We start from the raw sequence: 72,089 nt of genomic DNA, 5'->3' as shown, positions 1-72,089 counted from the left end.
TGACTCTGTTAAAACCCTGACGGTTCCAGTACATATTTGTAAGAAAACTCTCTGGTTGTGGTAAAACTCTTAAAATACGCAATTAGAGTTTCCAGAAATGATTAAAAAGTTGGAAGAACCCCTTGAAATTAAAGTAAATTGATTCTTCCTACATTTCCTGCCGTTTGTAATCACAGACATTACTAGTGGAAAGCCGTGAAATGACCAGCAAACTGATAATATTTACAACTCCGGGCACTTTAGGGTGCGTTTTCACATGAATTTGCTTTCAAATATTAGGAATTCTTGTTTATACAGCTCAAAATTTGTGTAGAAAGCCTGTAAGTGAGGACTGTACTGCTTATGTTTACAATTGAGGCCCCATTACTCTGGCGACTTTTGTATGACTCTCTTAAAACCCTGACGGTTCCAGTACATATTTGCAAGAAAACTCTCTACTTGTGGTAAAACTCTTAAAATACGCAATTAGAGTTCCCAGAAATGATTAAAAACTTGGATGAACCCCTTGAAATTAAAGTAAATAGATTCTTCCTACATTTCCTGCCGTTTGTAATCACAGACATTACCAGTGGAAAGCCGTGAAATGACCAGCAAACTGATAATATTTACAACTCCGGGCACTTTAGCGAGCGTTTTCACTTGAATTTGCTTTCAAATATTAGGAATTCTTGTTTATACAGCTCAAAATTTGTGTAGAAAGCCTGTAAGTGAGGACTGTACAGCTTATGTTTACAATTGAGGCCGCATTACTCTGGCGACTTTTGTATGACTCTGTTAAAACCCTGACGGTTCCAGTACATATTTGCAAGAAAACTCTCTAGTTGTGGTAAAACTCTTAAAATACGCAATTAGAGTTCCCAGAAATGATTAAAAACTTGGATGAACCCCTTGAAATTAAAGTAAATAGAGTCTTCCTACATTTCCTGCCGTTTGTAATCACAGACATTACCAGTGGAAAGCCGTGAAATGACCAGCAAACTGATAACAATTACAACTCCGGGCACTTTAGCGAGCGTTTTCACTTGAATTTGCTTTCAAATATTAGGAATTCTTGTTTATACAGCTCAAAATTTGTGTAGAAAGCCTGTAAGTGAGGACTGTACAGCTTATGTTTACAATTGAGGCCGCATTACTCTGGCGACTTTTGTATGACTCTCTTAAAACCCTGACGGTTCCAGTACATATTTGTAAGAAAACTATCTAGTTGTGGTAAAACTCTTAAAATACGCAATTAGAGTTCCCAGAAATGATTAAAAAGTTGGAAGAACCCCTTGAAATTAAAGTAAATTGATTCTTCCTACATTTCCTGCCGTTTGTAATCACAGACATTACCAGTGGAAAGCCGTGAAATGACCAGCCAACTGATAATATTTACAACTCCGGGCACTTTAGCGAGCGTTTTCACTTGAATTTGCTTTCAAATATTAGGAATTCTTGTTTATACAGCTCAAAATTTGTGTAGAAAGCCTGTAAGTGAGGACTGTACTGCTTATGTTTACAATTGAGGCGGCATTACTCTGGCGACTTTTGTATGACTCTGTTAAAATCCTGACGGTTCCAGTACATATTAGTAAGAAAACTCTCTAGTTGTGGTAAAACTCTTAAAATACGCAATTAGAGTTTCCAGAAATGATTAAAAAGTTGGAAGAACCCCTTGAAATTAAAGTAAATTGATTCTTCCTACATTTCCTGCCGTTTGTAATCACAGACATTACCAGTGGAAAGCCGTGAAATGACCAGCAAACTGATAATACTTACAACTCCGGGCACTTTAGGGAGCGTTTTCACATGAATTTGCTTTCAAATATTAGGAATTCTTGTTTATACAGCTCAAAATTTGTGTAGAAAGCCTGTAAGTGAGGACTGTACTGCTTATGTTTACAATTGAGGCCGCATTACTCTGGCGACTTTTGTATGACTCTGTTAAAACCCTGACGGTTCCAGTACATATTTGTAAGAAAACTATCTAGTTGTGGTAAAACTCTTAAAATACGCAATTAGAGTTCCCAGAAATGATTAAAAACTTGGATGAACCCCTTGAAATTAAAGTAAATAGATTCTTCCTACATTTCCTGCCGTTTGTAATCACAGACATTACCAGTGGAAAGCCGTGAAATGACCAGCAAACTGATAATATTTACAACTCCGGGCACTTTAGCGAGCGTTTTCACTTGAATTTGCTTTCAAATATTAGGAATTCTTGTTTATACAGCTCAAAATTTGTGTAGAAAGCCTGTAAGTGAGGACTGTACAGCTTATGTTTACAATTGAGGCCGCATTACTCTGGCGACTTTTGTATGACTCTGTTAAAACCCTGACGGTTCCAGTACATATTTGCAAGAAAACTCTCTAGTTGTGGTAAAACTCTTAAAATACGCAATTAGAGTTCCCAGAAATGATTAAAAACTTGGATGAACCCCTTGAAATTAAAGTAAATAGAGTCTTCCTACATTTCCTGCCGTTTGTAATCACAGACATTACCAGTGGAAAGCCGTGAAATGACCAGCAAACTGATAACAATTACAACTCCGGGCACTTTAGCGAGCGTTTTCACTTGAATTTGCTTTCAAATATTAGGAATTCTTGTTTATACAGCTCAAAATTTGTGTAGAAAGCCTGTAAGTGAGGACTGTACAGCTTATGTTTACAATTGAGGCCGCATTACTCTGGCGACTTTTGTATGACTCTGTTAAAACCCTGACGGTTCCAGTACATATTTGCAAGAAAACTCTCTAGTTGTGGTAAAACTCTTAAAATACGCAATTAGAGTTTCCAGAAATGATTAAAAAGTTGGAAGAACCCCTTGAAATTAAAGTAAATTGATTCTTCCTACATTTCCTGCCGTTTGTAATCACAGACATTACTAGTGGAAAGCCGTGAAATGACCAGCAAACTGATAATATTTACAACTCCGGGCACTTTAGCGAGCGTTTTCACTTGAATTTGCTTTCAAATATTAGGAATTCTTGTTTATACAGCTCAAAATTTGTGTAGAAAGCCTGTAAGTGAGGACTGTACTGCTTATGTTTACAATTGAGGCCCCATTACTCTGGCGACTTTTGTATGACTCTGTTAAAATCCTGCCGGTTCCAGTACATATTTGTAAGAAAACTCTCTGGTTGTGGTAAAACTCTTAAAATACGCAATTAGAGTTTCCAGAAATGATTAAAAAGTTGGAAGAACCCCTTGAAATTAAAGTAAATTGATTCTTCCTACATTTCCTGCCGTTTGTAATCACAGACATTACCAGTGGAAAGCCGTGAAATGACCAGCAAACTGATAACATTTACAACTCCGGGCACTTTAGCGAGCGTTTTCACTTGAATTTGCTTTCAAGTATTAGGAATTCTTGTTTATACAGCTCAAAATTTGTGTAGAAAGCCTGTAAGTGAGGACTGTACTGCTTATGTTTACAATTGAGGCGGCATTACTCTGGCGACTTTTGTATGACTCTGTTAAAATCCTGACGGTTCCAGTACATATTAGTAAGAAAACTCTCTAGTTGTGGTAAAACTCTTAAAATACGCAATTAGAGTTTCCAGAAATGATTAAAAAGTTGGAAGAACCCCTTGAAATTAAAGTAAATTGATTCTTCCTACATTTCCTGCCGTTTGTAATCACAGACATTACCAGTGGAAAGCCGTGAAATGACCAGGAAACTCATAATATTTACAACTCCGGGCACTTTAGGGTGCGTTTTCACATGAATTTGCTTTCAAATATTAGGAATTCTTGTTTATACAGCTCAAAATTTGTGTAGAAAGCCTGTAAGTGAGGACTGTACTGCTTATGTTTACAATTGAGGCCGCATTACTCTGGCGACTTTTGTATGACTCTGTTAAAACCCTGACGGTTCCAGTACATATTTGTAAGAAAACTCTCTGGTTGTGGTAAAACTCTTAAAATACGCAATTAGAGTTTCCAGAAATGATTAAAAAGTTGGAAGAACCCCTTGAAATTAAAGTAAATTGATTCTTCCTACATTTCCTGCCGTTTGTAATCACAGACATTACTAGTGGAAAGCCGTGAAATGACCAGCAAACTGATAATATTTACAACTCCGGGCACTTTAGGGTGCGTTTTCACATGAATTTGCTTTCAAATATTAGGAATTCTTGTTTATACAGCTCAAAATTTGTGTAGAAAGCCTGTAAGTGAGGACTGTACTGCTTATGTTTACAATTGAGGCCCCATTACTCTGGCGACTTTTGTATGACTCTCTTAAAACCCTGACGGTTCCAGTACATATTTGCAAGAAAACTCTCTACTTGTGGTAAAACTCTTAAAATACGCAATTAGAGTTCCCAGAAATGATTAAAAACTTGGATGAACCCCTTGAAATTAAAGTAAATAGATTCTTCCTACATTTCCTGCCGTTTGTAATCACAGACATTACCAGTGGAAAGCCGTGAAATGACCAGCAAACTGATAACATTAACAACTCCGGGCACTTTAGCGAGCGTTTTCACTTGAATTTGCTTTCAAATATTAGGAATTCTTGTTTATACAGCTCAAAATTTGTGTAGAAAGCCTGTAAGTGAGGACTGTACTGCTTATGTTTACAATTGAGGCCGCATTACTCTGGCGACTTTTGTATGACTCTGTTAAAATCCTGACGGTTCCAGTACATATTTGTAAGAAAACTCTCTAGTTGTGGTAAAACTCTTAAAATACGCAATTAGAGTTCCCAGAAATGATTAAAAACTTGGAAGAACCCCTTGAAATTAAAGTAAATAGATTCTTCCTATATTTCCTGCCGTTTGTAATCACAGACATTACCAGTGGAAAGCCGTGAAATGACCAGCAAACTGATAATATTTACAACTCCGTGCACTTTAGGGAGCGTTTTCACTCGAATTTGCTTTCAAATATTAAGAATTCTTGTTTATACAGCTCAAAATTTGTGTAGAAAGCCTGTAAGTGAGTACTGTACTGCTTATGTTTTCAATTGAGGCCGCATTACTCTGGCGAATTTTATATGACTCTGTTAAAATCCTGCCGGTTCCAGTACATATTTGTAAGAAAACTCTCTGGTTGTGGTAAAACTCTTAAAATACGCAATTAGAGTTTCCAGAAATGATTAAAAAGTTGGAAGAACCCCTTGAAATTAAAGTAAATTGATTCTTCCTACATTTCCTGCCGTTTGTAATCACAGACATTACCAGTGGAAACCCGTGAAATGACCAGCAAACTGATAATATTTACAACTCCGGGCACTTTAGCGAGCGTTTTCACATGAATTTGCTTTCAAATATTAGGAATTCTTGTTTATACAGCTCAAAATTTATGTAGAAAGCCTGTAAGTGAGGACTGTACTGCTTATGTTTACAATTGAGGCGGCATTACTCTGGCGACTTTTGTATGACTCTGTTAAAATCCTGACGGTTCCAGTACATATTAGTAAGAAAACTCTCTAGTTGTGGTAAAACTCTTAAAATACGCAATTAGAGTTTCCAGAAATGATTAAAAAGTTGGAAGAACCCCTTGAAATTAAAGTAAATTGATTCTTCCTACATTTCCTGCCGTTTGTAATCACAGACATTACTAGTGGAAAGCCGTGAAATGACCAGCAAACTGATAATATTTACAACTCCGGGCACTTTAGGGTGCGTTTTCACATGAATTTGCTTTCAAATATTAGGAATTCTTGTTTATACAGCTCAAAATTTGTGTAGAAAGCCTGTAAGTGAGGACTGTACTGCTTATGTTTACAATTGAGGCCGCATTACTCTGGCGACTTTTGTATGACTCTGTTAAAACCCTGACGGTTCCAGTACATATTTGTAAGAAAACTATCTAGTTGTGGTAAAACTCTTAAAATACGCAATTAGAGTTCCCAGAAATGATTAAAAACTTGGATGAACCCCTTGAAATTAAAGTAAATAGATTCTTCCTACATTTCCTGCCGTTTGTAATCACAGACATTACCAGTGGAAAGCCGTTAAATGACCAGCAAACTGATAATATTTACAACTCCGGGCACTTTAGCGAGCGTTTTCACTTGAATTTGCTTTCAAATATTAGGAATTCTTGTTTATACAGCTCAAAATTTGTGTAGAAAGCCTGTAAGTGAGGACTGTACAGCTTATGTTTACAATTGAGGCCGCATTACTCTGGCGACTTTTGTATGACTCTGTTAAAACCCTCACGGTTCCAGTACATATTTGCAAGAAAACTCTCTAGTTGTGGTAAAACTCTTAAAATACGCAATTAGAGTTCCCAGAAATGATTAAAAAGTTGGAAGAACCCCTTGAAATTAAAGTAAATTGATTCTTCCTACATTTCCTGCCGTTTGTAATCACAGACATTACTAGTGGAAAGCCGTGAAATGACCAGCAAACTGATAATATTTACAACTCCGGGCACTTTAGGGTGCGTTTTCACATGAATTTGCTTTCAAATATTAGGAATTCTTGTTTATACAGCTCAAAATTTGTGTAGAAAGCCTGTAAGTGAGGACTGTACAGCTTATGTTTACAATTGAGGCCGCATTACTCTGGCGACTTTTGTATGACTCTGTTAAAACCCTGACGGTTCCAGTACATATTTGCAAGAAAACTCTCTAGTTGTGGTAAAACTCTTAAAATACGCAATTAGAGTTCCCAGAAATGATTAAAAACTTGGAAGAACCCCTTGAAATTAAAGTAAATTGATTCTTCCTACATTTCCTGCCGTTTGTAATCACAGACATTACCAGTGGAAAGCCGTGAAATGACCAGCAAACTGATAATATTTACAACTCCGGGCACTTTAGCGAGCGTTTTCACTTGAATTTGCTTTCAAATATTAGGAATTCTTGTTTATACAGGTCAAAATTTGTGTAGAAAGCCTGTAAGTGAGGACTGTACAGCTTATGTTTACAATTGAGGCCGCATTACTCTGGCGACTTTTGTATGACTCTGTTAAAACCCTGACGGTTCCAGTACATATTTGCAAGAAAACTCTCTAGTTGTGGTAAAACTCTTAAAATACGCAATTAGAGTTCCCAGAAATGATTAAAAACTTGGATGAACCCCTTGAAATTAAAGTAAATAGAGTCTTCCTACATTTCCTGCCGTTTGTAATCACAGACATTACCAGTGGAAAGCCGTGAAATGACCAGCAAACTGATAACATTTACAACTCCGGGCACTTTAGCGAGCGTTTTCACTTGAATTTGCTTTCAAATATTAGGAATTCTTGTTTATACAGCTCAAAATTTGTGTAGAAAGCCTGTAAGTGAGGACTGTACAGCTTATGTTTACAATTGAGGCCGCATTACTCTGGCGACTTTTGTATGACTCTGTTAAAACCCTGACGGTTCCAGTACATATTTGCAAGAAAACTCTCTAGTTGTGGTAAAACTCTTAAAATACGCAATTAGAGTTTCCAGAAATGATTAAAAAGTTGGAAGAACCCCTTGAAATTAAAGTAAATTGATTCTTCCTACATTTCCTGCCGTTTGTAATCACAGACATTACTAGTGGAAAGCCGTGAAATGACCAGCAAACTGATAATATTTACAACTCCGGACACTTTAGCGAGCGTTTTCACTTGAATTTGCTTTCAAATATTAGGAATTCTTGTTTATACAGCTCAAAATTTGTGTAGAAAGCCTGTAAGTGAGGACTGTACTGCTTATGTTTACAATTGAGGCCGCATTACTCTGGCGACTTTTGTATGACTCTGTTAAAACCCTGACGGTTCCAGTACATATTTGTAAGAAAACTATCTAGTTGTGGTAAAACTCTTAAAATACGCAATTAGAGTTTCCAGAAATGATTAAAAACTTCGATGAACCCCTTGAAATTAAAGTAAATAGATTCTTCTGACATTTCCTGCCGTTTGTAATCACAGAGATTACCAGTGTAAAGCCGTGAAATGACCAGCAAACTAATAATATTTACAACTCCGGGCACATTAGCGAGCGTTTTCACTTGAATTTGCTTTCAAATATTAGGAATTCTTGTTTATACAGCTCAAAATTTGTGTAGAAAGCCTGTAAGTGAGGACTGTACTGCTTATGTTTACAATTGAGGCGGCATTACTCTGGCGACTTTTGTATGACTCTGTTAAAATCCTGACGGTTCCAGTACATATTAGTAAGAAGACTCTCTAGTTGTGGTAAAACTCTTAAAATACGCAATTAGAGTTCCCAGAAATGATTAAAAAGTTGGAAGAACCCCTTGAAATTAAAGTAAATTGATTCTTCCTACATTTCCTGCCGTTTGTAATCACAGACATTACTAGTGGAAAGCCGTGAAATGACCAGCAAACTGATAATATTTACAACTCCGGGCACTTTAAGGTGCGTTTTCACATGAATTTGCTTTCAAATATTAGGAATTCTTGTTTATACAGCTCAAAATTTGTGTAGAAAGCCTGTAAGTGAGGACTGTACTGCTTATGTTTACAATTGAGGCCGCATTACTCTGGCGACTTTTGTATGACTCTGTTAAAACCCTGACGGTTCCAGTACATATTTGTAAGAAAACTATCTAGTTGTGGAAAAACTCTTAAAATACGCAATTAGAGTTCCCAGAAATGATTAAAAACTTGGATGAACCCCTTGAAATTAAAGTAAATAGATTCTTCCTACATTTCCTGCCGTTTGTAATCACAGACATTACCAGTGGAAAGCCGTGAAATGACCAGCAAACTGATAATATTTACAACTCCGGGCACTTTAGCGAGCGTTTTCACTTGAATTTGCTTTCAAATATTAGGAATTCTTGTTTATACAGCTCAAAATTTGTGTAGAAAGCCTGTAAGTGAGGACTGTACAGCTTATGTTTACAATTGAGGCCGCATTACTCTGGCGACTTTTGTATGACTCTGTTAAAACCCTGACGGTTCCAGTACATATTTGCAAGAAAACTCTCTAGTTGTGGTAAAACTCTTAAAATACGCAATTAGAGTTCCCAGAAATGATTAAAAACTTGGATGAACCCCTTGAAATTAAAGTAAATAGATTCTTCCTACATTTCCTGCCGTTTGTAATCACAGACATTACCAGTGGAAAGCCGTGAAATGACCAGCAAACTGATAACATTTACAACTCCGGGCACTTTAGCGAGCGTTTTCACTTGAATTTGCTTTCAAATATTAGGAATTCTTGTTTATACAGCTCAAAATTTGTGTAGAAAGCCTGTAAGTGAGGACTGTACTGCTTATGTTTACAATTGAGGCCGCATTACTCTGGCGACTTTTGTATGACTCTGTTAAAATCCTGACGGTTCCAGTACATATTTGTAAGAAAACTCTCTAGTTGTGGTAAAACTCTTAAAATACGCAATTAGAGTTTCCAGAAATGATTAAAAACTTGGAAGAACCCCTTGAAATTAAAGTAATTAGATTCTTCCTACATTTCCTGCCGTTTGTAATCACAGACATTACCAGTGGAAAGCCGTGAAATGACCAGCAAACTGATAATATTTACAACTCCGTGCACTTTAGGGAGCGTTTTCACTTGAATTTGCTTTCAAATATTAAGAATTCTTGTTTATACAGCTCAAAATTTGTGTAGAAAGCCTGTAAGTGAGGACTGTACTGCTTATGTTTACAATTGAGGCCGCATTACTCTGGCGACTTTTGTATGACTCTGTTAAAACCCTGACGGTTCCAGTACATATTTGTAAGAAAACTCTCTAGTTGTGGTAAAACTCTTAAAATACGCAATTAGAGTTCCCAGAAATGATTAAAAAGTTGGAAGAACCCCTTGAAATTAAAGTAAATTGATTCTTCCTACATTTCCTGCCGTTTGTAATCACAGACATTACCAGTGGAAAGCCGTGAAATGACCAGCAAACTGATAACATTTACAACTCCGGGCACTTTAGCGAGCGTTTTCACTTGAATTTGCTTTCAAATATTAGGAATTCTTGTTTATACAGCTCAAAATTTGTGTAGAAAGCCTGTAAGTGAGGACTGTACTGCTTATGTTTACAATTGAGGCCGCATTACTCTGGCGACTTTTGTATGACTCTGTTAAAATCCTGCCGGTTCCAGTACATATTTGTAAGAAAACTCTCTGGTTGTGGTAAAACTCTTAAAATACGCAATTAGAGTTTCCAGAAATGATTAAAAAGTTGGAAGAACCCCTTGAAATTAAAGTAAATTGATTCTTCCTACATTTCCTGCCGTTTGTAATCACAGACATTACCAGTGGAAAGCCGTGAAATGACCAGCCAACTGATAATATTTACAACTCCGGGCACTTTAGCGAGCGTTTTCACTTGAATTTGCTTTCAAATATTAGGAATTCTTGTTTATACAGCTCAAAATTTGTGTAGAAAGCCTGTAAGTGAGGACTGTACTGCTTATGTTTACAATTGAGGCGGCATTACTCTGGCGACTTTTGTATGACTCTGTTAAAATCCTGACGGTTCCAGTACATATTAGTAAGAAAACTCTCTAGTTGTGGTAAAACTCTTAAAATACGCAATTAGAGTTTCCAGAAATGATTAAAAAGTTGGAAGAACCCCTTGAAATTAAAGTAAATTGATTCTTCCTACATTTCCTGCCGTTTGTAATCACAGACATTACCAGTGGAAAGCCGTGAGAGGACCAGCAAACTGATAATATTTACAACTCCGGGCACTTTAGCGAGCGTTTTCACTTGAATTTGCTTTCAAATATTAGGAATTCTTGTTTATACAGCTCAAAATTTGTGTAGAAAGCCTGTAAGTGAGGACTGTACAGCTTATGTTTACAATTGAGGCCGCATTACTCTGGCGACTTTTGTATGACTCTGTTAAAACCCTGACGGTTCCAGTACATATTTGCAAGAAAACTCTCTAGTTGTGGTAAAACTCTTAAAATACGCAATTAGAGTTCCCAGAAATGATTAAAAACTTGGATGAACCCCTTGAAATTAAAGTAAATAGAGTCTTCCTACATTTCCTGCCGTTTGTAATCACAGACATTACCAGTGGAAAGCCGTGAAATGACCAGCAAACTGATAACATTTACAACTCCGGGCACTTTAGCGAGCGTTTTCACTTGAATTTGCTTTCAAATATTAGGAATTCTTGTTTATACAGCTCAAAATTTGTGTAGAAAGCCTGTAAGTGAGGACTGTACAGCTTATGTTTACAATTGAGGCCGCATTACTCTGGCGACTTTTGTATGACTCTGTTAAAACCCTGACGGTTCCAGTACATATTTGCAAGAAAACTCTCTAGTTGTGGTAAAACTCTTAAAATACGCAATTAGAGTTTCCAGAAATGATTAAAAAGTTGGAAGAACCCCTTGAAATTAAAGTAAATTGATTCTTCCTACATTTCCTGCCGTTTGTAATCACAGACATTACTAGTGGAAAGCCGTGAAATGACCAGCAAACTGATAATATTTACAACTCCGGGCACTTTAGCGAGCGTTTTCACTTGAATTTGCTTTCAAATATTAGGAATTCTTGTTTATACAGCTCAAAATTTGTGTAGAAAACCTGTAAGTGAGGACTGTACTGCTTATGTTTACAATTGAGGCCGCATTACTCTGGCGACTTTTGTATGACTCTGTTAAAATCCTGCCGGTTCCAGTACATATTTGTAAGAAAACTCTCTGGTTGTGGTAAAACTCTTAAAATACGCAATTAGAGTTTCCAGAAATGATTAAAAAGTTGGAAGAACCCCTTGAAATTAAAGTAAATTGATTCTTCCTACATTTCCTGCCGTTTGTAATCACAGACATTACCAGTGGAAAGCCGTGAAATGACCAGCAAACTGATAACATTTACAACTCCGGGCACTTTAGCGAGCGTTTTCACTTGAATTTGCTTTCAATTATTAGGAATTCTTGTTTATACAGCTCAAAATTTGTGTAGAAAGCCTGTAAGTGAGGACTGTACTGCTTATGTTTACAATTGAGGCGGCATTACTCTGGCGACTTTTGTATGACTCTGTTAAAATCCTGACGGTTCCAGTACATATTAGTAAGAAAACTCTCTAGTTGTGGTAAAACTCTTAAAATACGCAATTAGAGTTTCCAGAAATGATTAAAAAGTTGGAAGAACCCCTTGAAATTAAAGTAAATTGATTCTTCCTACATTTCCTGCCGTTTGTAATCACAGACATTACCAGTGGAAAGCCGTGAAATGACCAGCAAACTGATAATACTTACAACTCCGGGCACTTTAGGGAGCGTTTTCACATGAATTTGCTTTCAAATATTAGGAATTCTTGTTTATACAGCTCAAAATTTGTGTAGAAAGCCTGTAAGTGAGGACTGTACTGCTTATGTTTACAATTGAGGCCGCATTACTCTGGCGACTTTTGTATGACTCTGTTAAAACCCTGACGGTTCCAGTACATATTTGTAAGAAAACTATCTAGTTGTGGTAAAACTCTTAAAATACGCAATTAGAGTTTCCAGAAATGATTAAAAACTTCGATGAACCCCTTGAAATTAAAGTAAATAGATTCTTCCGACATTTCCTGCCGTTTGTAATCACAGAGATTACCAGTGTAAAGCCGTGAAATGACCAGCAAACTAATAATATTTACAACTCCGGGCACTTTAGGGAGCGTTTTCACTTGAATTTGCTTTCAAATATTAGGAATTCTTGTTTATACAGCTCAAAATTTGTGTAGAAAGCCTGTAAGTGAGGACTGTACTGCTTATGTTTACAATTGAGGCCGCATTACTCTGGCGACTTTTGTATGACTCTCTTAAAACCCTGACGGTTCCAGTACATATTTGCAAGAAAACTCTCTACTTGTGGTAAAACTCTTAAAATACGCAATTAGAGTTCCCAGAAATGATTAAAAACTTGGATGAACCCCTTGAAATTAAAGTAAATAGATTCTTCCTACATTTCCTGCCGTTTGTAATCACAGACATTACCAGTGGAAAGCCGTGAAATGACCAGCAAACTGATAACATTAACAACTCCGGGCACTTTAGCGAGCGTTTTCACTTGAATTTGCTTTCAAATATTAGGAATTCTTGTTTATACAGCTCAAAATTTGTGTAGAAAGCCTGTAAGTGAGGACTGTACTGCTTATGTTTACAATTGAGGCCGCATTACTCTGGCGACTTTTGTATGACTCTGTTAAAATCCTGACGGTTCCAGTACATATTAGTAAGAAAACTCTCTAGTTGTGGTAAAACTCTTAAAATACGCAATTAGAGTTTCCAGAAATGATTAAAAAGTTGGAAGAACCCCTTGAAATTAAAGTAAATTGATTCTTCCTAAATTTCCTGCCGTTTGTAATCACAGAAATTACTAGTGGAAAGCCGTGAAATGACCAGCAAACTGATAATATTTACAACTCCGGGCACTTTAGGGTGCGTTTTCACATGAATTTGCTTTCAAATATTAGGAATTCTTGTTTATACAGCTCAAAATTTGTGTAGAAAGCCTGTAAGTGAGGACTGTACTGCTTATGTTTACAATTGAGGCGGCATTACTCTGGCGACTTTTGTATGACTCTGTTAAAATCCTGACGGTTCCAGTACATATTAGTAAGAAAACTCTCTAGTTGTGGTAAAACTCTTAAAATACGCAATTAGAGTTTCCAGAAATGATTAAAAAGTTGGAAGAACCCCTTGAAATTAAAGTAAATTGATTCTTCCTACATTTCCTGCCGTTTGTAATCACAGACATTACCAGTGGAAAGCCGTGAAATGACCAGCAAACTGATAATACTTACAACTCCGGGCACTTTAGGGAGCGTTTTCACATGAATTTGCTTTCAAATATTAGGAATTCTTGTTTATACAGCTCAAAATTTGTGTAGAAAGCCTGTAAGTGAGGACTGTACTGCTTATGTTTACAATTGAGGCCGCATTACTCTGGCGACTTTTGTATGACTCTGTTAAAACCCTGACGGTTCCAGTACATATTTGTAAGAAAACTATCTAGTTGTGGTAAAACTCTTAAAATACGCAATTAGAGTTTCCAGAAATGATTAAAAACTTCGATGAACCCCTTGAAATTAAAGTAAATAGATTCTTCCGACATTTCCTGCCGTTTGTAATCACAGAGATTACCAGTGTAAAGCCGTGAAATGACCAGCAAACTAATAATATTTACAACTCCGGGCACTTTAGGGAGCGTTTTCACTTGAATTTGCTTTCAAATATTAGGAATTCTTGTTTATACAGCTCAAAATTTGTGTAGAAAGCCTGTAAGTGAGGACTGTACTGCTTATGTTTACAATTGAGGCCCCATTACTCTGGCGACTTTTGTATGACTCTCTTAAAACCCTGACGGTTCCAGTACATATTTGCAAGAAAACTCTCTACTTGTGGTAAAACTCTTAAAATACGCAATTAGAGTTCCCAGAAATGATTAAAAACTTGGATGAACCCCTTGAAATTAAAGTAAATAGATTCTTCCTACATTTCCTGCCGTTTGTAATCACAGACATTACCAGTGGAAAGCCGTGAAATGACCAGCAAACTGATAACATTAACAACTCCGGGCACTTTAGCGAGCGTTTTCACTTGAATTTGCTTTCAAATATTAGGAATTCTTGTTTATACAGCTCAAAATTTGTGTAGAAAGCCTGTAAGTGAGGACTGTACTGCTTATGTTTACAATTGAGGCCGCATTACTCTGGCGACTTTTGTATGACTCTGTTAAAATCCTGACGGTTCCAGTACATATTTGTAAGAAAACTCTCTAGTTGTGGTAAAACTCTTAAAATACGCAATTAGAGTTCCCAGAAATGATTAAAAACTTGGAAGAACCCCTTGAAATTAAAGTAAATAGATTCTTCCTATATTTCCTGCCGTTTGTAATCACAGACATTACCAGTGGAAAGCCGTGAAATGACCAGCAAACTGATAATATTTACAACTCCGTGCACTTTAGGGAGCGTTTTCACTTGAATTTGCTTTCAAATATTAAGAATTCTTGTTTATACAGCTCAAAATTTGTGTAGAAAGCCTGTAAGTGAGGACTGTACTGCTTATGTTTACAATTGAGGCCGCATTACTCTGGCGAATTTTATATGACTCTGTTAAAATCCTGCCGGTTCCAGTACATATTTGTAAGAAAACTCTCTGGTTGTGGTAAAACTCTTAAAATACACAATTAGAGTTTCCAGAAATGATTAAAAAGTTGGAAGAACCCCTTGAAATTAAAGTAAATTGATTCTTCCTACATTTCCTGCCGTTTGTAATCACAGACATTACCAGTGGAAAGCCGTGAAATGACCAGCAAACTGATAATATTTACAACTCCGGGCACTTTAGCGAGCGTTTTCACTTGAATTTGCTTTCAAATATTAGGAATTCTTGTTTATACAGCTCAAAATTTGTGTAGAAAGCCTGTAAGTGAGGACTGTACAGCTTATGTTTACAATTGAGGCCGCATTACTCTGGCGACTTTTGTATGACTCTGTTAAAACCCTGACGGTTCCAGTACATATTTGCAAGAAAACTCTCTAGTTGTGGTAAAACTCTTAAAATACGCAATTAGAGTTCCCAGAAATGATTAAAAACTTGGATGAACCCCTTGAAATTAAAGTAAATAGATTCTTCCTACATTTCCTGCCGTTTGTAATCACAGACATTACCAGTGGAAAGCCGTGAAATGACCCGCAAACTGATAACATTTACAACTCCGGGCACTTTAGCGAGCGTTTTCACTTGAATTTGCTTTCAAATATTAGGAATTCTTGTTTATACAGCTCAAAATTTGTGTAGAAAGCCTGTAAGTGAGGACTGTACTGCTTATGTTTACAATTGAGGCCGCATTACTCTGGCGACTTTTGTATGACTCTGTTAAAATCCTGACGGTTCCAGTACATATTTGTAAGAAAACTCTCTAGTTGTGGTAAAACTCTTAAAATACGCAATTAGAGTTTCCAGAAATGATTAAAAACTTGGAAGAACCCCTTGAAATTAAAGTAATTAGATTCTTCCTACATTTCCTGCCGTTTGTAATCACAGACATTACCAGTGGAAAGCCGTGAAATGACCAGCAAACTGATAATATTTACAACTCCGTGCACTTTAGGTAGCGTTTTCACTTGAATTTGCTTTCAAATATTAAGAATTCTTGTTTATACAGCTCAAAATTTGTGTAGAAAGCCTGTAAGTGAGGACTGTACTGCTTATGTTTACAATTGAGGCCGCATTACTCTGGCGACTTTTGTATGACTCTGTTAAAACCCTGACGGTTCCAGTACATATTTGTAAGAAAACTATCTAGTTGTGGTAAAACTCTTAAAATACGCAATTAGAGTTCCCAGAAATGATTAAAAAGTTGGAAGAACCCCTTGAAATTAAAGTAAATTGATTCTTCCTACATTTCCTGCCGTTTGTAATCACAGACATTACCAGTGGAAAGCCGTGAAATGTCCAGCACACTGATAATATTTACAACTCAGGGCACTTTAGGGAGCGTTTTCACTTGAATTTGCTTTCAAATATTAGGAATTCTTGTTTATACAGCTCAAAATTTGTGTAGAAAGCCTGTAAGTGAGGTCTAAACTGCGTATGTTTACAATTGAGGCCCCATTACTCTGGCGACTTTTGTATGACTCTGAAAATCCTGACGGTTCCAGTACATATTTGTAAGAAAACTCTCTAGTTGTAGTAAAACTCTTCAAATACGCAATTAGAGTTTCCAGAAATGATTAAAAACTTGGAAGAACCCCTTGAAATTAAAGTAAATAGATTCTTCCTACATTTCCTGCCGTTTGTAATCACAGACATTACCAGTGGAAAGCCGTGAAATGACCAGCAAACTGATAATATTTACAACTCCGGGCACATTAGGGAGCGTTTTCACTTGAATTTGCTTTCAAATATTAGGAATTTTTGTTTATACAGCTCAAAATTTGTGTAAAAGCCTGTAAGTGAGGACTGTACTGCTTATGTTTACAATTGAGGCCGCATTACTCTGGCGACTTTTGTATGACTCTGTTAAAATCCTGCCGGTTCCAGTACATATTTGTAAGAAAACTCTCTGGTTGTGGTAAAACTCTTAAAATACGCAATTAGAGTTTCCAGAAATGATTAAAAAGTTGGAAGAACCCCTTGAAATTAAAGTAAATTGATTCTTCCTACATTTCCTGCCGTTTGTAATCACAGACATTACCAGTGGAAAGCCGTGAAATGACCAGCCAACTGATAATATTTACAACTCCGGGCACTTTAGCGAGCGTTTTCACTTGAATTTGCTTTCAAATATTAGGAATTCTTTTTTATACAGCTCAAAATTTGTGTAGAAAGCCTGTAAGTGAGGACTGTACTGCTTATGTTTACAATTGAGGCGGCATTACTCTGGCGACTTTTGTATGACTCTGTTAAAATCCTGACGGTTCCAGTACATATTAGTAAGAAAACTCTCTAGTTGTGGTAAAACTCTTAAAATACGCAATTAGAGTTTCCAGAAATGATTAAAAAGTTGGAAGAACCCCTTGAAATTAAAGTAAATTGATTCTTCCTACATTTCCTGCCCTTTGTAATCACAGACATTACTAGTGGAAAGCCGTGAAATGACCAGCAAAATGATAATATTTACAACTCCGGGCACTTTAGGGTGCGTTTTCACATGAATTTGCTTTCAAATATTAGGAATTCTTGTTTATACAGCTCAAAATTTGTGTAGAAAGCCTGTAAGTGAGGACTGTACTGCTTATGTTTACAATTGAGGCCGCATTACTCTGGCGACTTTTGTATGACTCTGTTAAAACCCTGACGGTTCCAGTACATATTTGTAAGAAAACTATCTAGTTGTGGTAAAACTCTTAAAATACGCAATTAGAGTTCCCAGAAATGATTAAAAACTTGGATGAACCCCTTGAAATTAAAGTAAATAGATTCTTCCTACATTTCCTGCCGTTTGTAATCACAGACATTACCAGTGGAAAGCCGTGAAATGACCAGCAAACTGATAATATTTACAACTCCGGGCACATTAGGGAGCGTTTTCACTTGAATTTGCTTTCAAATATTAGGAATTTTTGTTTATACAGCTCAAAATTTGTGTAAAAGCCTGTAAGTGAGGTCTATACTGCGTATGTTTACAATTGAGGCCCCATTACTCTGCCAACTTTTGTATGACTCTGTAAAAATCCTGACGGTTCCAGTACATATTTGTAAGAAAACTCTCTAGTTGTGGTAAAACTCTTAAAATACGCAATTAGAGTTTCCAGAAATGATTAAAAACTTGGAAGAACCACCTGAATTAAAAGTATATCGATTCTGCCTACATTTCCTGCCGTTTGTAATCACAGACATTACCAGTGGAAAGCCGTGAATTGACCAGCAAACTGATAATATTTACAACTCCGGGCACTTTAGGGAGCGTTTTCACTTGAATTTGCTTTCAAATATTAGGAATTCTTGTTTATACAGCTCAAAATTTGTGTAGAAAGCTTGTAAGTGAGGTCTAAACTGCGTATGTTTACAATTGAGGCCCCATTACTCTGGCGACTTTTGTATGACTCTTTTAAAATCCTGACGGTTCCAGTACATACTTGTAAGAAAACTCTCTAGTTGTGGTAAAACTCTCAAAATACGTAATTAGAGTTTCCAGAAATGATTAAAAACTTGGAAGAACCCCTTGAAATTAAAGTAAATAGATTCTTCCTACATTTCCTGCCGTTTGTAATCACAGACATTACCAGTGGAAAGCCGTGAAATGACCAGCAAACTGATAATATTTACAACTCCGGGCACTTTAGGGAGCGTTTTCACTTGAATTTGCTTTCAAATATTAGGAATTCTTGTTTATACAGCTCAAAATTTGTGTAGAAAGCCTATAAGTGAGTTCTAAACTGCGTATGTTTACAATTGAGGCCCCATTACTCTGGCGACTTTTGTATGACTCTGTTAAAATCCTTACGGTTCCAGTTCATATTTGTAAGAAAACTCTCTAGTTGTGGTAAAACTCTTAAAATACGTAATTAGAGTTTCCAGAAATGATTAAAAACTTGGAAGAACCCTTTTGAAATTAAAGTAAATAGATTCATCCTACATTTCCTGCCGTTTGTAATCACAGACATTACCAGTGGAAAGCCGTGAAATGTCCAGCAAACTGATAATATTTACAACTCAGGGCACTTTAGGGAGCGTTTTCACTTGAATTTGCTTTCAAATATTAGGAATTCTTGTTTATACAGCTCAAAATTTGTGTAGAAAGCCTGTAAGTGAGGTCTAAACTGCGTATGTTTACAATTGAGGCCCCATTACTCTGGCGACTTTTGTATGACTCTGTGAAAATCCTGACGGTTCCAGTACATATTTGTAAGAAAACTCTCTAGTTGTAGTAAAACTCTTCAAATACGCAATTAGAGTTTCCAGAAATGATTAAAAACTTGGAAGAACCCCTTGAAATTAAAGTAAATAGATTCTTCCTACATTTCCTGCCGTTTGTAATCACAGACATTACCAGTGGAAAGCCGTGAAATGACCAGCAAACTGATAATATTTACAACTCCGGGCACTTTAGGGAGCGTTTTCACTTGAATTTGCTTTCAAATATTAGGAATTCTTGTTTATACAGCTCAAAATTTGTGTAGAAAGCCTGTAAGTGAGGTCTATACTGCGTATGTTTACAATTGAGGCCCCATTACTCTGCCGACTTTTGTATGACTCTGTTAAAATCCTGACGGTTCCAGTACATATTTGTAAGAAAACTCTCTAGTTGTGGTAAAACTCTTAAAATACGCAATTAGAGTTTCCAGAAATGATTAAAAACTTGGAAGAACCACCTGAAATAAAAGTAAATCGATTCTGCCTACATTTCCTGCCGTTTGTAATCACAGACATTACCAGTGGAAAGCCGTGAATTGACCAGCAAACTGATAATATTTACAACTCCGGGCACTTTAGGGAGCGTTTTCACTTGAATTTGCTTTCAAATATTAGGAATTCTTGTTTATACAGCTCAAAATTTGTGTAGAAAGCCTGTAAGTGAGGTCTATACTGCGTATGTTTACAATTGAGGCCCCATTACTCTGGCGACTTTTGTATGACTCTGTTAAAATCCTGACGGTTCCAGTACATATTTGTAAGAAAACTCTCTAGTTGTGGTAAAACTCTTCAAATACGCAATTAGAGTTTCCAGAAATGATTAAAAACTTGGAAGAACCACCTGAAATAAAAGTAAATCGATTCTGCATACATTTCCTGCTGTTTGTAATTACAGACATTACCAGTGGAAAGCCGTGAAATGACCAGCAAACTGATAATATTTACAACTCCGGGCACTTTATGGAGCGTTTTCACTTGAATTTGCTTTCAAATATTAGGAATTCTTGTTTATACAGCTCAAAATTTGTGTAGAAAGCCTGTAAGTGAGGACTGTACTGCTTATGTTTACAATTGAGGCGGCATTACTCTGGCGACTTTTGTATGACTCTGTTAAAATCCTGACGGTTCCAGTACATATTTGTAAGAAAACTCTCTAGTTGTGGTAAAACTCTCAAAATACGTAATTAGAGTTTCCAGAAATGATTAAAAACTTGGAAGAACCCCGTGAAATTAAAGTAAATAGATTCTTTCTACATTTCCTGCCGTTTGTAATCACAGACATTACCAGTGGAAAGCCGTGAAATGACCAGCAAACTGATAATATTTACAACTCTGGGCACTTTAGGGAGCGTTTTCACTTGAATTTGCTTTCAAATATTAGGAATTCTTGTTTATACAGCTCAAAATTTGTGTAGAAAGCCTGTAAGTGAGTTCTAAACTGCGTACGTTTACAATTGAGGCCCCATTACTCTGGCGACTTTTGTATGACTCTGTTAAAATCCTTACGGTTCCAGTTCATATTTGTAAGAAAACTCTCAAGTTGTGGTAAAACTCTTAAAATACGTAATTAGAGTTTCCAGAAATGATTAAAAACTTGGAAGAACCCTTTTGAAATTAAAGTAAATAGATTCATCCTACATTTCCTGCCGTTTGTAATCACAGACATTACCAGTGGAAAGCCGTGAAATGTCCAGCAAACTGATAATATTTACAACTCAGGGCACTTTAGGGAGCGTTTTCACTTGAATTTGCTTTCAAATATTAGGAATTCTTGTTTATACAGCTCAAAATTTGTGTAGAAAGCCTGTAAGTGAGGTCTAAACTGCGTATGTTTACAATTGAGGCCCCATTACTCTGGCGACTTTTGTATGACTCTGTGAAAATCCTGACGGTTCCAGTACATATTTGTAAGAAAACTCTCTAGTTGTAGTAAAACTCTTCAAATACGCAATTAGAGTTTCCATAAATGATTAAAAACTTGGAAGAACCCCTTGAAATTAAAGTAAATAGATTCTTCCTACATTTCCTGCCGTTTGTAATCACAGACATTACCAGTGGAAAGCAGTGAAATGACCAGCAAACTGATAATATTTACAACTCCGGGCACATTAGGGAGCGTTTTCACTTGAATTTGCTTTCAAATATTAGGAATTTTTGTTTATACAGCTCAAAATTTGTGTAAAAGCCTGTAAGTGAGGTCTATACTGCGTATGTTTACAATTGAGGCCCCATTACTCTGCCAACTTTTGTATGACTCTGTAAAAATCCTGACGGTTCCAGTACATATTTGTAAGAAAACTCTCTAGTTGTGGTAAAACTCTTAAAATACGCAATTAGAGTTTCCAGAAATGATTAAAAACTTGGAAGAACCACCTGAAATAAAAGTAAATCGATTCTGCCTACATTTCCTGCCGTTTGTAATCACAGACATTACCAGTGGAAAGCCGTGAATTGACCAGCAAACTGATAATATTTACAACTACGGGCACTTTAGGGAGCGTTTTCACTTGAATTTGCTTTCAAATATTAGGAATTCTTGTTTATACAGCTCAAAATTTGTGTAGAAAGCTTGTAAGTGAGGTCTAAACTGCGTATGTTTACAATTGAGGCCGCATTACTCTGGCGACTTTTGTATGACTCTTTTAAAATCCTGACGGTTCCAGTACATACTTGTAAGAAAACTCTCTAGTTGTGGTAAAACTCTCAAAATACGTAATTAGAGTTTCCAGAAATGATTAAAAACTTGGAAGAACCCCTTGAAATTAAAGTAAATAGATTCTTCCTACATTTCCTGCCGTTTGTAATCACAGACATTACCAGTGGAAAGCCGTGAAATGACCAGCAAACTGATAATATTTACAACTCCGGGCACTTTAGGGAGCGTTTTCACTTGAATTTGCTTTCAAATATTAGGAATTCTTGTTTATACAGCTCAAAATTTGTGTAGAAAGCCTATAAGTGAGTTCTAAACTGCGTATGTTTACAATTGAGGCCCCATTACTCTGGCGACTTTTGTATGACTCTGTTAAAATCCTTACGGTTCCAGTTCATATTTGTAAGAAAACTCTCTAGTTGTGGTAAAACTCTTAAAATACGTAATTAGAGTTTCCAGAAATGATTAAAAACTTGGAAAAACCCTTTTGAAATTAAAGTAAATAGATTCATCCTACATTTCCTGCCGTTTGTAATCACAGACATTACCAGTGGAAAGCCGTGAAATGTCCAGCAAACTGATAATATTTACAACTCAGGGCACTTTAGGGAGCGTTTTCACTTGAATTTGCTTTCAAATATTAGGAATTCTTGTTTATACAGCTCAAAATTTGTGTAGAAAGCCTGTAAGTGAGGTCTAAACTGCGTATGTTTACAATTGAGGCCCCATTACTCTGGCGACTTTTGTATGACTCTGTGAAAATCCTGACGGTTCCAGTACATATTTGTAAGAAAACTCTCTAGTTGTAGTAAAACTCTTCAAATACGCAATTAGAGTTTCCAGAAATGATTAAAAACTTGGAAGAACCACCTGAAATAAAAGTAAATCGATTCTGCATACATTTCCTGCTGTTTGTAATTACAGACATTACCAGTGGAAAGCCGTGAAATGACCAGCAAACTGATAATATTTACAACTCCGGGCACTTTATGGAGCGTTTTCACTTGAATTTGCTTTCAAATATTAGGAATTCTTGTTTATACAGCTCAAAATTTGTGTAGAAAGCCTGTAAGTGCGGACTGTACTGCTTATGTTTACAATTGAGGCGGCATTACTCTGGCGACTTTTGTATGACTCTGTTAAAATCCTGACGGTTCCAGTACATATTTGTAAGAAAACTCTCTAGTTGTGGTAAAACTCTCAAAATACGTAATTAGAGTTTCCAGAAATGATTAAAAACTTGGAAGAACCCCGTGAAATTAAAGTAAATAGATTCTTTCTACATTTCCTGCCGTTTGTAATCACAGACATTACCAGTGGAAAGCCGTGAAATGACCAGCAAACTGATAATATTTACAACTCTGGGCACTTTAGGGAGCGTTTTCACTTGAATTTGCTTTCAAATATTAGGAATTCTTGTTTATACAGCTCAAAATTTGTGTAGAAAGCCTGTAAGTGAGTTCTAAACTGCGTACGTTTACAATTGAGGCCCCATTACTCTGGCGACTTTTGTATGACTCTGTTAAAATCCTTACGGTTCCAGTTCATATTTGTAAGAAAACTCTCTAGTTGTGGTAAAACTCTTAAAATACGTAATTAGAGTTTCCAGAAATGATTAAAAACTTGGAAGAACCCTTTTGAAATTAAAGTAAATAGATTCATCCTACATTTCCTGCCGTTTGTAATCACAGACATTACCAGTGGAAAGCCGTGAAATGTCCAGCAAACTGATAATATTTACAACTCAGGGCACTTTAGGGAGCGTTTTCACTTGAATTTGCTTTCAAATATTAGGAATTCTTGTTTATACAGCTCAAAATTTGTGTAGAAAGCCTGTAAGTGAGGTCTAAACTGCGTATGTTTACAATTGAGGCCCCATTACTCTGGCGACTTTTGTATGACTCTGTGAAAATCCTGACGGTTCCAGTACATATTTGTAAGAAAACTCTCTAGTTGTAGTAAAACTCTTCAAATACGCAATTAGAGTTTCCAGAAATGATTAAAAACTTGGAAGAACCCCTTGAAATTAAAGTAAATAGATTCTTCCTACATTTCCTGCCGTTTGTAATCACAGACATTACCAGTGGAAAGCAGTGAAATGACCAGCAAACTGATAATATTTACAACTCCGGGCACATTAGGGAGCGTTTTCACTTGAATTTGCTTTCAAATATTAGGAATTTTTGTTTATACAGCTCAAAATTTGTGTAAAAGCCTGTAAGTGAGGTCTATACTGCGTATGTTTACAATTGAGGCCCCATTACTCTGCCAACTTTTGTATGACTCTGTAAAAATCCTGACGGTTCCAGTACATATTTGTAAGAAAACTCTCTAGTTGTGGTAAAACTCTTAAAATACGCAATTAGAGTTTCCAGAAATGATTAAAAACTTGGAAGAACCACCTGAAATAAAAGTAAATCGATTCTGCCTACATTTCCTGCCGTTTGTAATCACAGACATTACCAGTGGAAAGCCGTGAATTGACCAGCAAACTGATAATATTTACAACTACGGGCACTTTAGGGAGCGTTTTCACTTGAATTTGCTTTCAAATATTAGGAATTCTTGTTTATACAGCTCAAAATTTGTGTAGAAAGCTTGTAAGTGAGGTCTAAACTGCGTATGTTTACAATTGAGGCCGCATTACTCTGGCGACTTTTGTATGACTCTTTTAAAATCCTGACGGTTCCAGTACATACTTGTAAGAAAACTCTCTAGTTGTGGTAAAACTCTCAAAATATGTAATTAGAGTTTCCAGAAATGATTAAAAACTTGGAAGAACCCCTTGAAATTAAAGTAAATAGATTCTTCCTACATTTCCTGCCGTTTGTAATCACAGACATTACCAGTGGAAAGCCGTGAAATGACCAGCAAACTGATAATATTTACAACTCCGGGCACTTTAGGGAGCGTTTTCACTTGAATTTGCTTTCAAATATTAGGAATTCTTGTTTATACAGCTCAAAATTTGTGTAGAAAGCCTATAAGTGAGTTCTAAACTGCGTATGTTTACAATTGAGGCCCCATTACTCTGGCGACTTTTGTATGACTCTGTTAAAATCCTTACGGTTCCAGTTCATATTTGTAAGAAAACTCTCTAGTTGTGGTAAAACTCTTAAAATACGTAATTAGAGTTTCCAGAAATGATTAAAAACTTGGAAAAACCCTTTTGAAATTAAAGTAAATAGATTCATCCTACATTTCCTGCCGTTTGTAATCACAGACATTACCAGTGGAAAGCCGTGAAATGTCCAGCAAACTGATAATATTTACAACTCAGGGCACTTTAGGGAGCGTTTTCACTTGAATTTGCTTTCAAATATTAGGAATTCTTGTTTATACAGCTCAAAATTTGTGTAGAAAGCCTGTAAGTGAGGTCTAAACTGCGTATGTTTACAATTGAGGCCCCATTACTCTGGCGACTTTTGTATGACTCTGTGAAAATCCTGACGGTTCCAGTACATATTTGTAAGAAAACTCTCTAGTTGTAGTAAAACTCTTCAAATACGCAATTAGAGTTTCCAGAAATGATTAAAAACTTGGAAGAACCCCTTGAAATTAAAGTAAATAGATTCTTCCTACATTTCCTGCCGTTTGTAATCACAGACATTACCAGTGGAAAGCCGTGAATTGACCAGCAAACTGATAATATTTACAACTCCGGGCACTTTAGGGAGCGTTTTCACTTGAATTTGCTTTCAAATATTAGGAATTCTTGTTTATACAGCTCAAAATTTGTGTAGAAAGCCTTTAAGTGAGGTCTATACTGCGTATGTTTACAATTGAGGCCCCATTACTCTGGCGACTTTTGTATGACTCTGTTAAAATCCTGACGGTTCCAGTACATATTTGTAAGAAAACTCTCTAGTTGTGGTAAAACTCTTCAAATACGCAATTAGAGTTTCCAGAAATGATTAAAAACTTGGAAGAACCACCTGAAATAAAAGTAAATCGATTCTGCATACATTTCCTGCTGTTTGTAATTACAGACATTACCAGTGGAAAGCCGTGATATGACCAGCAAACTGATAATATTTACAACTCCGGGCACTTTAGGGAGCGTTTTCACTTGAATTTGCTTTCAAATATTAGGAATTCTTGTTTATACAGCTCAAAATTTGTGTAGAAAGCCTGTAAGTGAGGTCTATACTGCGTATGTTTACAATTGAGGCCCCATTACTCTGCCGACTTTTGTATGACTCTGTTAAAACCCTGACGGTTCCAGTACATATTTGCAAGAAAACTCTCTAGTTGTGGTAAAACTCTTAAAATACGCAATTAGAGTTCCCAGAAATGATTAAACACTTGGAAGAACCCCTTGAAATTAAAGTAAATAGATTCTTCCTATATTTCCTGCCGTTTGTAATCACAGACATTACCAGTGGAAAGCCGTGAAATGACCAGCAAACTGATAATATTTACAACTCCGTGCACTTTAGGGAGCGTTTTCACTCGAATTTGCTTTCAAATATTAAGAATTCTTGTTTATACAGCTCAAAATTTGTGTAGAAAGCCTGTAAGTGAGGACTGTACTGCTTATGTTTACAATTGAGGCCGCATTACTCTGGCGAATTTTATATGACTCTGTTAAAATCCTGCCGGTTCCAGTACATATTTGTAAGAAAACTCTCTGGTTGTGGTAAAACTCTTAAAATACGCAATTAGAGTTTCCAGAAATGATTAAAAAGTTGGAAGAACCCCTTGAAATTAAAGTAAATTGATTCTTCCTACATTTCCTGCCGTTTGTAATCACAGACATTACCAGTGGAAAGCCGTGAAATGACCAGCAAACTGATAATATTTACAACTCCGGGCACTTTAGCGAGCGTTTTCACTTGAATTTGCTTTCAAATATTAGGAATTCTTGTTTATACAGCTCAAAATTTGTGTAGAAAGCCTGTAAGTGAGGACTGTACTGCTTATGTTTACAATTGAGGCGGCATTACTCTGGCGACTTTTGTATGACTCTGTTAAAATCCTGACGGTTCCAGTACATATTAGTAAGAAAACTCTCTAGTTGTGGTAAAACTCTTAAAATACGCAATTAGAGTTCCCAGAAATGATTAAAAACTTGGATGAACCCCTTGAAATTAAAGTAAATAGATTCTTCCTACATTTCCTGCCGTTTGTAATCACAGACATTACCAGTGGAAAGCCGTGAAATGACCAGCAAACTGATAATATTTACAACTCCGGGCACTTTAGCGAGCGTTTTCACTTGAATTTGCTTTCAAATATTAGGAATTCTTGTTTATACAGCTCAAAATTTGTGTAGAAAGCCTGTAAGTGAGTTCTAAACTGCGTACGTTTACAATTGAGGCCCCATTACTCTGGCGACTTTTGTATGACTCTGTTAAAATCCTTACGGTTCCAGTTCATATTTGTAAGAAAACTCTCTAGTTGTGGTAAAACTCTTAAAATACGTAATTAGAGTTTCCAGAAATGATTAAAAACTTGGAAGTACCCTTTTGAAATTAAAGTAAATAGATTCATCCTACATTTCCTGCCGTTTGTAATCACAGACATTACCAGTGGAAAGCCGTGAAATGTCCAGCAAACTGATAATATTTACAACTCCGGGCACATTAGGGAGCGATTTCACTTGAATTTGCTTTCAAATATTAGGAATTTTTGTTTATACAGCTCAAAATTTGTGTAAAAGCCTGTAAGTGAGGTCTATACTGCGTATGTTTACAATTGAGGCCCCATTACTCTGCCAACTTTTGTATGACTCTGTAAAAATCCTGACGGTTCCAGTACATATTTGTAAGAAAACTCTCTAGTTGTGGTAAAACTCTTCAAATACGCAATTAGAGTTTCCAGAAATGATTAAAAACTTGGAAGAACCACCTGAAATAAAAGTATATCGATTCTGCCTACATTTCCTGCCGTTTGTAATCACAGACATTACCAGTGGAAAGCCGTGAATTGACCAGCAAACAGATAATATTTACAACTCCGGGCACTTTAGGGAGCGTTTTCACTTGAATTTGCTTTCAAATATTAGGAATTCTTGTTTATACAGCTCAAAATTTGTGTAGAAAGCTTGTAAGTGAGGTCTAAACTGCGTATGTTTACAATTGAGGCCCCATTACTCTGGCGACTTTTGTATGACTCTTTTAAAATCCTGACGGTTCCAGTACATACTTGTAAGAAAACTCTCTAGTTGTGGTAAAACTCTCAAAATACGTAATTAGAGTTTCCAGAAATGATTAAAAACTTGGAAGAACCCCTTGAAATTAAAGTAAATAGATTCTTCCTACATTTCCTGCCGTTTGTAATCACAGACATTACCAGTGGAAAGCCGTGAAATGACCAGCAAACTGATAATATTTACAACTCCGGGCACTTTAGGGAGCGTTTTCACTTGAATTTGCTTTCAAATATTAGGAATTCTTGTTTATACAGCTCAAAATTTGTGTAGAAAGCCTATAAGTGAGTTCTAAACTGCGTATGTTTACAATTGAGGCCCCATTACTCTGGCGACTTTTGTATGACTCTGTTAAAATCCTTACGGTTCCAGTTCATATTTGTAAGAAAACTCTCTAGTTGTGGTAAAACTCTTAAAATACGTAATTAGAGTTTCCAGAAATGATTAAAAACTTGGAAGAACCCTTTTGAAATTAAAGTAAATAGATTCATCCTACATTTCCTGCCATTTGTAATCACAGACATTACCAGTGGAAAGCCGTGAAATGTCCAGCAAACTGATAATATTTACAACTCAGGGCACTTTAGGGAGCGTTTTCACTTGAATTTGCTTTCAAATATTAGGAATTCTTGTTTATACAGCTCAAAATTTGTGTAGAAAGCCTGTAAGTGAGGTCTAAACTGCGTATGTTTACAATTGAGGCCCCATTACTCTGGCGACTTTTGTATGACTCTGTGAAAATCCTGACGGTTCCAGTACATATTTGTAAGAAAACTCTCTGTTGTAGTAAAACTCTTCAAATACGCAATTAGAGTTTCCAGAAATGATTAAAAACTTGGAAGAACCCCTTGAAATTAAAGTAAATAGATTCTTCCTACATTTCCTGCCGTTTGTAATCACAGACATTACCAGTGGAAAGCCGTGAAATGACCAGCAAACTGATAATATTTACAACTCCGGGCACTTTAGCGAGCGTTTTCACTTGAATTTGCTTTCAAATATTAGGAATTCTTGTTTATACAGCTCAAAATTTGTGTAGAAAGCCTGTAAGTGAGGTCTATACTGCGTATGTTTACAATTGAGGCCCCATTACTCTGCCGACTTTTGTATGACTCTGTTAAAATCCTGACGGTTCCAGTACATATTTGTAAGAAAACTCTCTAGTTGTGGTAAAACTCTTAAAATACGCAATTAGAGTTTCCAGAAATGATTAAAAACTTGGAAGAACCACCTGAAATAAAAGTAAATCGATTCTGCCTACATTTCCTGCCGTTTGTAATCACAGACATTACCAGTGGAAAGCCGTGAATTGACCAGCAAACTGATAATATTTACAACTCCGGGCACTTTAGGGAGCGTTTTCACTTGAATTTGCTTTCAAATATTAGGAATTCTTGTTTATACAGCTCAAAATTTGTGTAGAAAGCCTGTAAGTGAGGTCTATACTGCGTATGTTTACAATTGAGGCCCCATTACTCTGGCGACTTTTGTATGACTCTGTTAAAATCCTGACGGTTCCAGTACATATTTGTAAGAAAACTCTCTAGTTGTGGTAAAACTCTTCAAATACGCAATTAGAGTTTCCAGAAATGATTAAAAACTTGGAAGAACCACCTGAAATAAAAGTAAATCGATTCTGCATACATTTCCTGCTGTTTGTAATTACAGACATTACCAGTGGAAAGCCGTGAAATGACCAGCAAACTGATAATATTTACAACTCCGGGCAATTTATGGAGCGTTTTCACTTGAATTTGCTTTCAAATATTAGGAATTCTTGTTTATACAGCTCAAAATTTGTGTAGAAAGCCTGTAAGTGAGGACTGTACTGCTTATGTTTACAATTGAGGCGGCATTACTCTGGCGACTTTTGTATGACTCTGTTAAAATCCTGACGGTTCCAGTACATATTTGTAAGAAAACTCTCTAGTTGTGGTAAAACTCTCAAAATACGTAATTAGAGTTTCCAAAAATGATTAAAAACTTGGAAGAACCCCGTGAAATTAAAGTAAATAGATTCTTCCTACATTTCCTGCCGTTTGTAATCACAGACATTACCAGTGGAAAGCCGTGAAATGACCAGCAAACTGATAATATTTACAACTCTGGGCACTTTAGGGAGCGTTTTCACTTGAATTTGCTTTCAAATATTAGGAATTCTTGTTTATACAGCTCAAAATTTGTGTAGAAAGCCTGTAAGTGAGTTCTAAACTGCGTACGTTTACAATTGAGGCCCCATTACTCTGGCGACTTTTGTATGACTCTGTTAAAATCCTTACGGTTCCAGTTCATATTTGTAAGAAAACTCTCTAGTTGTGGTAAAACTCTTAAAATACGTAATTAGAGTTTCCAGAAATGATTAAAAACTTGGAAGAACCCTTTTGAAATTAAAGTAAATAGATTCATCCTACATTTCCTGCCGTTTGTAATCACAGACATTACCAGTGGAAAGCCGTGAAATGTCCAGCAAACTGATAATATTTACAACTCCGGGCACTTTAGGGAGCGTTTTCACTTGAATTTGCTTTCAAATATTAGGAATTCTTGTTTATACAGCTCAAAATTTGTGTAGAAAGCCTGTAAGTGAGGTCTAAACTGCGTATGTTTACAATTGAGGCCCCATTACTTTGGCGACTTTTGTATGACTCTGTGAAAATCCTGACGGTTCCAGTACATATTTGTAAGAAAACTCTCTAGTTGTAGTAAAACTCTTCAAATACGCAATTAGAGTTTCCAGAAATGATTAAAAACTTGGAAGAACCCCTTGAAATTAAAGTAAATAGATTCTTCCTACATTTCCTGCCGTTTGTAATCACAGACATTACCAGTGGAAAGCCGTGAAATGACCAGCAAACTGATAATATTTACAACTCCGGGCACATTAGGGAGCGTTTTCACATGAATTTGCTTTCATATATTAGGAATTTTTGTTTATACAGCTCAAAATTTGTGTAAAAGCCTGTAAGTGAGGTCTATACTGCGTATGTTTACAATTGAGGCCCCATTACTCTGCCAACTTTTGTATGACTCTGTAAAAATCCTGACGGTTCCAGTACATATTTGTAAGAAAACTCTCTAGTTGTGGTAAAACTCTTAAAATACGCAATTAGAGTTTCCAGAAATGATTAAAAACTTGGAAGAACCATCTGAAATAAAAGTAAATCGATTCTGCCTACATTTCCTGCCGTTTGTAATCACAGACATTACCAGTGGAAAGCCGTGAATTGACCAGCAAACTGATAATATTTACAACTCCGGGCACTTTAGGGAGCGTTTTCACTTGAATTTGCTTTCAAATATTAGGAATTCTTGTTTATACAGCTCAAAATTTGTGTAGAAAGCTTGTAAGTGAGGTCTAAACTGCGTATGTTTACAATTGAGGCCGCATTACTCTGGCGACTTTTGTATGACTCTTTTAAAATCCTGACGGTTCCAGTACATACTTGTAAGAAAACTCTCTAGTTGTGGTAAAACTCTCAAAATACGTAATTAGAGTTTCCAGAAATGATTAAAAACTTGGAAGAACCCCTTGAAATTAAAGTAAATAGATTCTTCCTACATTTCCTGCCGTTTGTAATCACAGACATTACCAGTGGAAAGCCGTGAAATGACCAGCAAACTGATAATATTTACAACTCCGGGCACTTTAGGGAGCGTTTTCACTTGAATTTGCTTTCAAATATTAGGAATTCTTGTTTATACAGCTCAAAATTTGTGTAGAAAGCCTGTAAGTGAGGACTGTACTGCTTATGTTTACAATTGAGGCGGCATTACTCTGGCGACTTTTGTATGACTCTGTTAAAATCCTGACGGTTCCAGTACATATTTGTAAGAAAACTCTCTAGTTGTGGTAAAACTCTCAAAATACGTAATTAGAGTTTCCAAAAATGATTAAAAACTTGGAAGAACCCCGTGAAATTAAAGTAAATAGATTCTTCCTACATTTCCTGCCGTTTGTAATCACAGACATTACCAGTGGAAAGCCGTGAAATGACCAGCAAACTGATAATATTTACAACTCTGGGCACTTTAGGGAGCGTTTTCACTTGAATTTGCTTTCAAATATTAGGAATTCTTGTTTATACAGCTCAAAATTTGTGTAGAAAGCCTGTAAGTGAGTTCTAAACTGCGTACGTTTACAATTGAGGCCCCATTACTCTGGCGACTTTTGTATGACTCTGTTAAAATCCTTACGGTTCCAGTTCATATTTGTAAGAAAACTCTCTAGTTGTGGTAAAACTCTTAAAATACGTAATTAGAGTTTCCAGAAATGATTAAAAACTTGGAAGAACCCTTTTGAAATTAAAGTAAATAGATTCATCCTACATTTCCTGCCGTTTGTAATCATAGACATTACCAGTGGAAAGCCGTGAAATGTCCAGCAAACTGATAATATTTACAACTCCGGGCACTTTAGGGAGCGTTTTCACTTGAATTTGCTTTCAAATATTAGGAATTCTTGTTTATACAGCTCAAAATTTGTGTAGAAAGCCTGTAAGTGAGGTCTAAACTGCGTATGTTTACAATTGAGGCCCCATTACTTTGGCGACTTTTGTATGACTCTGTGAAAATCCTGACGGTTCCAGTACATATTTGTAAGAAAACTCTCTAGTTGTAGTAAAACTCTTCAAATACGCAATTTGAGTTTCCAGAAATGATTAAAAACTTGGAAGAACCCCTTGAAATTAAAGTAAATAGATTCTTCCTACATTTCCTGCCGTTTGTAATCACAGACATTACCAGTGGAAAGCCGTGAAATGACCAGCAAACTGATAATATTTACAACTCCGGGCACATTAGGGAGCGTTTTCACTTGAATTTGCTTTCAAATATTAGGAATTTTTGTTTATACAGCTCAAAATTTGTGTAAAAGCCTGTAAGTGAGGTCTATACTGCGTATGTTTACAATTGAGGCCCCATTACTCTGCCAACTTTTGTATGACTCTGTAAAAATCCTGACGGTTCCAGTACATATTTGTAAGAAAACTCTCTAGTTGTGGTAAAACTCTTAAAATACGCAATTAGAGTTTCCAGAAATGATTAAAAACTTGGAAGAACCATCTGAAATAAAAGTAAATCGATTCTGCCTACATTTCCTGCCGTTTGTAATCACAGACATTACCAGTGGAAAGCCGTGAATTGACCAGCAAACTGATAATATTTACAACTCCGGGCACTTTAGGGAGCGTTTTCACTTGAATTTGCTTTCAAATATTAGGAATTCTTGTTTATACAGCTCAAAATTTGTGTAGAAAGCTTGTAAGTGAGGTCTAAACTGCGTATGTTTACAATTGAGGCCGCATTACTCTGGCGACTTTTGTATGACTCTTTTAAAATCCTGACGGTTCCAGTACATACTTGTAAGAAAACTCTCTAGTTGTGGTAAAACTCTCAAAATACGTAATTAGAGTTTCCAGAAATGATTAAAAACTTGGAAGAACCCCTTGAAATTAAAGTAAATAGATTCTTCCTACATTTCCTGCCGTTTGTAATCACAGACATTACCAGTGGAAAGCCGTGAAATGACCAGCAAACTGATAATATTTACAACTCCGGGCACTTTAGGGAGCGTTTTCACTTGAATTTGCTTTCAAATATTAGGAATTCTTGTTTATACAGCTCAAAATTTGTGTAGAAAGCCTGTAAGTGAGGTCTAAACTGCGTATGTTTACAATTGAGGCCCCATTACTCTGGCGACTTTTGTATGACTCTGTGAAAATCCTGACGGTTCCAGTACATATTTGTAAGAAAACTCTCTAGTTGTAGTAAAACTCTTCAAATACGCAATTAGAGTTTCCAGAAATGATTAAAAACTTGGAAGAACCCCTTGAAATTAAAGTAAACTGATTCTTCCTACATTTCCTGCCGTTTGTAATCACAGACATTACCAGTGGAAAGCCGTGAAATGACCAGCAAACTGATAATATTTACAACTCCGGGCACTTTAGGGAGCGTTTTCACATGAATTTGCTTTCAAATATTAGGAATTCTTGTTTATACAGCTCAAAATTTGTGTAGAAAGCCTGTAAGTGAGGACTGTACTGCTTATGTTTACAATTGAGGCCGCATTACTCTGGCGACTTTTGTATGATTCTGTTAAAATCCTGACGGTTCCAGTACATATTTGTAAGAAAACTATCTAGTTGTGGTAAAACTCTTAAAATACGCAATTAGAGTTTCCAGAAATGATTAAAAACTTGGAAGAACCCCTTGAAATTAAAGTAAATTGATTCTTCCTACATTTCCTGCCATTTGTAATCACAGACATTACCAGTGGAAAGCCGTGAAATGACCAGCAAACTGATAACATTTACAACTCCGGGCACTTTAGCGAGCGTTTTCACTTGAATTCGCTTTCAAGTATTAGGAATTCTTGTTTATACAGCTCAAAATTTGTGTAGAAAGCCTGTAAGTGAGGACTGTACTGCTTATGTTTACAATTGAGGCCGCATTACTCTGGCGACTTTTTATGACTCTGTTAAAATCCTGATGGTTCCAGTACATATTTGTAAGAAAACTCTCTAGTTGTGGTAAAACTCTTAAAATACGCAATTAGAGTTTCCAGAAATGATTAAAAACTTGGAAGAACCCCTTGAAATTAAAGTAAATAGATTCTTCCTACATTTCCTGCCGTTTGTAATCACAGACATTACCAGTGGAAAGCCGTGAAATGACCAGCAAACTGATAATATTTACAACTCCGGGCACTTTAGCGAGCGTTTTCACTTGAATTTGCTTTCAAATATTAGTAATTCTTGTTTATACAGCTCAAAATTTGTGTAGAAAGCCTGTAAGTGAGGACTGTACTGCTTATGTTTACAATTGAGGCCGCATTACTCTGGCGACTTTTGTATGACTCTGTTAAAATCCTGACGGTTCCAGTACATATTTGTAAGAAAACTCTCTAGTTGTGGTAAAACTCTTAAAATACGCAATTAGAGTTTCCAGAAATGATTAAAAACTTGGAAGAACCCCTTGAAATTAAAGTAAATAGATTCTTCCTACATTTCCTGCCGTTTGTAATCACAGACATTACCAGTGGAAAGCCGTGAAATGACCAGCAAACTGATAATATTTACAACTCCGTGCACTTTAGGGAGCGTTTTCACTTGAATTTGCTTTCAAATATTAAGAATTCTTGTTTATACAGCTCAAAATTTGTGTAGAAAGCCTGTAAGTGAGGACTGTACTGCTTATGTTTACAATTGAGGCCGCATTACTCTGGCGACTTTTGTATGACTCTGTTAAAACACTGACGGTTCCAGTACATATTTGTAAGAAAACTATCTAGTTGTGGTAAAACTCTTAAAATACGCAATTAGAGTTCCCAGAAATGATTAAAAACTTGGAAGAACCCCTTGAAATTAAAGTAAATAGATTCTTCCTACATTTCCTGCCGTTTGTAATCACAGACATTACCAGTGGAAAGCCGTGAAAGGACCAGCAAACTGATAATATTTACAACTCCGGGCACTTTAGCGAGCGTTTTCACTTGAATTTGCTTTCAAATATTAGGAATTCTTGTTTATACAGCTCAAAATTTGTGTAGAAAGCCTGTAAGTGAGGACTGTACTGCTTATGTTTACAATTGAGGCGGCATTACTCTGGCGACTTTTGTATGACTCTGTTAAAATCCTGACGGTTCCAGTACATATTAGTAAGAAAACTCTCTAGTTGTGGTAAAACTCTTAAAATACGCAATTAGAGTTTCCAGAAATGATTAAAAAGTTGGAAGAACCCCTTGAAATTAAAGTAAATTGATTCTTCCTACATTTCCTGCCATTTGTAATCACAGACATTACCAGTGGAAAGCCGTGAAATGACCAGCAAACTGATAATATTTACAACTCCGGGCACTTTAGGGAGCGTTTTCACATGAATTTGCTTTCAAATATTAGGAATTCTTGTTTATACAGCTCAAAATTTGTGTAGAAAGCCTGTAAGTGAGGACTGTACTGCTTATGTTTACAATTGAGGCCGCATTACTCTGGCGACTTTTGTATGACTCTGTTAAAATCCTGACGGTTCCAGTACATATTAGTAAGAAAACTCTCTAGTTGTGGTAAAACTCTTAAAATACGCAATTAGAGTTTCCAGAAATGATTAAAAAGTTGGAAGAACCCCTTGAAATTAAAGTAAATTGATTCTTCTTACATTTCCTGCCGTTTGTAATCACAGACATTACCAGTGGAAAGCCGTGAAATGACCAGCAAACTGATAATACTTACAACTCCGGGCACTTTAGGGAGCGTTTTCAGATGAATTTGCTTTCAAATATTAGGAATTCTTGTTTATACAGCTCAAAATTTGTGTAGAAAGCCTGTAAGTGAGGACTGTACTGCTTATGTTTACAATTGAGGCCGCATTACTCTGGCGACTTTTGTATGACTCTGTTAAAATCCTGCCGGTTCCAGTACATATTTGTAAGAAAACTCTCCGGTTGTGGTAAAACTCTTAAAATACGCAATTAGAGTTTCCAGAAATGATTAAAAACTTGGAAGAACCCCTTGAAATTAAAGTAAATTGATTCTTCTTACATTTCCTGCCGTTTGTAATCACAGACATTACCAGTGGAAAGCCGTGAAATGACCAGCAAACTGATAATACTTACAACTCCGGGCACTTTAGGGAGCGTTTTCACATGAATTTGCTTTCAAATATTAGGAATTCTTGTTTATACAGCTCAAAATTTGTGTAGAAAGCCTGTAAGTGAGGACTGTACTGCTTATGTTTACAATTGAGGCCGCATTACTCTGGCGACTTTTGTATGACTCTGTTAAAATCCTGCCGGTTCCAGTACATATTTGTAAGAAAACTCTCCGGTTGTGGTAAAACTCTTAAAATACGCAATTAGAGTTTCCAGAAATGATTAAAAACTTGGAAGAACCCCTTGAAATTAAAGTAAATTGATTCTTCCTACATTTCCTGCCGTTTGTAATCACAGACATTACCAGTGGAAAGCCGTGAAATGACCAGCAAACTGATAATATTTACAACTCCGTGCACTTTAGGGAGCGTTTTCACTTGAATTTGCTTTCAAGTATTAGGAATTCTTGTTTATACAGCTCAAAATTTGTGTAGAAAGCCTGTAAGTGAGGACTGTACTGCTTATGTTTACAATTGAGGCCGCATTACTCTGGCGACTTTTGTATGACTCTGTTAAAACACTGACGGTTCCAGTACATATTTATAAGAAAACTATCTAGTTGTGGTAAAACTCTTAAAATACGCAATTAGAGTTCCCAGAAATGATTAAAAACTTGGAAGAACCCCTTGAAATTAAAGTAAATAGATTCTTCCTACATTTCCTGCCGTTTGTAATCACAGACATTACCAGTGGAAAGCCGTGAAAGGACCAGCAAACTGATAATATTTACAACTCCGGGCACTTTAGCGAGCGTTTTCACTTGAATTTGCTTTCAAATATTAGGAATTCTTGTTTATACAGCTCAAAATTTGTGTAGAAAGCCTGTAAGTGAGGACTGTACTGCTTATGTTTACAATTGAGGCCGCATTACTCTGGCGACTTTTGTATGACTCTGTTAAAACCCTGACGGTTCCAGTACATATTTGCAAGAAAACTCTCTAGTTGTGGTAAAACTCTTAAAATACGCAATTAGAGTTTCCAGAAATGATTAAAAACTTGGAAGAACCCCTTGAAATTAAAGTAAATAGATTCTTCCTACATTTCCTGCCGTTTGTAATCACAGACATTACCAGTGGAAAGCCGTGAAATGACCAGCAAACTGATAATATTTACAACTCCGTGCACTTTAGGGAGCGTTTTCACTTGAATTTGCTTTCAAATATTAAGAATTCTTGTTTATACAGCTCAAAATTTGTGTAGAAAGCCTGTAAGTGAGGACTGTACTGCTTATGTTTACAATTGAGGCCGCATTACTCTGGCGACTTTTGTATGACTCTGTTAAAACACTGACGGTTCCAGTACATATTTGTAAGAAAACTATCTAGTTGTGGTAAAACTCTTAAAATACGCAATTAGAGTTCCCAGAAATGATTAAAAACTTGGAAGAACCCCTTGAAATTAAAGTAAATAGATTCTTCCTACATTTCCTGCCGTTTGTAATCACAGACATTACCAGTGGAAAGCCGTGAAAGGACCAGCAAACTGATAATATTTACAACTCCGGGCACTTTAGCGAGCGTTTTCACTTGAATTTGCTTTCAAATATTAGGAATTCTTGTTTATACAGCTCAAAATTTGTGTAGAAAGCCTGTAAGTGAGGACTGTACTGCTTATGTTTACAATTGAGGCGGCATTACTCTGGCGACTTTTGTATGACTCTGTTAAAATCCTGACGGTTCCAGTACATATTAGTAAGAAAACTCTCTAGTTGTGGTAAAACTCTTAAAATACGCAATTAGAGTTTCCAGAAATGATTAAAAAGTTGGAAGAACCCCTTGAAATTAAAGTAAATTGATTCTTCCTACATTTCCTGCCATTTGTAATCACAGACATTACCAGTGGAAAGCCGTGAAATGACCAGCAAACTGATAATATTTACAACTCCGGGCACTTTAGGGAGCGTTTTCACATGAATTTGCTTTCAAATATTAGGAATTCTTGTTTATACAGCTCAAAATTTGTGTAGAAAGCCTGTAAGTGAGGACTGTACTGCTTATGTTTACAATTGAGGCCGCATTACTCTGGCGACTTTTGTATGACTCTGTTAAAATCCTGACGGTTCCAGTACATATTAGTAAGAAAACTCTCTAGTTGTGGTAAAACTCTTAAAATACGCAATTAGAGTTTCCAGAAATGATTAAAAAGTTGGAAGAACCCCTTGAAATTAAAGTAAATTGATTCTTCTTACATTTCCTGCCGTTTGTAATCACAGACATTACCAGTGGAAAGCCGTGAAATGACCAGCAAACTGATAATACTTACAACTCCGGGCACTTTAGGGAGCGTTTTCAGATGAATTTGCTTTCAAATATTAGGAATTCTTGTTTATACAGCTCAAAATTTGTGTAGAAAGCCTGTAAGTGAGGACTGTACTGCTTATGTTTACAATTGAGGCCGCATTACTCTGGCGACTTTTGTATGACTCTGTTAAAATCCTGCCGGTTCCAGTACATATTTGTAAGAAAACTCTCCGGTTGTGGTAAAACTCTTAAAATACGCAATTAGAGTTTCCAGAAATGATTAAAAACTTGGAAGAACCCCTTGAAATTAAAGTAAATTGATTCTTCCTACATTTCCTGCCGTTTGTAATCACAGACATTACCAGTGGAAAGCCGTGAAATGACCAGCAAACTGATAGTATTTACAACTCCGGGCACTTTAGCGAGCGTTTTCACTTGAATTTGCTTTCAAGTATTAGGAATTCTTGTTTATACAGCTCAAAATTTGTGTAGAAAGCCTGTAAGTGAGGACTGTACTGCTTATGTTTACAATTGAGGCCGCATTACTCTGGCGACTTTTGTATGACTCTGTTAAAACCCTGACGGTTCCAGTACATATTTGCAAGAAAACTCTCTAGTTGTGGTAAAACTCTTAAAATACGCAATTAGAGTTCCCAGAAATGATTAAAAAGTTGGAAGAACCCCTTGAAATTAAAGTAAATTGATTCTTCTTACATTTCCTGCCGTTTGTAATCACAGACATTACCAGTGGAAAGCCGTGAAATGACCAGCAAACTGATAATACTTACAACTCCGGGCACTTTAGGGAGCGTTTTCACATGAATTTGCTTTCAAATATTAGGAATTCTTGTTTATACAGCTCAAAATTTGTGTAGAAAGCCTGTAAGTGAGGACTGTACTGCTTATGTTTACAATTGAGGCCGCATTACTCTGGCGACTTTTGTATGACTCTGTTAAAATCCTGCCGGTTCCAGTACATATTTGTAAGAAAACTCTCCGGTTGTGGTAAAACTCTTAAAATACGCAATTAGAGTTTCCAGAAATGATTAAAAACTTGGAAGAACCCCTTGAAATTAAAGTAAATTGATTCTTCCTACATTTCCTGCCGTTTGTAATCACAGACATTACCAGTGGAAAGCCGTGAAATGACCAGCAAACTGATAATATTTACAACTCCGTGCACTTTAGGGAGCGTTTTCACTTGAATTTGCTTTCAAGTATTAGGAATTCTTGTTTATACAGCTCAAAATTTGTGTAGAAAGCCTGTAAGTGAGGACTGTACTGCTTATGTTTACAATTGAGGCCGCATTACTCTGGCGACTTTTGTATGACTCTGTTAAAACACTGACGGTTCCAGTACATATTTATAAGAAAACTATCTAGTTGTGGTAAAACTCTTAAAATACGCAATTAGAGTTCCCAGAAATGATTAAAAACTTGGAAGAACCCCTTGAAATTAAAGTAAATAGATTCTTCCTACATTTCCTGCCGTTTGTAATCACAGACATTACCAGTGGAAAGCCGTGAAAGGACCAGCAAACTGATAATATTTACAACTCCGGGCACTTTAGCGAGCGTTTTCACTTGAATTTGCTTTCAAATATTAGGAATTCTTGTTTATACAGCTCAAAATTTGTGTAGAAAGCCTGTAAGTGAGGACTGTACTGCTTATGTTTACAATTGAGGCCGCATTACTCTGGCGACTTTTGTATGACTCTGTTAAAACCCTGACGGTTCCAGTACATATTTGCAAGAAAACTCTCTAGTTGTGGTAAAACTCTTAAAATACGCAATTAGAGTTTCCAGAAATAATTAAAAAATTGGAAGAACCCCTTGAAATTAAAGTAAATAGATTCTTCCTACATTTCCTGCCGTTTGTAATCACAGACATTACCAGTGGAAAGCCTTGAAATGACCAGCAAACTGATAATATTTACAACTCCGGGCACTTTAGCGAGCGTTTTCACTTGAATTTGCTTTCAAATATTAGGAATTCTTGTTTATACAGCTCAAAATTTGTGTAGAAAGCCTGTAAGTGAGGACTGTACTGCTTATGTTTACAATTGAGGCCGCATTACTCTGGCGACTTTTGTATGACTCTGTTAAAATCCTGACGGTTCCAGTACATATTAGTAAGAAAACTCTCTAGTTGTGGTAAAACTCTTAAAATACGCAATTAGAGTTTCCAGAAATGATTAAAATGTTGGAAGAACCCCTTGAAATTAAAGTAAATTGATTCTTCCTACATTTCATGCCATTTGTAATCACAGACATTACCAGTGGAAAGCCGTGAAATGACCAGCAAACTGATAATATTTACAACTCCGGGCACTTTAGGGAGCGTTTTCACTTGAATTTGCTTTCAAATATTAAGAATTCTTGTTTATACAGCTCAAAATTTGTGTAGAAAGCCTGTAAGTGAGGACTGTACTGCTTTTGTTTACAATTGAGGCCGCATTACTCTGGCGACTTTTGTATGACTCTGTTAAAACACTGACGGTTCCAGTACATATTTGTAAGAAAACTATCTAGTTGTGGTAAAACTCTTAAAATACGCAATTAGAGTTCCCAGAAATGATTAAAAACTTGGAAGAACTCCTTGAAATTAAAGTAAATAGATTCTTCCTACATTTCCTGCCGTTTGTAATCACAGACATTACCAGTGGAAAGCCGTGAAATGACCAGCAAACTGATAATATTTACAACTCCGGGCACTTTAGCGAGCGTTTTCACTTGAATTTGCTTTCAAATATTAGGAATTCTTGTTTATACAGCTCAAAATTTGTGTAGAAAGCCTGTAAGTGAGGACTGTACTGCTTATGTTTACAATTGAGGCCGCATTACTCTGGCGACTTTTGTATGACTCTGTTAAATTCCTGACGGTTCCAGTACATATTAGTAAGAAAACTCTCTAGTTGTGGTAAAACTCTTAAAATACGCAATTAGAGTTTCCAGAAATGATTAAAAACTTGGAAGAACCCCTTGAAATTAAAGTAAATTGATTCTTCTTACATTTCCTGCCGTTTGTAATCACAGACATTACCAGTGGAAAGCCGTGAAATGACCAGCAAACTGATAATACTTACAACTCCGGGCACTTTAGGGAGCGTTTTCACATGAATTTGCTTTCAAATATTAGGAATTCTTGTTTATACAGCTCAAAATTTGTGTAGAAAGCCTGTAAGTGAGGACTGTACTGCTTATGTTTACAATTGAGGCCGCATTACTCTGGCGACTTTTGTATGACTCTGTTAAAATCCTGCCGGTTCCAGTACATATTTGTAAGAAAACTCTCCGATTGTGGTAAAACTCTTAAAATACGCAATTAGAGTTTCCAGAAATGATTAAAAACTTGGAAGAACCCCTTGAAATTAAAGTAAATTGATTCTTCCTACATTTCCTGCCGTTTGTAATCACAGACATTACCAGTGGAAAGCCGTGAAATGACCAGCAAACTGATAATATTTACAACTCCGGGCACTTTAGCGAGCGTTTTCACTTGAATTTGCTTTCAAGTATTAGGAATTCTTGTTTATACAGCTCAAAATTTGTGTAGAAAGCCTGTAAGTGAGGACTGTACTGCTTATGTTTACAATTGAGGCCGCATTACTCTGGCGACTTTTGTATGACTCTGTTAAAACCCTGACGGTTCCAGTACATATTTGCAAGAAAACTCTCTAGTTGTGGTAAAACTCTTAAAATACGCAATTAGAGTTCCCAGAAATGATTAAAAACTTGGATGAACCCCTTGAAATTAAAGTAAATAGATTCTTCTTACATTTCCTGCCGTTTGTAATCACAGACATTACCAGTGGAAAGCCGTGAAATGACCAGCAAACTGACAATATTTACAACTCCGGGCACTTTAGCGAGCATTTTCACTTGAATTTGCTTTCAAATATTAGGAATTCTTGTTTATACAGCTCAAAATTTGTGTAGAAAGCCTGTAAGTGAGGACTGTACTGCTTATGTTTACAATTGAGGCCGCATTACTCTGGCGACTTTTGTATGACTCTGTTAAAATCCTGACGGTTCCAGTACATATTAGTAAGAAAACTCTCTAGTTGTGGTAAAACTCTTAAAATACGCAATTAGAGTTTCCAGAAATGATTAAAAACTTGGAAGAACCCCTTGAAATTAAAGTAAATAGATTCTTCCTACATTTCCTGCCGTTTGTAATCACAGACATTACCAGTGGAAAGCCGTGAAATGACCAGCAAACTGATAATATTTACAACTCCGTGCACTTTAGGGAGCGTTTTCACTTGAATTTGCTTTCAAATATTAAGAATTCTTGTTTATACAGCTCAAAATTTGTGTAGAAAGCCTGTAAGTGAGGACTGTACTGCTTATGTTTACAATTGAGGCCGCATTACTCTGGCGACTTTTGTATGACTCTGTTAAAACACTGAAGGTTCCAGTACATATTTATAAGAAAACTCTCTAGTTGTGGTAAAACTCTTAAAATACGCAATTAGAGTTCCCAGAAATGATTAAAAACTTGGAAGAACCCCTTGAAATTAAAGTAAATAGATTCTTCCTACATTTCCTGCCGTTTGTAATCACAGACATTACCAGTGGAAAGCCGTGAAATGACCAGCAAACTGATAATATTTACAACTCCGGGCACTTTAGCGAGCGTTTTCACTTGAATTTGCTTTCAAATATTAGGAATTCTTGTTTATACAGCTCAAAATTTGTGTAGAAAGCCTGTAAGTGAGGACTGTACTGCTTATGTTTACAATTGAGGCCGCATTACTCTGGCGACTTTTGTATGACTCTGTTAAAATCCTGACGGTTCCAGTACATATTAGTAAGAAAACTCTCTAGTTGTGGTAAAACTCTTAAAATACGCAATTAGAGTTTCCAGAAATGATTAAAAAGTTGGAAGAACCCCTTGAAATTAAAGTAAATTGATTCTTCCTACATTTCCTGCCATTTGTAATCACAGACATTACCAGTGGAAAGCCGTGAAATGACCAGCAAACTGATAATATTTACAACTCCGGGCACTTTAGGGAGCGTTTTCACATGAATTTGCTTTCAAATATTAGGAATTCTTGTTTATACAGCTCAAAATTTGTGTAGAAAGCCTGTAAGTGAGGACTGTACTGCTTATGTTTACAATTGAGGCCGCATTACTCTGGCGACTTTTGTATGACTCTGTTAAAACCCTGACGGTTCCAGTACATATTTGTAAGAAAACTATCTAGTTGTGGTAAAACTCTTAAAATACGCAATTAGAGTTTCCAGAAATGATTAAAAAGTTGGAAGAACCCCTTGAAATTAAAGTAAATTGATTCTTCTTACATTTCCTGCCGTTTGTAATCACAGACATTACCAGTGGAAAGCCGTGAAATGACCAGCAAACTGATAATACTTACAACTCCGGGCACTTTAGCGAGCGTTTTCACTTGAATTTACTTTCAAATATTAGGAATTCTTGTTTATACAGCTCAAAATTTGTGTAGAAAGCCTGTAAGTGAGGACTGTACTGCTTATGTTTACAATTGAGGCCGCATTACTCTGGCGACTTTTGTATGACTCTGTTAAAATCCTGCCTGTTCCAGTACATATTTGTAAGAAAACTCTCCGGTTGTGGTAAAACTCTTAAAATACGCAATTAGAGTTTCCAGAAATGATTAAAAACTTGGAAGAACCCCTTGAAATTAAAGTAAATTGATTCTTCCTACATTTCCTGCCGTTTGTAATCACAGACATTACCAGTGGAAAGCCGTGAAATGACCAGCAAACTGATAATATTTACAACTCCGGGCACTTTAGCGAGCGTTTTCACTTGAATTTGCTTTCAAGTATTAGGAATTCTTGTTTATACAGCTCAAAATTTGTGTAGAAAGCCTGTAAGTGAGGACTGTACTGCTTATGTTTACAATTGAGGCCGCATTACTCTGGCGACTTTTGTATGACTCTGTTAAAACCCTGACGGTTCCAGTACATATTTGCAAGAAAACTCTCTAGTTGTGGTAAAACTCTTAAAATATGCAATTAGAGTTCCCAGAAATGATTAAAAACTTGGATGAACCCCTTGAAATTAAAGTAAATAGATTCTTCCTCCATTTCCTGCCGTTTGTAATCACAGACATTACCAGTGGAAAGCCGTGAAATGACCAGCAAACTGATAATATTTACAACTCCGGGCACTTTAGCGAGCGTTTTCACTTGAATTTGCTTTCAAATATTAGGAATTCTTGTTTATACAGCTCAAAATTTGTGTAGAAAGCCTGTAAGTGAGGACTGTACTGCTTATGTTTACAATTGAGGCCGCATTACTCTGGCGACTTTTGTATGACTCTGTTAAAATCCTGACGGTTCCAGTACATATTAGTAAGAAAACTCTCTAGTTGTGGTAAAACTCTTAAAATACGCAATTAGAGTTTCCAGAAATGATTAAAAACTTGGAAGAACCCCTTGAAATTAAAGTAAATAGATTCTTCCTACATTTCCTGCCGTTTGTAATCACAGACATTACCAGTGGAAAGCCGTGAAATGACCAGCAAACTGATAATATTTACAAATCCGTGCACTTTAGGGAGCGTTTTCACTTGAATTTGCTTTCAAATATTAAGAATTCTTGTTTATACAGCTCAAAATTTGTGTAGAAAGCCTGTAAGTGAGGACTGTACTGCTTATGTTTACAATTGAGGCCGCATTACTCTGGCGACTTTTGTATGACTCTGTTAAAACACTGACGGTTCCAGTACATATTTATAAGAAAACTATCTAGTTGTGGTAAAACTCTTAAAATACGCAATTAGAGTTCCCAGAAATGATTAAAAACTTGGAAGAACCCCTTGAAATTAAAGTAAATAGATTCTTTCTACATTTCCTGCCGTTTGTAATCACAGACATTACCAGTGGAAAGCCGTGAAATGACCAGCAAACTGATAATATTTACAACTCCGGGCACTTTAGCGAGCGTTTTCACTTGAATTTGCTTTCAAGTATTAGGAATTCTTGTTTATACAGCTCAAAATTTGTGTAGAAAGCCTGTAAGTGAGGACTGTACTGCTTATGTTTACAATTGAGGCCGCATTACTCTGGCGACTTTTGTATGACTCTGTTAAAACCCTGACGGTTCCAGTACATATTTGCAAGAAAACTCTCTAGTTGTGGTAAAACTCTTAAAATACGCAATTAGAGTTCCCAGAAATGATTAAAAACTTGGATGAACCCCTTGAAATTAAAGTAAATAGATTCTTCTTACATTTCCTGCCGTTTGTAATCACAGACATTACCAGTGGAAAGCCGTGAAATGACCAGCAAACTGACAATATTTACAACTCCGGGCACTTTAGCGAGCATTTTCACTTGAATTTGCTTTCAAATATTAGGAATTCTTGTTTATACAGCTCAAAATTTGTGTAGAAAGCCTGTAAGTGAGGACTGTACTGCTTATGTTTACAATTGAGGCCGCATTACTCTGGCGACTTTTGTATGACTCTGTTAAAATCCTGACGGTTCCAGTACATATTAGTAAGAAAACTCTCTAGTTGTGGTAAAACTCTTAAAATACGCAATTAGAGTTTCCAGAAATGATTAAAAACTTGGAAGAACCCCTTGAAATTAAAGTAAATAGATTCTTCCTACATTTCCTGCCGTTTGTAATCACAGACATTACCAGTGGAAAGCCGTGAAATGACCAGCAAACTGATAATATTTACAACTCCGTGCACTTTAGGGAGCGTTTTCACTTGAATTTGCTTTCAAATATTAAGAATTCTTGTTTATACAGCTCAAAATTTGTGTAGAAAGCCTGTAAGTGAGGACTGTACTGCTTATGTTTACAATTGAGGCCGCATTACTCTGGCGACTTTTGTATGACTCTGTTAAAACACTGAAGGTTCCAGTACATATTTATAAGAAAACTCTCTAGTTGTGGTAAAACTCTTAAAATACGCAATTAGAGTTCCCAGAAATGATTAAAAACTTGGAAGAACCCCTTGAAATTAAAGTAAATAGATTCTTCCTACATTTCCTGCCGTTTGTAATCACAGACATTACCAGTGGAAAGCCGTGAAATGACCAGCAAACTGATAATATTTACAACTCCGGGCACTTTAGCGAGCGTTTTCACTTGAATTTGCTTTCAAATATTAGGAATTCTTGTTTATACAGCTCAAAATTTGTGTAGAAAGCCTGTAAGTGAGGACTGTACTGCTTATGTTTACAATTGAGGCCGCATTACTCTGGCGACTTTTGTATGACTCTGTTAAAATCCTGACGGTTCCAGTACATATTAGTAAGAAAACTCTCTAGTTGTGGTAAAACTCTTAAAATACGCAATTAGAGTTTCCAGAAATGATTAAAAAGTTGGAAGAACCCCTTGAAATTAAAGTAAATTGATTCTTCCTACATTTCCTGCCATTTGTAATCACAGACATTACCAGTGGAAAGCCGTGAAATGACCAGCAAACTGATAATATTTACAACTCCGGGCACTTTAGGGAGCGTTTTCACATGAATTTGCTTTCAAATATTAGGAATTCTTGTTTATACAGCTCAAAATTTGTGTAGAAAGCCTGTAAGTGAGGACTGTACTGCTTATGTTTACAATTGAGGCCGCATTACTCTGGCGACTTTTGTATGACTCTGTTAAAACCCTGACGGTTCCAGTACATATTTGTAAGAAAACTATCTAGTTGTGGTAAAACTCTTAAAATACGCAATTAGAGTTTCCAGAAATGATTAAAAAGTTGGAAGAACCCCTTGAAATTAAAGTAAATTGATTCTTCTTACATTTCCTGCCGTTTGTAATCACAGACATTACCAGTGGAAAGCCGTGAAATGACCAGCAAACTGATAATACTTACAACTCCGGGCACTTTAGCGAGCGTTTTCACTTGAATTTACTTTCAAATATTAGGAATTCTTGTTTATACAGCTCAAAATTTGTGTAGAAAGCCTGTAAGTGAGGACTGTACTGCTTATGTTTACAATTGAGGCCGCATTACTCTGGCGACTTTTGTATGACTCTGTTAAAATCCTGCCTGTTCCAGTACATATTTGTAAGAAAACTCTCCGGTTGTGGTAAAACTCTTAAAATACGCAATTAGAGTTTCCAGAAATGATTAAAAACTTGGAAGAACCCCTTGAAATTAAAGTAAATTGATTCTTCCTACATTTCCTGCCGTTTGTAATCACAGACATTACCAGTGGAAAGCCGTGAAATGACCAGCAAACTGATAATATTTACAACTCCGGGCACTTTAGCGAGCGTTTTCACTTGAATTTGCTTTCAAGTATTAGGAATTCTTGTTTATACAGCTCAAAATTTGTGTAGAAAGCCTGTAAGTGAGGACTGTACTGCTTATGTTTACAATTGAGGCCGCATTACTCTGGCGACTTTTGTATGACTCTGTTAAAACCCTGACGGTTCCAGTACATATTTGCAAGAAAACTCTCTAGTTGTGGTAAAACTCTTAAAATATGCAATTAGAGTTCCCAGAAATGATTAAAAACTTGGATGAACCCCTTGAAATTAAAGTAAATAGATTCTTCCTCCATTTCCTGCCGTTTGTAATCACAGACATTACCAGTGGAAAGCCGTGAAATGACCAGCAAACTGATAATATTTACAACTCCGGGCACTTTAGCGAGCGTTTTCACTTGAATTTGCTTTCAAATATTAGGAATTCTTGTTTATACAGCTCAAAATTTGTGTAGAAAGCCTGTAAGTGAGGACTGTACTGCTTATGTTTACAATTGAGGCCGCATTACTCTGGCGACTTTTGTATGACTCTGTTAAAATCCTGACGGTTCCAGTACATATTAGTAAGAAAACTCTCTAGTTGTGGTAAAACTCTTAAAATACGCAATTAGAGTTTCCAGAAATGATTAAAAACTTGGAAGAACCCCTTGAAATTAAAGTAAATAGATTCTTCCTACATTTCCTGCCGTTTGTAATCACAGACATTACCAGTGGAAAGCCGTGAAATGACCAGCAAACTGATAATATTTACAAATCCGTGCACTTTAGGGAGCGTTTTCACTTGAATTTGCTTTCAAATATTAAGAATTCTTGTTTATACAGCTCAAAATTTGTGTAGAAAGCCTGTAAGTGAGGACTGTACTGCTTATGTTTACAATTGAGGCCGCATTACTCTGGCGACTTTTGTATGACTCTGTTAAAACACTGACGGTTCCAGTACATATTTATAAGAAAACTATCTAGTTGTGGTAAAACTCTTAAAATACGCAATTAGAGTTCCCAGAAATGATTAAAAACTTGGAAGAACCCCTTGAAATTAAAGTAAATAGATTCTTTCTACATTTCCTGCCGTTTGTAATCACAGACATTACCAGTGGAAAGCCGTGAAATGACCAGCAAACTGATAATATTTACAACTCCGGGCACTTTAGCGAGCGTTTTCACTTGAATTTGCTTTCAAATATTAGGAATTCTTGTTTATACAGCTCAAAATTTGTGTAGAAAGCCTGTAAGTGAGGACTGTACTGCTTATGTTTACAATTGAGGCCGCATTACTCTGGCGACTTTTGTATGACTCTGTTAAAATCCTGACGGTTCCAGTACATATTAGTAAGAAAACTCTCTAGTTGTGGTAAAACTCTTAAAATACGCAATTAGAGTTTCCAGAAATGATTAAAAACTTGGAAGAACCCCTGGAAATTAAAGTAAATAGATTCTTCCTACATTTCCTGCCGTTTGTAATCACAGACATTACCAGTGGAAAGCCGTGAAATGACCAGCAAACTGATAATATTTACAACTCCGTGCACTTTAGGGAGCGTTTTCACTTGAATTTGCTTTCAAATATTAAGAATTCTTGTTTATACAGCTCAAAATTAGTGTAGAAAGCCTGTAAGTGAGGACTGTACTGCTTATGTTTACAATTGAGGCCGTATTACTCTGGCGACTTTTGTATGACTCTGTTAAAACACTGAAGGTTCCAGTACATATTTATAAGAAAACTATCTAGTTGTGGTAAAACTCTTAAAATACGCAATTAGAGTTTCCAGAAATGATTAAAAACTTGGAAGAACCCCTTGAAATTAAAGTAAATAGATTCTTCCTACATTTCCTGCCGTTTGTAATCACAGACATTACCAGTGGAAAGCCGTGAAATGACCAGCAAACTGATAATATTTACAACTCCGGGCACTTTAGGGAGCGTTTTCACTTGAATTTGCTTTCAAATATTAAGAATTCTTGTTTATACAGCTCAAAATTTGTGTAGAAAGCCTGTAAGTGAGGACTGTACTGCTTATGTTTACAATTGAGGCCGCATTACTCTGGCGACTTTTGTATGACTCTGTTAAAACACTGAAGGTTCCAGTACATATTTATAAGAAAACTATCTAGTTGTGGTAAAACTCTTAAAATACGCAATTAGAGTTCCCAGAAATGATTAAAAACTTGGAAGAACCCCTTGAAATTAAAGTAAATAGATTCTTCCTACATTTCCTGCCGTTTGTAATCACAGACATTACCAGTGGAAAGCCGTGAAATGACCAGCAAACTGATAATATTTACAACTCCGGGCACTTTAGCGAGCGTTTTCACTTGAATTTGCTTTCAAATATTAGGAATTCTTGTTTATACAGCTCAAAATTTGTGTAGAAAGCCTGTAAGTGAGGACTGTACTGCTTATGTTTACAATTGAGGCCGCATTACTCTGGCGACTTTTGTATGACTCTGTTAAAATCCTGACGGTTCCAGTACATATTAGTAAGAAAACTCTCTAGTTGTGGTAAAACTCTTAAAATACGCAATTAGAGTTTCCAGAAATGATTAAAAAGTTGGAAGAACCCCTTGAAATTAAAGTAAATTGATTCTTCCTACATTTCCTGCCATTTGTAATCACAGACATTACCAGTGGAAAGCCGTGAAATGACCAGCAAACTGATAATATTTACAACTCCGGGCACTTTAGGGAGCGTTTTCACATGAATTTGCTTTCAAATATTAGGAATTCTTGTTTATACAGCTCAAAATTTGTGTAGAAAGCCTGTAAGTGAGGACTGTACTGCTTATGTTTACAATTGAGGCCGCATTACTCTGGCGACTTTTGTATGACTCTGTTAAAACCCTGACGGTTCCAGTACATATTTGTAAGAAAACTATCTAGTTGTGGTAAAACTCTTAAAATACGCAATTAGAGTTTCCAGAAATGATTAAAAAGTTGGAAGAACCCCTTGAAATTAAAGTAAATTGATTCTTCTTACATTTCCTGCCGTTTGTAATCACAGACATTACCAGTGGAAAGCCGTGAAATGACCAGCAAACTGATAATACTTACAACTCCGGGCACTTTAGCGAGCGTTTTCACTTGAATTTGCTTTCAAATATTAGGAATTCTTGTTTATACAGCTCAAAATTTGTGTAGAAAGCCTGTAAGTGAGGACTGTACTGCTTATGTTTACAATTGAGGCCGCATTACTCTGGCGACTTTTGTATGACTCTGTTAAAATCCTGCCTGTTCCAGTACATATTTGTAAGAAAACTCTCCGGTTGTGGTAAAACTCTTAAAATACGCAATTAGAGTTTCCAGAAATGATTAAAAACTTGGAAGAACCCCTTGAAATTAAAGTAAATTGATTCTTCCTACATTTCCTGCCGTTTGTAATCACAGACATTACCAGTGGAAAGCCGTGAAATGACCAGCAAACTGATAATATTTACAACTCCGGGCACTTTAGCGAGCGTTTTCACTTGAATTTGCTTTCAAGTATTAGGAATTCTTGTTTATACAGCTCAAAATTTGTGTAGAAAGCCTGTAAGTGAGGACTGTACTGCTTATGTTTACAATTGAGGCCGCATTACTCTGGCGACTTTTGTATGACTCTGTTAAAACCCTGACGGTTCCAGTACATATTTGCAAGAAAACTCTCTAGTTGTGGTAAAACTCTTAAAATACGCAATTAGAGTTCCCAGAAATGATTAAAAACTTGGATGAACCCCTTGAAATTAAAGTAAATAGATTCTTCCTCCATTTCCTGCCGTTTGTAATCACAGACATTACCAGTGGAAAGCCGTGAAATGACCAGCAAACTGATAATATTTACAACTCCGGGCACTTTAGCGAGCGTTTTCACTTGAATTTGCTTTCAAATATTAGGAATTCTTGTTTATACAGCTCAAAATTTGTGTAGAAAGCCTGTAAGTGAGGACTGTACTGCTTATGTTTACAATTGAGGCCGCATTACTCTGGCGACTTTTGTATGACTCTGTTAAAATCCTGACGGTTCCAGTACATATTAGTAAGAAAACTCTCTAGTTGTGGTAAAACTCTTAAAATACGCAATTAGAGTTTCCAGAAATGATTAAAAACTTGGAAGAACCCCTGGAAATTAAAGTAAATAGATTCTTCCTACATTTCCTGCCGTTTGTAATCACAGACATTACCAGTGGAAAGCCGTGAAATGACCAGCAAACTGATAATATTTACAAATCCGTGCACTTTAGGGAGCGTTTTCACTTGAATTTGCTTTCAAATATTAAGAATTCTTGTTTATACAGCTCAAAATTTGTGTAGAAAGCCTGTAAGTGAGGACTGTACTGCTTATGTTTACAATTGAGGCCGCATTACTCTGGCGACTTTTGTATGACTCTGTTAAAATCCTGACGGTTCCAGTACATATTAGTAAGAAAACTCTCTAGTTGTGGTAAAACTCTTAAAATACGCAATTAGAGTTTCCAGAAATGATTAAAAACTTGGAAGAACCCCTGGAAATTAAAGTAAATAGATTCTTCCTACATTTCCTGCCGTTTGTAATCACAGACATTACCAGTGGAAAGCCGTGAAATGACCAGCAAACTGATAATATTTACAACTCCGTGCACTTTAGGGAGCGTTTTCACTTGAATTTGCTTTCAAATATTAAGAATTCTTGTTTATACAGCTCAAAATTAGTGTAGAAAGCCTGTAAGTGAGGACTGTACTGCTTATGTTTACAATTGAGGCCGTATTACTCTGGCGACTTTTGTATGACTCTGTTAAAACACTGAAGGTTCCAGTACATATTTATAAGAAAACTATCTAGTTGTGGTAAAACTCTTAAAATACGCAATTAGAGTTCCCAGAAATGATTAAAAACTTGGAAGAACCCCTTGAAATTAAAGTAAATAGATTCTTCCTACATTTCCTGCCGTTTGTAATCACAGACATTACCAGTGGAAAGCCGTGAAATGACCAGCAAACTGATAATATTTACAACTCCGGGCACTTTAGCGAGCGTTTTCACTTGAATTTGCTTTCAAATATTAGGAATTCTTGTTTATACAGCTCAAAATTTGTGTAGAAAGCCTGTAAGTGAGGACTGTACTGCTTATGTTTACAATTGAGGCCGCATTACTCTGGCGACTTTTGTATGACTCTGTTAAAATCCTGACGGTTCCAGAACATATTAGTAAGAAAACTCTCTAGTTGTGGTAAAACTCTTAAAATACGCAATTAGAGTTCCCAGAAATGATTAAAAACTTGGAAGAACCCCTTGAAATTAAAGTAAATTGATTCTTCCTACATTTCCTGCCATTTGTAATCACAGACATTACCAGTGGAAAGCCGTGAAATGACCAGCAAACTGATAATATTTACAACTCCGGGCACTTTAGGGAGCGTTTTCACATGAATTTGCTTTCAAATATTAGGAATTCTTGTTTATACAGCTCAAAATTTGTGTAGAAAGCCTGTAAGTGAGGACTGTACTGCTTATGTTTACAATTGAGGCCGCATTACTCTGGCGACTTTTGTATGACTCTGTTAAAATCCTGCCTGTTCCAGTACATATTTGTAAGAAAACTCTCCGGTTGTGGTAAAACTCTTAAAATACGCAATTAGAGTTTCCAGAAATGATTAAAAACTTGGAAGAACCCCTTGAAATTAAAGTAAATTGATTCTTCCTACATTTCCTGCCGTTTGTAATCACAGACATTACCAGTGGAAAGCCGTGAAATGACCAGCAAACTGATAATATTTACAACTCCGGGCACTTTAGCGAGCGTTTTCACTTGAATTTGCTTTCAAGTATTAGGAATTCTTGTTTATACAGCTCAAAATTTGTGTAGAAAGCCTGTAAGTGAGGACTGTACTGCTTATGTTTACAATTGAGGCCGCATTACTCTGGCGACTTTTGTATGACTCTGTTAAAACCCTGACGGTTCCAGTACATATTTGCAAGAAAACTCTCTAGTTGTGGTAAAACTCTTAAAATACGCAATTAGAGTTCCCAGAAATGATTAAAAACTTGGATGAACCCCTTGAAATTAAAGTAAATAGATTCTTCCTCCATTTCCTGCCGTTTGTAATCACAGACATTACCAGTGGAAAGCCGTGAAATGACCAGCAAACTGATAATATTTACAACTCCGGGCACTTTAGCGAGCGTTTTCACTTGAATTTGCTTTCAAATATTAGGAATTCTTGTTTATACAGCTCAAAATTTGTGTAGAAAGCCTGTAAGTGAGGACTGTACTGCTTATGTTTACAATTGAGGCCGCATTACTCTGGCGACTTTTGTATGACTCTGTTAAAATCCTGACGGTTCCAGTACATATTAGTAAGAAAACTCTCTAGTTGTGGTAAAACTCTTAAAATACGCAATTAGAGTTTCCAGAAATGATTAAAAACTTGGAAGAACCCCTTGAAATTAAAGTAAATAGATTCTTCCTACATTTCCTGCCGTTTGTAATCACAGACATTACCAGTGGAAAGCCGTGAAATGACCAGCAAACTGATAATATTTACAAATCCGTGCACTTTAGGGAGCGTTTTCACTTGAATTTGCTTTCAAATATTAAGAATTCTTGTTTATACAGCTCAAAATTTGTGTAGAAAGCCTGTAAGTGAGGACTGTACTGCTTATGTTTACAATTGAGGCCGCATTACTCTGGCGACTTTTGTATGACTCTGTTAAAACACTGACGGTTCCAGTACATATTTATAAGAAAACTATCTAGTTGTGGTAAAACTCTTAAAATACGCAATTAGAGTTCCCAGAAATGATTAAAAACTTGGAAGAACCCCTTGAAATTAAAGTAAATAGATTCTTTCTACATTTCCTGCCGTTTGTAATCACAGACATTACCAGTGGAAAGCCGTGAAATGACCAGCAAACTGATAATATTTACAACTCCGGGCACTTTAGCGAGCGTTTTCACTTGAATTTGCTTTCAAATATTAGGAATTCTTGTTTATACAGCTCAAAATTTGTGTAGAAAGCCTGTAAGTGAGGACTGTACTGCTTATGTTTACAATTGAGGCCGCATTACTCTGGCGACTTTTGTATGACTCTGTTAAAATCCTGACGGTTCCAGTACATATTAGTAAGAAAACTCTCTAGTTGTGGTAAAACTCTTAAAATACGCAATTAGAGTTTCCAGAAATGATTAAAAACTTGGAAGAACCCCTGGAAATTAAAGTAAATAGATTCTTCCTACATTTCCTGCCGTTTGTAATCACAGACATTACCAGTGGAAAGCCGTGAAATGACCAGCAAACTGATAATATTTACAACTCCGTGCACTTTAGGGAGCGTTTTCACTTGAATTTGCTTTCAAATATTAAGAATTCTTGTTTATACAGCTCAAAATTAGTGTAGAAAGCCTGTAAGTGAGGACTGTACTGCTTATGTTTACAATTGAGGCCGTATTACTCTGGCGACTTTCGTATGACTCTGTTAAAACACTGAAGGTTCCAGTACATATTTATAAGAAAACTATCTAGTTGTGGTAAAACTCTTAAAATACGCAATTAGAGTTTCCAGAAATGATTAAAAACTTGGAAGAACCCCTTGAAATTAAAGTAAATAGATTCTTCCTACATTTCCTGCCGTTTGTAATCACAGACATTACCAGTGGAAAGCCGTGAAATGACCAGCAAACTGATAATATTTACAAATCCGTGCACTTTAGGGAGCGTTTTCACTTGAATTTGCTTTCAAATATTAAGAATTCTTGTTTATACAGCTCAAAATTTGTGTAGAAAGCCTGTAAGTGAGGACTGTACTGCTTATGTTTACAATTGAGGCCGCATTACTCTGGCGACTTTTGTATGACTCTGTTAAAACACTGACGGTTCCAGTACATATTTATAAGAAAACTATCTAGTTGTGGTAAAACTCTTAAAATACGCAATTAGAGTTCCCAGAAATGATTAAAAACTTGGAAGAACCCCTTGAAATTAAAGTAAATAGATTCTTTCTACATTTCCTGCCGTTTGTAATCACAGACATTACCAGTGGAAAGCCGTGAAATGACCAGCAAACTGATAATATTTACAACTCCGGGCACTTTAGCGAGCGTTTTCACTTGAATTTGCTTTCAAATATTAGGAATTCTTGTTTATACAGCTCAAAATTTGTGTAGAAAGCCTGTAAGTGAGGACTGTACTGCTTATGTTTACAATTGAGGCCGCATTACTCTGGCGACTTTTGTATGACTCTGTTAAAATCCTGACGGTTCCAGTACATATTAGTAAGAAAACTCTCTAGTTGTGGTAAAACTCTTAAAATACGCAATTAGAGTTTCCAGAAATGATTAAAAACTTGGAAGAACCCCTGGAAATTAAAGTAAATAGATTCTTCCTACATTTCCTGCCGTTTGTAATCACAGACATTACCAGTGGAAAGCCGTGAAATGACCAGCAAACTGATAATATTTACAACTCCGTGCACTTTAGGGAGCGTTTTCACTTGAATTTGCTTTCAAATATTAAGAATTCTTGTTTATACAGCTCAAAATTAGTGTAGAAAGCCTGTAAGTGAGGACTGTACTGCTTATGTTTACAATTGAGGCCGTATTACTCTGGCGACTTTCGTATGACTCTGTTAAAACACTGAAGGTTCCAGTACATATTTATAAGAAAACTATCTAGTTGTGGTAAAACTCTTAAAATACGCAATTAGAGTTCCCAGAAATGATTAAAAACTTGGAAGAACCCCTTGAAATTAAAGTAAATAGATTCTTCCTACATTTCCTGCCGTTTGTAATCACAGACATTACCAGTGGAAAGCCGTGAAAGGACCAGCAAACTGATAATATTTACAACTCCGGGCACTTTAGGGAGCGTTTTCACTTGAATTTGCTTTCAAATATTAAGAATTCTTGTTTATACAGCTCAAAATTTGTGTAGAAAGCCTGTAAGTGAGGACTGTACTGCTTATGTTTACAATTGAGGCCGCATTACTCTGGCGACTTTTGTATGACTCTGTTAAAACACTGAAGGTTCCAGTACATATTTATAAGAAAACTATCTAGTTGTGGTAAAACTCTTAAAATACGCAATTAGAGTTCCCAGAAAAGATTAAAAACTTGGAAGAACCCCTTGAAATTAAAGTAAATAGATTCTTCCTACATTTCCTGCCGTTTGTAATCACAGACATTACCAGTGGAAAGCCGTGAAATGACCAGCAAACTGATAATATTTACAACTCCGGGCACTTTAGCGAGCGTTTTCACTTGAATTTGCTTTCAAATATTAGGAATTCTTGTTTATACAGCTCAAAATTTGTGTAGAAAGCCTGTAAGTGAGGACTGTACTGCTTATGTTTACAATTGAGGCCGCATTACTCTGGCGACTTTTGTATGACTCTGTTAAAATCCTGACGGTTCCAGTACATATTAGTAAGAAAACTCTCTAGTTGTGGTAAAACTCTTAAAATACGCAATTAGAGTTTCCAGAAATGATTAAAAAGTTGGAAGAACCCCTTGAAATTAAAGTAAATTGATTCTTCCTACATTTCCTGCCATTTGTAATCACAGACATTACCAGTGGAAAGCCGTGAAATGACCAGCAAACTGATAATATTTACAACTCCGGGCACTTTAGGGAGCGTTTTCACATGAATTTGCTTTCAAATATTAGGAATTCTTGTTTATACAGCTCAAAATTTGTGTAGAAAGCCTGTAAGTGAGGACTGTACTGCTTATGTTTACAATTGAGGCCACATTACTCTGGCGACTTTTGTATGACTCTGTTAAAACCCTGACGGTTCCAGTACATATTTGTAAGAAAACTATCTAGTTGTGGTAAAACTGTTAAAATACGCAATTAGAGTTTCCAGAAATGATTAAAAAGTTGGAAGAACCCCTTGAAATTAAAGTAAATTGATTCTTCTTACATTTCCTGCCGTTTGTAATCACAGACATTACCAGTGGAAAGCCGTGAAATGACCAGCAAACTGATAATACTTACAACTCCGGGCACTTTAGCGAGCGTTTTCACTTGAATTTGCTTTCAAATATTAGGAATTCTTGTTTATACAGCTCAAAATTTGTGTAGAAAGCCTGTAAGTGAGGACTGTACTGCTTATGTTTACAATTGAGGCCGCATTACTCTGGCGACTTTTGTATGACTCTGTTAAAATCCTGCCTGTTCCAGTACATATTTGTAAGAAAACTCTCCGGTTGTGGTAAAACTCTTAAAATACGCAATTAGAGTTTCCAGAAATGATTAAAAACTTGGAAGAACCCCTTGAAATTAAAGTAAATTGATTCTTCCTACATTTCCTGCCGTTTGTAATCACAGACATTACCAGTGGAAAGCCGTGAAATGACCAGCAAACTGATAATATTTACAACTCCGGGCACTTTAGCGAGCGTTTTCACTTGAATTTGCTTTCAAGTATTAGGAATTCTTGTTTATACAGCTCAAAATTTGTGTAGAAAGCCTGTAAGTGAGGACTGTACTGCTTATGTTTACAATTGAGGCCGCATTACTCTGGCGACTTTTGTATGACTCTGTTAAAACCCTGACGGTTCCAGTACATATTTGCAAGAAAACTCTCTAGTTGTGGTAAAACTCTTAAAATACGCAATTAGAGTTCCCAGAAATGATTAAAAACTTGGATGAACCCCTTGAAATTAAAGTAAATAGATTCTTCCTCCATTTCCTGCCGTTTGTAATCACAGACATTACCAGTGGAAAGCCGTGAAATGACCAGCAAACTGATAATATTTACAACTCCGGGCACTTTAGCGAGCGTTTTCACTTGAATTTGCTTTCAAATATTAGGAATTCTTGTTTATACAGCTCAAAATTTGTGTAGAAAGCCTGTAAGTGAGGACTGTACTGCTTATGTTTACAATTGAGGCCGCATTACTCTGGCGACTTTTGTATGACTCTGTTAAAATCCTGACGGTTCCAGTACATATTAGTAAGAAAACTCTCTAGTTGTGGTAAAACTCTTAAAATACGCAATTAGAGTTTCCAGAAATGATTAAAAACTTGGAAGAACCCCTTGAAATTAAAGTAAATAGATTCTTCCTACATTTCCTGCCGTTTGTAATCACAGACATTACCAGTGGAAAGCCGTGAAATGACCAGCAAACTGATAATATTTACAAATCCGTGCACTTTAGGGAGCGTTTTCACTTGAATTTGCTTTCAAATATTAAGAATTCTTGTTTATACAGCTCAAAATTTGTGTAGAAAGCCTGTAAGTGAGGACTCTACTGCTTATGTTTACAATTGAGGCCGCATTACTCTGGCGACTTTTGTATGACTCTGTTAAAACACTGACGGTTCCAGTACATATTTATAAGAAAACTATCTAGTTGTGGTAAAACTCTTAAAATACGCAATTAGAGTTCCCAGAAATGATTAAAAACTTGGAAGAACCCCTTGAAATTAAAGTAAATAGATTCTTTCTACATTTCCTGCCGTTTGTAATCACAGACATTACCAGTGGAAAGCCGTGAAATGACCAGCAAACTGATAATATTTACAACTCCGGGCACTTTAGCGAGCGTTTTCACTTGAATTTGCTTTCAAATATTAGGAATTCTTGTTTATACAGCTCAAAATTTGTGTAGAAAGCCTGTAAGTGAGGACTGTACTGCTTATGTTTACAATTGAGGCGGCATTACTCTGGCGACTTTTGTATGACTCTGTTAAAATCCTGACGGTTCCAGGACATATTAGTAAGAAAACTCTCTAGTTGTGGTAAAACTCTTAAAATACGCAATTAGAGTTTCCAGAAATGATTAAAAAGTTGGAAGAACCCCTTGAAATTAAAGTAAATTGATTCTTCCTACATTTCCTGCCATTTGTAATCACAGACATTACCAGTGGAAAGCCGTGAAATGACCAGCAAACTGATAATATTTACAACTCCGTGCACTTTAGGGAGCGTTTTCACATGAATTTGCTTTCAAATATTAGGAATTCTTGTTTATACAGCTCAAAATTTGTGTAGAAAGCCTGTAAGTGAGGACTGTACTGCTTATGTTTACAATTGAGGCCGCATTACTCTGGCGACTTTTGTATGACTCTGTTAAAATCCTGACGGTTCCAGTACATATTAGTAAGAAAACTCTCTAGTTTTGGTAAAACTCTTAAAATACGCAATTAGAGTTTCCAGAAATGATTAAAAAGTTGGAAGAGCCCCTTGAAATTAAAGTAAATTGATTCTTCTTACATTTCCTGCCGTTTGTAATCACAGACATTACCAGTGGAAAGCCGTGAAATGACCAGCAAACTGATAATACTTACAACTCCGGGCACTTTAGGGAGCGTTTTCACGTGAATTTGCTTTCAAATATTAGGAATTCTTGTTTATACAGCTCAAAATTTGTGTAGAAAGCCTGTAAGTGAGGACTGTACTGCTTATGTTTACAATTGAGGCCGCATTACTCTGGCGACTTTTGTATGACTCTGTTAAAATCCTGCCGGTTCTAGTACATATTTGTAAGAAAACTCTCTGGTTGTGGTAAAACTCTTAAAATACGCAATTAGAGTTCCCAGAAATGATTAAAAAGTTGGAATAACCCCTTGAAATTAAAGTAAATTGATTCTTCCTACATTTCCTGCCGTTTGTAATCACAGACATTACCAGTGGAAAGCCGTGAAATGACCAGCAAACTGATAATATTTACAACTCCGGGCACTTTAGCGAGCGTTTTCACTTGAATTTGCTTTCAAGTATTAGGAATTCTTGTTTATACAGCTCAAAATTTGTGTAGAAAGCCTGTAAGTGAGGACTGTACTGCTTATGTTTACAATTGAGGCCGCATTACTCTGGCGACTTTTGTATGACTCTGTTAAAACCCTGACGGTTCCAGTACATATTTGCAAGAAAACTCTCTAGTTGTGGTAAAACTCTTAAAATACGCAATTAGAGTTCCCAGAAATGAATAAAAACTTGGATGAACCCCTTGAAATTAAAGTAAATAGATTCTTCCTACATTTCCTGCCATTTGTAATCACAGACATTACCAGTGGAAAGCCGTGAAATGACCAGCAAACTGATAATATTTACAACTCCGGGCACTTTAGCGAGCGTTTTCACTTGAATTTGCTTTCAAATATTAGGAATTCTTGTTTATACAGCTCAAAATTTGTGTAGAAAGCCTGTAAGTGAGGACTGTACTGCTTATGTTTACAATTGAGGCCCCATTACTCTGGCGACTTTTGTATGACTCTGTTAAAATCCTGACGGTTCCAGTACATATTTGTAAGAAAACTCTCTAGTTGTGGTAAAACTCTTAAAATACGCAATTAGAGTTTCCAGAAATGATTAAAAACTTGGAAGAACCCCTTGAAATTAAAGTAAATAGATTCTTCCTACATTTCCTGCCGTTTGTAATCACAGACATTACCAGTGGAAAGCCGTGAAATGACCAGCAAACTGATAATATTTACAACTCCGGGCACTTTAGCGAGCGTTTTCACTTGAATTTGCTTTCAAATATTAGGAATTCTTGTTTATACAGCTCAAAATTTGTGTAGAAAGCCTGTAAGTGAGGACTGTACTGCTTATGTTTACAATTGAGGCCGCATTACTCTGGCGACTTTTGGATGACTCTGTTAAAATCCTGACGGTTCCAGTACATATTTGTAAGAAAACTCTCTAGTTGTGGTAAAACTCTTAAAATACGCAATTAGAGTTTCCAGAAATGATTAAAAACTTGGAAGAACCCCTTGAAATTAAAGTAAATAGATTCTTCCTACATTTCCTGCCGTTTGTAATCACAGACATTACCAGTGGAAAGCCGTGAAATGACCAGCAAACTGATAATATTTACAACTCCGTGCACTTTAGGGAGCGTTTTCACTTGAATTTGCTTTCAAATATTAAGAATTCTTGTTTATACAGCTCAAAATTTGTGTAGAAAGCCTGTAAGTGAGGACTGTACTGCTTATGTTTACAATTGAGGCCGCATTACTCTGGCGACTTTTGTATGACTCTGTTAAAACACTGACGGTTCCAGTACATATTTATAAGAAAACTATCTAGTTGTGGTAAAACTCTTAAAATACGCAATTAGAGTTCCCAGAAATGATTAAAAACTTGGAAGAACCCCTTGAAATTAAAGTAAATAGATTCTTCCTACATTTCCTGCCGTTTGTAATCACAGACATTACCAGTGGAAAGCCGTGAAAGGACCAGCAAACTGATAATATTTACAACTCCGGGCACTTTAGCGAGCGTTTTCACTTGAATTTGCTTTCAAATATTAGGAATTCTTGTTTATACAGCTCAAAATTTGTGTAGAAAGCCTGTAAGTGAGGACTGTACTGCTTATGTTTACAATTGAGGCCGCATTACTCTGGCGACTTTTGTATGACTCTGTTAAAATCCTGACGTTTCCAGTACATATTAGTAAGAAAACTCTCTAGTTGTGGTAAAACTCTTAAAATACGCAATTAGAGTTTCCAGAAATGATTAAAAAGTTGGAAGAACCCCTTGAAATTAAAGTAAATTGATTCTTCCTACATTTCCTGCCATTTGTAATCACAGACATTACCAGTGGAAAGCCGTGAAATGACCAGCAAACTGATAATATTTACAACTCCGGGCACTTTAGGGAGCGTTTTCACATGAATTTGCTTTCAAATATTAGGAATTCTTGTTTATACAGCTCAAAATTTGTGTAGAAAGCCTGTAAGTGAGGACTGTACTGGTTATGTTTACAATTGAGGCCGCATTACTCTGGCGACTTTTGTATGACTCTGTTAAAATCCTGGCGGTTCCAGTACATATTTGTAAGAAAACTATCTAGTTGTGGTAAAACTCTTAAAATACGCAATTAGAGTTTCCAGAAATGATTAAAAACTTGGATGAACCCCTTGAAATTAAAGTAAATAGATTCTTCCTACATTTCCTGCCGTTTGTAATCACAGACATTACCAGTGGAAAGCCGTGAAATGACCAGCAAACTGATAACATTTACAACTCCGGGCACTTTAGCGAGCGTTTTCACTTGAATTTGCTTTCAAGTATTAGGAATTCTTGTTTATACAGCTCAAAATTTGTGTAGAAAGCCTGTAAGTGAGGACTGTACTGCTTATGTTTACAATTGAGGCCGCATTACTCTGGCGACTTTTTATGACTCTGTTAAAATCCTGATGGTTCCAGTACATATTTTTAAGAAAACTCTCTAGTTGTGGTAAAACTCTTAAAATACGCAATTAGAGTTCCCAGAAATGATTAAAAACTTGGAAGAACCCCTTGAAATTAAAGTAAATAGATTCTTCCTACATTTCCTGCCGTTTGTAATCACAGACATTACCAGTGGAAAGCCGTGAAAGGACCAGCAAACTGATAATATTTACAACTCCGGGCACTTTAGGGAGCGTTTTCACATGAATTTGCTTTCAAATATTAGGAATTCTTGTTTATACAGCTCAAAATTTGTGTAGAAAGCCTGTAAGTGAGGACTGTACTGCTTATGTTTACAATTGAGGCCGCATTACTCTGGCGACTTTTGTATGACTCTGTTAAAATCCTGACGGTTCCAGTACATATTAGTAAGAAAACTCTCTAGTTGTGGTAAAACTCTTAAAATACGCAATTAGAGTTTCCAGAAATGATTAAAAAGTTGGAAGAACCCCTTGAAATTAAAGTAAATTGATTCTTCTTACATTTCCTGCCGTTTGTAATCACAGACATTACCAGTGGAAAGCCGTGAAATGACCAGCAAACTGATAATACTTACAACTCCGGGCACTTTAGGGAGCGTTTTCACATGAATTTGCTTTCAAATATTAGGAATTCTTGTTTATACAGCTCAAAATTTGTGTAGAAAGCCTGTAAGTGAGGACTGTACTGCTCATGTTTACAATTGAGGCCGCATTACTCTGGAGACTTTTGTATGACTCTGTTAAAATCCTGACGGTTCCAGTACATATTTGTAAGAAAACTCTCTAGTTGTGGTAAAACTCTTAAAATACGCAATTAGAGTTTCCAGAAATGATTAAAAACTTGGAAGAACCCCTTGAAATTAAAGTAAATAGATTCTTCCTACATTTCCTGCCGTTTGTAATCACAGACATTACCAGTGGAAAGCCGTGAAATGACCAGCAAACTGATAACATTTACAACTCCGGGCACTTTAGCGAGCGTTTTCACTTGAATTTGCTTTCAAATATTAGGAATTCTTGTTTATACAGCTCAAAATTTGTGTAGAAAGCCTGTAAGTGAGGACTGTACTGCTTATGTTTACAATTGAGGCCGCATTACTCTGGCGACTTTTGTATGACTCTGTTAAAATCCTGACGGTTCCAGTACATATTAGTAAGAAAACTCTCTAGTTGTGGTAAAACTCTTAAAATACGCAATTAGAGTTTCCAGAAATGATTAAAAAGTTGGAAGAACCCCTTGAAATTAAAGTAAATTGATTCTTCCTACATTTCCTGCCGTTTGTAATCACAGACATTACCAGTGGAAAGCCGTGAAATGACCAGCAAACTGATAATACTTACAACTCCGGGCACTTTAGGGAGCGTTTTCACATGAATTTGCTTTCAAATATTAGGAATTCTTGTTTATACAGCTCAAAATTTGTGTAGAATGCCTGTAAGTGAGGACTGTACTGCTTATGTTTACAATTGAGGCCGCATTACTCTGGCGACTTTTGTATGACTCTGTTAAAATCCTGACGGTTCCAGTACATATTAGTAAGAAAACTCTCTAGTTGTGGTAAAACTCTTAAAATACGCAATTAGAGTTTCCAGAAATGATTAAAAAGTTGGAAGAACCCCTTGAAATTAAAGAAAATTGATTCTTCCTACATTTCCTGCCATTTGTAATCACAGACATTACCAGTGGAAAGCCGTGAAATGACCAGCAAACTGATAATATTTAAACTCCGGGCACTTTAGGGAGCGTTTTCACATGAATTTGCTTTCAAATATTAGGAATTCTTGTTTATACAGCTCAAAATTTGTGTAGAAAGCCTGTAAGTGAGGACTGTACTGCTTATGTTTACAATTGAGGCCGCATTACTCTGGCGACTTTTGTATGACTCTGTTAAAATCCTGACGGTTCCAGTACATATTAGTAAGAAAACTCTCTAGTTGTGGTAAAACTCTTAAAATACGCAATTAGAGTTTCCAGAAATGATTAAAAAGTTGGAAGAACCCCTTGAAATTAAAGTAAATTGATTCTTCTTACATTTCCTGCCGTTTGTAATCACAGACATTACCAGTGGAAAGCCGTGAAATGACCAGCAAACTGATAATACTTACAACTCCGGGCACTTTAGGGAGCGTTTTCACATGAATTTGCTTTCAAATATTAGGAATTCTTGTTTATACAGCTCAAAATTTGTGTAGAAAGCCTGTAAGTGAGGACTGTACTGCTTAGGTTTACAATTGAGGCCGCATTACTCTGGCGACTTTTGTATGACTCTGTTAAAACCCTGACGGTTCCAGTACATATTTGTAAGAAAACTCTCTGGTTGTGGTAAAACTCTTAAAATACGCAATTAGAGTTTCCAGAAATGATTAAAAAGTTGGAAGAACCCCTTGAAATTAAAGTAAATTGATTCTTCCTACATTTCCTGCCGTTTGTAATCACAGACATTACCAGTGGAAAGCCGTGAAATGACCAGCAAACTGATAATATTTACAACTCCGGGCACTTTAGCGAGCGTTTTCACTTGAATTTGCTTTCAAGTATTAGGAATTCTTGTTTATACAGTTCAAAATTTGTGTAGAAAGCCTGTAAGTGAGGACTGTACTGCTTATGTTTACAATTGAGGCCGCATTACTCTGGCGACTTTTGTATGACTCTGTTAAAACCCTGACGGTTCCAGTACATATTTGCAAGAAAACTCTCTAGTTGTGGTAAAACTCTTAAAATACTCAATTAGAGTTTCCAGAAATGATTAAAAACTTGGAAGAACCCCTTGAAATTAAAGTAAATAGATTCTTCCTACATTTCCTGCCGTTTGTAATCACAGACATTACCAGTGGAAAGCCGTGAAATGACCAGCAAACTGATAATATTTACAACTCCGGGCACTTTAGCGAGCGTTTTCACTTGAATTTGCTTTCAAATATTAGGAATTCTTGTTTATACAGCTCAAAATTTGTGTAGAAAGCCTGTAAGTGAGGACTGTACTGCTTATGTTTACAATTGAGGCCGCATTACTCTGGCGACTTTTGTATGACTCTGTTAAAATCCTGACGGTTCCAGTACATATTAGTAAGAAAACTCTCTAGTTGTGGTAAAACTCTTAAAATACGCAATTAGAGTTTCCAGAAATGATTAAAAAGTTGGAAGAACCCCTTGAAATTAAAGTAAATTGATTCTTCCTACATTTCCTGCCATTTGTAATCACAGACATTACCAGTGGAAAGCCGTGAAATGACCAGCAAACTGATAATATTTACAACTCCGGACACTTTAGCGAGCGTTTTCACTTGAATTTGCTTTCAAATATTAGGAATTCTTGTTTATACAGGTCAAAGTTTGTGTAGAAAGCCTGTAAGTGAGGACTGTACTGGTTATGTTTACAATTGAGGCCGCATTACTCTGGCGACTTTTGTATGACTCTGTTAAAATCCTGACGGTTCCAGTACATATTTGTAAGAAAACTATCTAGTTGTGGTAAAACTCTTAAAATACGCAATTAGAGTTTCCAGAAATGATTAAAAACTTGGATGAACCCCTTGAAATTAAAGTAAATAGAATCTTCCTACATTTCCTGCCGTTTGTAATCACAGACATTACCAGTGGAAAGCCGTGAAATGACCAGCAAACTGATAACATTTACAACTCCGGGCACTTTAGCGAGCGTTTTCACTTGAATTTGCTTTCAAGTATTAGGAATTCTTGTTTATACAGCTCAAAATTTGTGTAGAAAGCCTGTAAGTGAGGACTGTACTGCTTATGTTTACAATTGAGGCCGCATTACTCTGGCGACTTTTGTATGACTCTGTTAAAACCCTGACGGTTCCAGTACATATTTGCAAGAAAACTCTCTAGTTGTGGTAAAACTCTTAAAATACGCAATTAGAGTTTCCAGAAATGATTAAAAACTTGGATGAACCCCTTGAAATTAAAGTAAATAGATTCTTCCTACATTTCCTGCCGTTTGTAATCACAGACATTACCAGTGGAAAGCCGTGAAATGACCAGCAAACTGATAACATTTACAACTCCGGGCACTTTAGCGAGCGTTTTCACTTGAATTTGCTTTCAAGTATTAGGAATTCTTGTTTATACAGCTCAAAATTTGTGTAGAAAGCCTGTAAGTGAGGACTGTACTGCTTATGTTTACAATTGAGGCCGCATTACTCTGGCGACTTTTTATGACTCTGTTAAAATCCTGATGGTTCCAGTACATATTTTTAAGAAAACTCTCTAGTTGTGGTAAAACTCTTAAAATACGCAATTTGAGTTTCCAGAAATGATTAAAAACTTGGAAGAACCCCTTGAAATTAAAGTAAATTGATTCTTCCTACATTTCCTGCCGTTTGTAATCACAGACATTACCAGTGGAAAGCCGTGAAATGACCAGCAAACTGATAATATTTACAACTCCGGGCACTTTAGGGAGCGTTTTCACATGAATTTGCTTTCAAATATTAGGAATTCTTGTTTATACAGCTCAAAATTTGTGTAGAAAGCCTGTAAGTGAGGACTGTACTGCTTATGTTTACAATTGAGGCCGCATTACTCTGGCGACTTTTGTATGACTCTGTTAAAATCCTGACGGTTCCAGTACATATTTGTAAGAAAACTATCTAGTTGTGGTAAAACTCTTAAAATACGCAATTAGAGTTTCCAGAAATGATTAAAAACTTGGAAGAACCCCTTGAAATTAAAGTAAATTGATTCTTCCTACATTTCCTGCCGTTTGTAATCACAGACATTACCAGTGGAAAGCCGTGAAATGACCAGCAAACTGATAACATTTACAACTCCGGGCACTTTAGCGAGCGTTTTCACTTGAATTTGCTTTCAAATATTAGGAATTCTTGTTTATACAGCTCAAAATTTGTGTAGAAAGCCTGTAAGTGAGGACTGTACTGCTTATGTTTACAATTGAGGCCGCATTACTCTGGCGACTTTTGTATGACTCTGTTAAAATCCTGATGGTTCCAGTACATATTAGTAAGAAAACTCTCTAGTTGTGGTAAAACTCTTAAAATACGCAATTAGAGTTTCCAGAAATGATTAAAAATTTGGAAGAACCCCTTGAAATTAAAGTAAATTGATTCTTCCTACATTTCCTGCCGTTTGTAATCACAGACATTACCAGTGGAAAGCCGTGAAATGACCAGCAAACAGATAATACTTACAACTCCGGGCACTTTAGGGAGCGTTTTCACATGAATTTGCTTTCAAATATTAGGAATTCTTGTTTATACAGCTCAAAATTTGTGTAGAAAGCCTGTAAGTGAGGACTGTACTGCTTATGTTTACAATTGAGGCCGCATTACTCTGGCGACTTTTGTATGACTCTGTTAAAATCCTGACGGTTCCAGTACATATTTGTAAGAAAACTCTCTGGTTGTGGTAAAACTCTTAAAATACACAATTAGAGTTTCCAGAAATGATTAAAAACTTGGAAGAACCCCTTGAAATTAAAGTAAATAGATTCTTCCTACATTTCCTGCCGTTTGTAATCACAGACATTACCAGTGGAAAGCCGTGAAATGACCAACAAACTGATAATATTTACAACTCCGTGCACTTTAGGGAGCGTTTTCACTTGAATTTGCTCTCAAATATTAAGAATTCTTGTTTATACTGCTCAAAATTTGTGTAGAAAGCCTGTAAGTGAGGACTGTACTGCTTATGTTTACAATTGAGGCCCCATTACTCTGGCGACTTTTGTATGACTCTGTTAAAACACTGACGGTTCCAGTACATATTTATATGAAAACTATCTAGTTGTGGTAAAACTCTTAAAATACGCAATTAGAGTTCCCAGAAATGATTAAAAACTTGGAAGAACCCCTTGAAATTAAAGTAAATAGATTCTTCCTACATTTCCTGCCGTTTGTAATCACAGACATTACCAGTGGAAAGCCGTGAAAGGACCAGCAAACTGATAATATTTACAACTCCGGGCACTTTAGGGAGCGTTTTCACATGAATTTGCTTTCAAATATTAGGAATTCTTGTTTATACAGCTCAAAATTTGTGTAGAAAGCCTGTAAGTGAGGACTGTACTGCTTATGTTTACAATTGAGGCCGCATTACTCTGGCGACTTTTGTATGACTCTGTTAAAATCCTGACGGTTCCAGTACATATTAGTAAGAAAACTCTCTAGTTGTGGTAAAACTCTTAAAATACGCAATTAGAGTTTCCAGAAATGATTAAAAACTTGGAAGAACCCCTTGAAATTAAAGTAAATTGATTCTTCTTACATTTCCTGCCGTTTGTAATCACAGACATTACCAGTGGAAAGCCGAGAAATGACCAGCAAACTGATAATACTTACAACTCCGGGCACTTTAGGGAGCGTTTTCACATGAATTTGCTTTCAAATATTAGGAATTCTTGTTTATACAGCTCAAAATTTGTGTAGAAAGCCTGTAAGTGAGGACTGTACTGCTTATGTTTACAATTGAGGCCGCATTACTCTGGAGACTTTTGTATGACTCTGTTAAAATCCTGACGGTTCCAGTACATATTTGTAAGAAAACTCTCTAGTTGTGGTAAAACTCTTAAAATACGCAATTAGAGTTTCCAGAAATGATTAAAAACTTGGAAGAACCCCTTGAAATTAAAGTAAATTGATTCTTCCTACATTTCCTGCCGTTTGTAATCACAGACATTACCAGTGGAAAGCCGTGAAATGACCAGCAAACTGATAACATTTACAACTCCGGGCACTTTAGCGAGCGTTTTCACTTGAATTTGCTTTCAAATATTAGGAATTCTTGTTTATACAGCTCAAAATTTGTGTAGAAAGCCTGTAAGTGAGGACTGTACTGCTTATGTTTACAATTGAGGCCGCATTACTCTGGCGACTTTTGTATGACTCTGTTAAAATCCTGACGGTTCCAGTACATATTAGTAAGAAAACTCTCTAGTTGTGGTAAAACTCTTAAAATACGCAATTAGAGTTTCCAGAAATGATTAAAAAGTTGGAAGAACCCCTTGAAATTAAAGTAAATTGATTCTTCCTACATTTCCTGCCGTTTGTAATCACAGACATTACCAGTGGAAAGCCGTGAAATGACCAGCAAACTGATAATACTTACAACTCCGGGCACTTTAGGGAGCGTTTTCACATGAATTTGCTTTCAAATATTAGGAATTCTTGTTTATACAGCTCAAAATTTGTGTAGAAAGCCTGTAAGTGAGGACTGTACTGCTTATGTTTACAATTGAGGCCGCATTACTCTGGCGACTTTTGTATGACTCTGTTAAAATCCTGACGGATCCAGTACATATTTGTAAGAAAACTCTCTGGTTGTGGTAAAACTCTTAAAATACACAATTAGAGTTTCCAGAAATGATTAAAAACTTGGAAGAACCCCTTGAAATTAAAGTAAATAGATTCTTCCTACATTTCCTGCCGTTTGTAATCACAGACATTACCAGTGGAAAGCCGTGAAATGACCAACAAACTGATAATATTTACAACTCCGTGCACTTTAGGGAGCGTTTTCACTTGAATTTGCTTTCAAATATTAAGAATTCTTGTTTATACAGCTCAAAATTTGTGTAGAAAGCCTGTAAGTGAGGACTGTACTGCTTATGTTTACAATTGAGGCCCCATTACTCTGGCGACTTTTGTATGACTCTGTTAAAACACTGACGGTTCCAGTACATATTTATAAGAAAACTATCTAGTTGTGGTAAAACTCTTAAAATACGCAATTAGAGTTTCCAGAAATGATTAAAAAGTTGGAAGAACCCCTTGAAATTAAAGTAAATTGATTCTTCTTACATTTCCTGCCGTTTGTAATCACAGACATTACCACTGGAAAGCCGTGAAATGACCAGCAAACTGATAATACTTACAACTCCGGGCACTTTAGGGAGCGTTTTCACATGAATTTGCTTTCAAATATTAGGAATTCTTGTTTATACAGCTCAAAATTTGTGTAGAAAGCCTGTAAGTGAGGCCTGTACTGCTTATGTTTACAATTGAGGCCGCATTACTCTGGCGACTTTTGTATGACTCTGTTAAAATCCTGACGGTTCCAGTACATATTTGTAAGAAAACTCTCTAGTTGTGGTAAAACTCTTAAAATACGCAATTAGAGTTTCCAGAAATGATTAAAAACTTGGAAGAACCCCTTGAAATTAAAGTAAATTGATTCTTCCTACATTTCCTGCCGTTTGTAATCACAGACATTACCAGTGGAAAGCCGTGAAATGACCAGCAAACTGATAACATTTACAACTCCGGGCACTTTAGCGAGCGTTTTCACTTGAATTTGCTTTCAAATATTAGGAATTCTTGTTTATACAGCTCAAAATTTGTGTAGAAAGCCTGTAAGTGAGGACTGTACTGCTTATGTTTACAATTGAGGCCGCATTACTCTGGCGACTTTTGTATGACTCTGTTAAAATCCTGACGGTTCCAGTACATATTAGTAAGAAAACTCACTAGTTGTGGTAAAACTCTTAAAATACGCAATTAGAGTTTCCAGAAATGATTAAAAAGTTGGAAGAACCCCTTGAAATTAAAGTAAATTGATTCTTCCTACATTTCCTGCCGTTTGTAATCACAGACATTACCAGTGGAAAGCCGTGAAATGACCAGCAAACTGATAATACTTACAACTCCGGGCACTTTAGGGAGCGTTTTCACATGAATTTGCTTTCAAATATTAGGAATTCTTGTTTATACAGCTCAAAATTTGTGTAGAAAGCCTGTAAGTGAGGACTGTACTGCTTATGTTTACAATTGAGGCCGCATTACTCTGGCGACTTTTGTATGACTCTGTTAAAATCCTGACGGTTCCAGTACATATTTGTAAGAAAACTCTCTGGTTGTGGTAAAACTCTTAAAATACACAATTAGAGTT

The sequence above is a fragment of the Myotis nattereri genome, assembly GCF_964212035.1.
Source record: "Myotis nattereri genome assembly, chromosome: 11".
In the NCBI taxonomy this organism is placed as follows: Eukaryota; Metazoa; Chordata; class Mammalia; order Chiroptera; family Vespertilionidae; genus Myotis; species Myotis nattereri.
The sequence above is the reverse complement of the archived record's forward strand: the minus strand, read 5'-3'. Positions refer to the sequence as shown.